This window comes from Aegilops tauschii, chromosome 3 (assembly GCF_002575655.3).
Source record: "Aegilops tauschii subsp. strangulata cultivar AL8/78 chromosome 3, Aet v6.0, whole genome shotgun sequence".
In the NCBI taxonomy this organism is placed as follows: domain Eukaryota; kingdom Viridiplantae; phylum Streptophyta; class Magnoliopsida; order Poales; family Poaceae; genus Aegilops; species Aegilops tauschii.
Genome location: NC_053037.3, coordinates 9,392,731 through 9,463,776, shown reverse-complemented (window position 1 = coordinate 9,463,776; position 71,046 = coordinate 9,392,731). Strand labels below are relative to the sequence as shown.

The window sequence follows — 71,046 nt, the reverse complement described above, 5'->3', positions numbered from 1 at the left end:
CACACGAACACTGACAACTCACAGCCGCCCATTGCTGGTGAAGAAGATGGTGGAGAGGAACGGGACGAAGAGAAGGAGAGAAATGTGGAAGGGGGCAATGATGAAGAGAATGAACCAGATAAGAAAGAGGGGGAATCGGAGGAGAAACATGATGATGAAAAGAGTGAAGAAGAGGAAGAGGAGGAGGAAGACAGAGAGGATGAAGATGATGATGCGGAGCAAGATGGCGGGGGTGGGAAGAAGGGGGGTGAAGATAAGGATGATGGCGGGAATGGCGGCAACGCTAGCACTGACCAGCCCAGCAAGGGTGGTGGTGATGATGAGGGAGGTGCACGAAATCCGGGATGGCGTGGGGGCAGTTGCGATGACGAGGTGCCGCTAAGTACCATCATGGAGAGACTCAAGCGCACTGGCAAGGAAAGAAGTGAGGCAGAGGAAACGATGTCCGTCGAGAGCACACAAGGAAGCATCTAAAGTGCCGGCAGTTTTTTTTCAGAGCAGCTTCGTTAAGATGGACATGCGGAAGGAGCCTTTTGAGGTTCAGAGTGGGCCTGTCATTTCAGCTGCAGATGTGGTGAGGATTGGAGATACCCAGTACAGACAGAAACAGGTCTTTCCCGAGACCCATGATATCCCTCTTTTCCCGATGCCTGCGATGCCAACTGAGGAAAAATTCTCTGTGATGGATTTGTGCCCTGAGATGATGGTAGATGAGTTGGAACTACCAAGTTTTGGCCAAAAAGAGAAGGAAAGAAAGCTTGACGATGGAGTTGGAGCGGCTGCCCCAAGGAAGGTCAAGAAAGTGAGCCATAAGTCAGTTAAGGCCTGTGTTATGTCTCCAAAAGGAAGAGAGGATGCGGCTATTCAAAGTGCTGCAACTACGACAACCAGCCAGCAAGCTCCGACAGTTCAGAGGCCGACAGATGGAGTGGCAAGTCAGAAAGCAACATCACCAGCAAAAAAGCAAGGTTTACCAGAAAAGAGCAGCAAAGAAGCAAAACAAAGCAACTAATCATATTCTGCAAGCAACTAAACATAAAAACAAGCAACTGCTGAATCAGCAAAGACTGAAAACAGAGCAACTGGTGCTACTTTTGAAGCAACTCAACAAAAAACTCAGGCAACCAGAGTGAGCAAGCAGGCAGCAACTGCCCAGGAATCAGCAGCCCCTCCCACACAAAGTACGGTGGCAACTACTGTGCTTGAGGAAGCAACCCCTGAGCAGGAGCAAGCAACCGCCCAAGACTCAACAGACAAGCCTCCGGTACTCCCCAACAAGCAAGCATGTTCTGCAAAGGGGAAAGAAATCTCACTGGATGGTAGGGACATCAACAAGCTCCTTGAGAAGTGTGTGAGCCCAGGTTCGACGCCACCGCTCGCGAGGAGTAATTCTGCTGGCACCATACCTGTAATACGGACATCAGCTGCCATCAATCTACCAGCAAACAAAGGAGCATGCGATTCAGGTGAAGAAGCACGATTGCTGCAAAGATCAAAGTCTAGGAGCGCTGTGTGGGACGATTACTGTCCAGCTCCACCTTTTGATCTTGGGATAACAGGCGAGGAGGGCAAGGCAGCAGAGGATAAGGGGGTTGCAAACGCAGCTACCACCGGTGACATTGAGTGGGGAATTGACTGGGGCAATATGGACTTCGATGAAGTTGTCGAGGGGGCAGTGAAAAATGCTGTAGGTCAGAGTGCGGGGCACATGTCACCTGCCGGTTTCAGAACCGAAGTTGCAAAAACTACCGCTGAGGGGGAATCATCTGGCAAAGGTGCAGCCAGCAGCTCGGAAGACCCTGTTCCTGAGAATCGCGAGAGGAGGATACAGAAAGCTCCACCATCACAGAGGTCACCATATGTGAATGTAGAGATGAGGAAGGATTTCACATGCAATGCAGAGACAAACAGAGTGTATGCACTGATTATGTTGCTTGGAGGAGGAGGAGGGACGAGAAGGACGTCGCAGGGTGATGATACAACGTGTGTGTTTGTTCCAGCTGCCACTTTTTTCCTGCTTTTTTCTTTTTTCGCATGCAGTGATCTCTCCTATTGTTATTTTTCTTAACAGAGCCTTTCTGTTTGTTCTACAGGCCGCAAATCATAAACTATCGTGGTTACTTCTGCACAATCAAGGAGCTTGCTCAATCAATGAGGAAGGCAGGATGGATGAAGACACATGTTTTTGAGTTAGGGATTGAAGCAATCATGTACAACAGACAGGTGGGGTCCAAGAAAATAATCATGCCTGTTAGGTTTTCGGTAAGAGAAATAAAAACCCACAGTTTCTTCCTTTTTTTGTTTTTTGGCACTGAAGTTGCTGCTTTATTATCTGATTCTACATTTCCCCACAGACTTGGCTTTAGAGGATCGATCTAGATGTGAGGGAGCTGCATGATAGGTTCAACAAATCAAACCGTTTGGATGAGCAAGACATGGTATGGTCCATGTGTTTTACTAGTTGTCAAACATGATAAAAAGGCTCTATTCTATTTTTTCTTAGTTTTTGTTTTTCTAGAAGCTGATGTCAGGAAATCATGGGAGTTGCTTGAAATCACATGATAAGTTGCTCATAAAAAGCCACTGAGATGCCTGATAAACCATTTTTGAGAGTTATGCCAGAAGTTGAATAAAATTCTGTAGAGTTGCCTAAAATCATATGAAATGTTGCCCATACAAACATATAGAGTTGCCCAAAAACATATCAGTAGTTGATGGGTTTTTTTGGTATGCTAACATGGTTTTTTTTTTCTTAAAGGTTATGATTCCTGTGCTTGAAAATTTAGACCCAAAGAACGCCAATGGTGCACACCACTACTGGGTACTCAACATCAATCTGAGGGACAAAAGGTTCGAAGTGTTTGACTCATGGAGGATGTTAAAGAAAAGCAAGAGGCTGGATGATGTTGCAAGGGCTATTGTAGCTGCAGTTCGTGTGTTGTGGGACAAGTACTATCCAAAACAAGCAAAGACAATGGACCAGTTCCCGCTTGTGGATATCGATGCACCAAAGCAGACTGTATCGTAAGGACCAACCCACATACATACATATCGTTGTTATAAGACGTAGTGTTTTGCTTTTTTTTGCAAGTGCTTTCTTGACATTTTTGATTTTTTTGCAGCGGTGACTGTAGCATATTCGCATTGATGAACGCGTTATTGTGGAACGGGACGTGGCTCCCGAACTACGGACAAAGCGACATACCAAACATCAGGAAGAAGATGACCATCCCCATGCTGAAGTGTGACCTGAACAAGATTCCATGGCAGGAGATCCTCAAACCGGCCAACAAGTGAACAAATATATAGGTACATTTTTTTTCCTGATCAATGTGTTCCATTAGAGAATATCAAATGCGAATACTAATGTGTTCCATTACAAAACTCACAAAAGTTTGCCCCAAACCACCTATAACATGTTTGCATAAATCACAAGCGCTCATAGATTTTTTCATGTTTTACGAGTAAGGAATATAAGCACAAATGTCAAGCATCTACCTCCACACAGTCTCCAATTTGTGAATTTAAAGCTAGGAAAACACATAAATTAAAACAAATCCATGCAAATGATTTCATCGTTTGCTTTTTTCTTGAAGCTGGGAGTTGCTTGATTTCCCTTCTACATTTGCTCAGAAACCAGACCTCAATTGCTTCATCTACCAGGACACTGTTTGCTCTTTTTTCCTTACTTTCCGCTAGTTTTGCAAACCCAGGGGGTCATTCCCTTCATGTGGTAACGATCACATCAGCTTCCCTAGGCACGTCGCAGCAGTGTGATCGATTGATTCACAAATGCTGCACTTGTTCTTTTTCTTAGGGTGTAGTTCCAGGGCTGATTTGAAGCGCTTGCTGCGGCTGCGCCCTTTCGTGACTGAACGAGGTGGATCCATAGGAGCAAGGGGGGCAGGAGGTCGGTTTGAAGTACTTGGGGCATTAGGGTTTGATGCTTCCCTAGCACGAGCCGCTTCCCGGGCTGCCTTTAGCCTCTTCTTCCTTAGTTTATTCAGCTTAGTAACCTCAGTATCTGCTGCTTTCATGTGCCTCCTAACTGCAGCGGCTGCCTCATCACTAGTCATTGCCTTCTTGGCTAGCTTTGCAAAATCCATTGTCAGAGTCACTTGCCGAACTTGGTTCTCTGACTCAGCGGGCAAGTCATGCGGAGGGCCCTCATTAGGTGGCGGTGGTGCACTTGGTACTGCATGTTGCGTCCAGCGGCGCTTGATGTAGTGTTCAGGTATCTCATTAACGCCAAGGTGTGTGAAGATTTTCAAGACATGGCAACAAAGCATGCCGTCTCTATGCCACTTGCATCATTCGCAATCGTAGATAGCTGGCTCTAGTCTCACTGTGACTAGGTACTTCCTCGAGCCATACCCTAGAACTTCTTCTGTATTGGGCTCAAGGTAATAGAAGTTGATTCCAGCGGGACGCACATCGTACTGCCCAATCATCTGAAACTCAGTTCTAAACTTCACATAGATGTCCCTAGTGTATGCTTTGTAGGCATGCCTCTCAATGGGGAAACGCGACCATCTTTGTGCCTCTAGATGTTCTGTCCGGTAGTCGTTCCCGCCCTCCCTCACGAGTATGTGTACCTGAATTTTCTCATATTGCTTGACGAAGTTGAGAATTGACTTGTGTGGGTTCACATAGCGCTTCAACACAGCATTGAACCCTTCGCTGCGTTGTGTTGACTGAAGGAAAGGGAAGAACCTGAATTTGAAGTAACACGGCACCCATGTAGCCCGATCTTCATAGAGTTTCTCAAAGTGACCATGCATAAGACCTTCATATTTCAATTGAAGTGCAGCCCATTTCCTTTCAAACTCAGCCGGGGTGCAACTGAAGTCAATGCATTCATTGAAGTCGTTTACCAAATCCGGGTTCCTAGCCAACACGGGGCCAAGCTTCTCTTGTGCTTTCTTCATTATATGCCAACGGCAGCAACGGTGAATCGTTGCCGGGAACTTCCTCTTGATAGATTGTGCCATAGCAACATCTTGGTCCGTGATGATGTTGTCCGGAGCCAAACCATCCATTGCTTCTAGGAAAGCATCAAATAACTAGTCATAACTTGAGGCTAGTTCCTGCCGGACAAATCCACACCCGAGCATTATTGACTGCCCATGTCTGTAGATTCCAATGAAGGGGGCAAACGGCATATTGTACATGTTCGTGAGGTAAGTTGCATCAAATGACACGCAATCATGATAAGCCTCCGCGTATGCTTTCCGTGCCGCACCATCCACCCAAAACAAGTTTTCTGTCCTGCCTTCCGCATCTGTCTTGCATTTAAAGAAAAATCCTGAGTCATTTTCCATCACCTTGCAAAACTAGTTTAGTGTTTCTTCAATGTCAATGTCTTTAGTTGGGGCGTTGAGCTTCGAACAGTGGTTATGGATGGCTTTAGCTGTGTACGGAACAATCAACTCCGAGCCGTAGTATGATGACATTAACATCATCATTTTTCCTGGCATAAAAAAACAGAAACTTGTTTTTTTCAGGACTAACTAACCACAATGCAGCGAGCAACATGTTTTTCATAGATAACATAAAGTAACATTTATGCATAAGCAGAACAAGAACCAAGCCTGTATCCAACCAAGTTTTGTTTTTTGATGGGTGATGTCTTTTATTTTTTATTTTCAGAGTTGCACGGAAAATGAACATAGTTGCCTCAGTTTACTTTTCAAGTTGCCAGTTTTCCCCCTGGTCAGGGCTGCCCATGAATCCTAAGCAGCTTATACTAGGATATGAAACAAACCCAAGTAGTTGAGGTAGGAATAGGCAACACCAAGGTGTTTCTGTTTTGGGTCATGATTTTTTTAATTACCAGAGTTGCACAAAAAATGAACATAGTTGCATAAAAAATGAACATAGTTGGCTCAGGTCAAGGTACTTTGATGCAGGAATAAGTAACAGTTCTGTGGTAAAAACACTTAACGCAATGTGAGTTTTGTACCTGCTGTCAAGTTGCAGTCATTTAGGTGAGTCAGTAGTTTTTTCTGTTCCGGCGGGATTCCTTGGTGAGAACGGAGGTATTTCGAAAGCGATGGCTTCTCAATCAGTGGATGGTTATGATCTGCAATAAAAGTGATAACCTCCCATCTGTCATCTTTAAGCTTCACCACCATCTTAGCACGACATTTTGTTCGCTTCACAGTTTCCCGTTTCCTCTTCTTCTTGAAAGTGTGTTCCTCGACATCATCTTCAACATCTTGTTCAGGTGAGCTTGGACATGTAGTGTTTTTGCTCGACGAGGAAACATCCGGGATCCCAACCCTCTCTACTGGTTTGCGGAACTTGTTACAGCAGAATTGCTGTTTTTCCACCACACCTGTGTAGGCCGACCTGTAAGACGTATTTGACTTGATTGAAAAGCCCTCCATCAAAGCATAGCGATTGTAGTGTTCCCTCGCATCCTCTAATGTGTCGAAGCGCATGCCAACATAAGGTTGTTGTGGCTGTGATCCAGCTTCTTCATCTTCCAACTCACGTGCCTCATGAACTAAAGCATTAGCAGGAGCAACCATAGGTGGGGGAGTGGCAACACGTTTGTCCGGGACATGAGTAGTGTTAGATCCAATATTGGGGTCAGGAGACTCACCAACCTCCTCCTCCAGTTGTTGATGTCCCTGTTCACCCCCTGCATGCAAGAAAGGTACACCCAACTCGACTGAAATGTTGATGGACTCTACGTCAAGCGGTGGTTCATTCAGATCAATCATCATGAACAATCAACCTGCAACAATTTGTGTGTTAGCCCACCACAAAAGCATGCATGACCTTTTATGAACAAACTAGTTGTAGAATATAAAGGAGCAACTATAAACACTTGTTTGGGCAACTATAAAGTTAAACAGAGGCAATTCATATCTTCTTTTTTCCTCAAAAGTTTCCTGTTTATTCTTTTATTTTTCTTATATGTGTTATGTTTCTACCAGTATGACACACATATACAGCAGCAAAGAGCATGCATGACCTTTTATGAACAAAGTAGTTGTAGAATATAAAGGAGCAACTATAAACACTTGTTTGGGCAACTATAAAGTTAAACAGAGGCAATTCATATCTTCTTTTTCCTCAAAAGTTTCCTGCTTCTTCTTTGTTTTCTTACATGTGTTATGTTTCTACCAGTATGACACACATATACAGCAGCAAAGTTTTGTTTTTACACGACATGCGCTGATTTCATTTGTGCCTTTTTTTCAGCAGCAGATTACAACTTTTGATTATTGGAAAGAAACAACCAATGTGCATATCTGACGAAGAGCTTACCAGGAGCAGGAGGCCTATCATTTGGTGTAGTTTATGTCTTTTTTATTTTTTCAGTGGGACCATATGGAATGTAGCAAAGTATCTTAGTGTGGGATTGTTCGAATCTGTTTTTTATGACGCGACCTTTTGTTTTGTGCGTTTGTCGTTTGTGTCTTCTTTTTTAGCGAGAACCATACTGACATAGCAAAAGCTGTGCGTTAACACATGCAAGTTAATACTTTCTACCTCTGTCTATAACTTGAGTTTTTTACGTTCTTGATAGTTCATGCTTTAATGCACAGGGAAGTTGCATGTGTTTTAGTACTAGAGTTGACATGTTCTCACATCAGGTAGAGGCAACTCTAGAATTTCTGAAAAGCTACGGTTGCACAACTCTTTTTTTACCAGTGTTGCTTCAAAAATAAACATAGTTGCTTCAGTTAATTGTTCGAGTTGTCAGGTTACTTTTTTCCTGATCAGGGTTGCTCATGAACCCCAAGCACCTTATAATAGGATAGGAAAGAAAGCAAAGCAGGGTTCGTGTTGCAATGCACCAGCAAACAAACGCAATGGTCCTGCATTTTCTTTTTCCACTAGAGTTGCTCTATTTTTGTACTGGTGTTGCTTTTTTGTATCATAATAGTTGCTCAAGATGCGTACTGGTGTTCCCACTATAGTTGCTTTTTTCACGCAATGGTCCTGATCAGGGTTGCTCATGAACCCCAAGCACCTTATAATAGGATAGGAAAGAAAGCAAAGTAGGTTTCGTGTTGCAATGCACCAGCAAACAAACGCAATGGTCCTGCATTTTCTTTTTCCACTAGAGTTGCTCTATTTTTGTACTGGTGTTGCTTTTTTTTATCATAATAGTTGCTCAAGATGCGTACTGGTGTTCCCACTATAGTTGCTCTTTTCACGAGATCAAAAGAACGAACTAAAAACTGGACTAGTTGATGTTCAAGCAGGGGTGGTTGAGTAGGGAAGAGAGAGGAGTCGGGTGGAGGTGGTGCTTACCTTTTTAGGGGCAGGTAGGTCTGGTTTTTTCTCTTCAGATCTGATTTTTGGAGCAAGGAGGAGGAAGGAGGTGTTCCTGCGTCGGCTTTGTTCTTTCAAGACACCATAGACGGGGCAGATCTTGTTCCGATCTTGTTTAGAGGAGGAAAGGCAGGAGCAAGGAGGAAGAAGGGGACCCGTGCGTGGGCTTGTCCTTCAAGGAAAAGGGGGAGAGGGGGTTGCGTGAGGCGTCCGCAAGGGGGAGCGTGGGGGGTGCAGGGAGGGGGGTGGGGACCAGGACGACGGGTGCAAGGAAGCAGGGGCGCGTGATTCGCGCGGGCTTGGGTTGGTTTCGCGCGCGGCGGGGTCTGATTTCCATTTTTGGCTGTCTGGTCGCGCGCGCGGGGTGGCTCCTTCCTTTTCTGGGAGAGCGTTCGGGGCTGCGATCTGGCGCCCGTGCGCCCGCGAGCCAGGTCCCTTTTATTTTGTTGAACCTGTATCAGACTACTTGACTGTGCCTTGGCTTCGGCTTGGTTTCTCTAATGAAAATCGGAGGGGAAACCCTCTTTTGCTCAAACAAAAAAATCAGCAACTCCTATAATCTTGACCCACGCTAGTATTCTATCCAGTTTGTACCCCCGCACGTTCATGAACCCATTATGTTCTTCAATCACCAAGGCAGCATCTCTGAACAACCCTGTTCCAATCACCTAGACACATAAACTGGACAAGGAACAAGTTCTCTCCCATCGGTTTGAACATGACTCCCTGAGCAGGCGCCCATGCATTGCGCATTGATTTGATCAAGGCTACATGACTTAACGGCTTCTGAGTATGAACCCTAAATATTCCAAGCCAGTGAACCTCATCCATGAGCTCGTCAATCTCACATGATAATTCAAGCTCTTCTTCTTCCTCTCCATGAAGATTTCTGCCAAGGTTGCCCCAATCAGGCAAGTTTCCGCCACAGCTGGCATAGGGGCGTCTACCAACCCCGCATCTGCCATCTTCGGGTCGAGTTCCGCCATGCTAGGACACCACCAGAAGCACCCACGGCCCAGCGATCTTCCTGGATGATCTTCGCTCCCTTCTCATGTACGTACAAATTCTGGAACCGATCGGTCGTAGGGGAACTCTAGCGCTGGCGCCGCCAGAGGATGTTGGGAACCCTACCCTAGGGGAAAACACGCCAGTTCACCGATTTTTTTAGAGGAGCGCGGCTTCTGGATTTCATCTCGCGTTTGCTTTTACCCTAGAAAAAAAACACACGTTTTTTTAATCTCGTTTGCTCTAAGGTATGTAATGCACGATAAGCCAATCAACAAATCCCGTGAGCTTTGATGAGCATATAAAATAGACAGGTAGTCCCGTCTCTAACGGAGGGAGCCTCGAAGCTTGACCGACCTCCACCATGACGCCGCCGCCGTGGTTGAGGCCTTGGGCCGATCTCCATGCTGATTACTTCCTCCGGATCGTAGACCGCGTACCATCGCTAAGAGACTACGTCTCCGTCCGCGCCGTCTGCACAGCGTGGCGGTCGGCACTGCCTCCCGTCCGGCAATCCCCGTCCCTCCGCGTCCTCGACGACTTCCAGCCCCACGACGGCCCCCCTCGCGACAACAGCCATGTCTACGCCTTATCCATCCTGAGGCAGCGCACGTTCCGCCTGGCCACACTTCCGTACCACAGCAGCCGCATCATCGGCTGCAGCAACAGCTACCTCGCCATTGCCGATGGTTGTCGTCTTGGTGCCTTAAACCCCGTCACCGGCGAGGAGATCGAGCTTCTTGATCTGCCCAGCAACCTCTGGCCACGCAGAGTCATGCTTGGGCCCAACCCAAGGCCTGGTTGCTACACCTCTGTGGCCATCTGCGACCATAACTACGTCACCTAGGTCGCCTACATGACGATCGGCGGCACGGACCGGAGGATAGCCGACGTCGCCACCGTGGATAGAGCGAAGCTGGTCGATCTGTTCTACGATGCCGATCGCGGCGACATATACTGCCTCGACGAACGTGGGGGCGTGCAAGTACACCACATCTCCCCCCGAGGCGGCCGGACCAAGCACTTAATATTGGCTAAGCGTGTTGTCGGAGCGGTCGGTCCCCGCTCCGACTGTCCCTCCGCCATCGCCCCACCTTACGACATCATGGCCAAGAAAATATATTTCAAGCGCATTTTCTTATGTGAGGGCGCCCTATACCAGGTGTGGCAGAACACCGGAACCACCATCAAGTTGCAGTTGCCAGCAGGCTGTGTGTTCACGATGTCCTCGAATGAGATGCTCGTCCTCGGATACTACCCTGAGCGACGGCCATGCTGGGAGACGGTGAAGGATCTCGGAGGCTATTCGTTGTTCATCTGCAAAAACAACGCGATGATCGTGAAAGCTGAGGACACCCCAGGTGTAAGACCCAATTGTGTCTACTGGGTTGATTGCCGGCTACGTCCGTGGGTGTTTGACATGAGCACCAAAACCACTAAGCTTTGCGTTCTTTCTTCTAGAGTAGGAAGGCCAATGTGTTGGTACTTCAACCGTGACTAAGCACTTTACTAGTTTATGTATTACGTGCTTTCTCCTAGTGTAGGAAGGCCGCCGTGCTGCTCCTCGTCACAGTGCCAGAGGAAGCTGTTGATGCTGAACTTGCCGCCGCCCTGCTGCTCCTAATCGCTATCCACGCTGCTACCGACACCCATCACCCTGACTTCCTCCTCCTTATCCTTCCTGTCGGTCTCCCCGTGCTCGTTTTCGATGTGATTCTTGTTGTCTGCAACTTCAAATTGGTGTAAAATTTTGCTATTTTTAGCGTGTCTCTGATTTTGAAACAGCACATGGATGCTTATACAAGTTAGATGGTTTACTTCAAATCCGAGGATGAGGGTCTCGGTGTATCCATACTTTGTGAGAAATTGATTCAATATAAGAGATGAGCCTTCTTTGGAAATTTTAAATGCTGAAATCCTTAATTTATGAGATATATTTGACTTTTCTTTTGCAAAATGCTATAACTTGTATATCATCTGGAGAAGGGAGACGTTAAATTTGATAACACACTATTTGGCGATGCACAATTTGATAGCGCACTATTTGCCACGTTGACTTCTCCGAGGTATTTAATTAACCTGCTGACTACGTTATATCCACAATCAGCGTCATCCACAAACATCGACATGCCACCCCGGTCTCCAGCATCCGCATCATCACTTGCACTCTCACGGTGATGGTTATTTATGGGCTCTTCAGCTCGCAGCGCCTCTGCGTCCTTTAGCATCAGCTCCTCAGCACCTGCCCAACGTTAACATCTCAAAACCACACATATTTTAGTTGTAGATATTCAAGAGCGTGTAAGCAAACCATGGGTCTTACTATCGGGGCCACATTTGGTAAATTATTTACAAGATAACAGGAACCAGAAGAATAGCTGGGACACGGGAAAGCAACCTTCAGAAATCCCTTTTTACCCATTTGTCCAGTTGGTAATATTGATCTCAACAGGTTAAGAAATATGCAAACATCAGTTTTTTTTACCACGGTAACTAGCAAAAATACAGGTCGGAATATTCATAACAAGAGGTTATAAACATGAAGAATTGTATCCTTAAAAAAAGCAAGTTGTAAAGAAAATGGTAGGTTCGTCTTTGCTGGGCGCACATGAGCATCCCCGGCTGTACTGTCAACACTGGAATGGAATAACGGATGCAAGATTGGTTGCCGTGCGTTGCTGGTCTGACCTGCGCCGCTATGCTGCTCCAAACTTCTACTCCCTCCGTTTCTAAATATTTGTTTTTTTTTAAGATTTCAAATAGACTACCACATACGGATGTACATAGACATATTTTAGAGTGTAGATTCACTCATTTTGCTCCGTATGTAGTCATTTGTTGAAATCATTAGAAAGACAAATATTTATAAACGGAGGGAGTAGTCGCGTGCACATGCAAGATGCAACAAGGAATTATATACTGAGGACTGCATATTCAGAGAGAAAAACTATATCGTTAAACGTCAAAACCCGTCATTTGAGTGGAGGATTGTATGTGTGTGCGCTAATATAATGCTGCCTAGGTAGACAGCTGTCTCCACGCGTCAATCAGATGGAGTAGAGATCACATTGTTTAGCTATAGTTCTTCTGAAAAAACTGATCGCCAGCGATAAGCTTCGTTCCTGAGCAAATGATGGTACAAGCGTCAATCGATAACTCGACATATACACAACCTGAATCCATGTCCCTGCAGAATCGTCGGAGATCGTTAGCCAGAGGCGGAGGAGGACGAGACAATGAGGTGGTGCTGTTGGGCCACTGGACGATCGCGTACGTGACCGGGTTTGGCTGGTGCTGCACCTCAAGGACGTGGAGTACAAGTACATGGGGGAGGAGGACCTGCGCTGCAACCCTGTACTCATGCAGAGCAGTCGCTCCGTTGTCTTTGAATCACTAGTAGAAAAAGAGGCTTCCATACGTCCCCATTAGTCCCCAAAACAATCGAACCGCGACAAAAGGGGCCTTTAGTCGCGGTTCGGGAGGAGACCCGCGACCAACTATCTGGGCCCAGCGCGCTCGGTCGACAGCTGGCGGACGGGAGGGGCTTTAGTCCCGGTTGGCCTGGCCAACCGGGACTAAAGGTCCCCGAAGGCCTTTAGTCGCGGTTGGCCAGGCCAACCGGGACTAAAGGCCCATCCCTATATATAGGACTCAGCTCACTTCACTTCACTCAGCTCACTTCACAATTTTCAGAAGGGGGTGGTGGGTTTGCTTTTGGTTCCTCCTATGCACACAAGGTGTTCGATGAAATGCCCGAGAGCCTGAAACAAACATGATATGAAGTGTCCGAGCCACACTTGAGCTTTCTCATTTATTTTTCCTCCGCGATCGCGGTTAGCAACTTGAACCTTTCATGTGTCATTGATAAAACACGCATGTGTGTAGTTCATTGTTTAATTTGTATTATTTCTAGCTAGTTAGTTTAACAAATGCATGATTGTTAATTATATACTTTATATAATAATAATGCAGATGAATCGGCAATGGATGTACGGTCCCCGACTCTCCGGTGAGTTCACTACGGGTTTGAAAGATTTCCTCGTAGTGGCAAATGCGAACAAGCAGCAAGGCTTTATTATCTGTCCATGTGCTGTCTGTAAGAATCAGAAGGGTTACTCCTCCTCAAGAGACGTTCACATGCACCTGCTTCGGCACGGTTTCATGCCAAGCTATAATTGTTGGACCAAGCATGGAGAAAGAGGGGTTAGAATGGAAGAAGATGAAGAAGGGGATGATATCGATGACAACTATCATGATCATTTCGGTGATACTTTCATGGAGGATGATGCTGAAGGTGGGGAAGGGTTAGGTGAAGGTGAAGAAGAGGCACATGATGAGCCCGCTGATGATCTTGGTCGGACCATTGCTGATGCACGGAGACGCTGCGAAACTGACAAGGATAGGGAGAATTTGGATCGCATGTTAGAGGATCACAAAAAGTCGTTGTATCCAGGATGCGATAATAGTCTGAAAAAGCTGGGCTGCACACTGGATTTGCTAAAATGGAAGGCACAGGAAGGTGTAGGTGACTCATCATTTGAAAATTTGCTGAAAATGTTGAAGAATATGTTTCCGAAGAATAACGAGTTGCCCGCCAGTACGTACGAAGCAAAGAAGGTTGTCTGCCCTCTAGGTTTAGAGGTTCTGAAGATACATGCATGCATTAACGACTGCATCCTCTACCGTGGTGAATACGAGAATTTGAATGAATGCCCTGTATGCACTGCATTGCGTTATAAGATCAGAGGCGATGACCCTGGTGACGATGTTGAGGGCGAGAAACCCAGGAAGAGGGTTCCCGCCAAGGTGATGTGGTATGCTCCTATAATACCACGGTTGAAACGTCTGTTCATGAACAAAAAGCATGCCAAGTCGTTGCGATGACACAAAGAGGACCGTAAGTCCGACGGGGAGTTGAGACACCCCGCTGATGGAACGCAATGGAGAAAGATCGACAGAGTGTTCAAAGATTTTGCAGCTGACGCAAGGAACATAAGATTTGGTCTAAGTACTGATGGCATGAATCCTTTTGGCGAGCAGAGCTCTAGCCATAGCACCTGGCCCGTGACTCTATGCATCTACAACCTTCCTCCTTGGTTGTGCATGAAGCGGAAGTTCATTATGATGCCAGTGCTCATCCAAGGTCCAAAGCAACCCGGGAACGACATCGATGTGTACCTAAGGCCATTACTTGATGAAGTTTTACAGTTGTGGGCCAGACCTGGTGTACGTGTCTGGGATGAGCACAAAGGAGAGGAATTTGACCTACGAGCGTTGCTTTTTGTAACCATCAACGATTGGCCTGCTCTCAGTAACCTTTCGGGACAGACAAATAAGGGATACAATGCATGCACGCACTGCTTACATGAGACTGAAAGTGTACGTTTGGTTAATTGTAAGAAGAACGTGTACCTGGGTCATCGTCGATTTCTTCCCCGAAATCATAACGTAAGAAAGAAAGGCAAGCATTTCGACGGCAAGGCAGATCACCGGCCGAAGCCTGCGGAACGTACTGGTGCTGAGATATTTGATATGGTCAAGGATTTGAAAGTCATCTTTGGAAAGGGTCCTGGCGGACAATCAGTTCCGTGGGGAGTTGACGGGCACACACCCATGTGGAAGAAGAAATCTATATTTTGGGAGCTAGAATATTGGAAAGTCCTAGATGTCCGCTCTGCAATCGACGTGATGCATGTTACAAAGAATATTTGCGTGAACCTGCTAAGCTTCTTGGGCGTGTATGGGAAGACAAATGATACAAAGGAAGCACGACAGGACCAGCAACTTTTGAAAGACCCAGATGACCGGCATCCGGAATGGTTTCAAGGTCGTGCCAGCTACGCTCTTACCAAAGAAGAGAAGGTCATTTTTTTTGAATGCCTGAGCAGTATGAAGGTCCCGTCTGGCTTCTCGTCGAATATAAAGGGAATAATAAACATGGCGGAGAAAAAGTTCCAAAACCTGAAGTCTCATGACTGCCACGTGATTATGACGCAATTGCTTCCGATTGCTTTGAGGGGGCTCCTACCGGAAAATGTTCGAGTAGCCATTGTGAAGCTATGTGCATTCCTCAATGCAATCTCTCAGAAGGTAATCAATCCAGAAGATCTACCACGGTTACAGAACGATGTGGTCCAATGCCTTGTCAGTTTCGAGTTGGTGTTCCCACCATCCTTCTTCGATATTATGACGCACCTCCTGCTCCACCTAGTCGAAGAGATTTCCATTCTCGGTCCTGCATTTCTACACAATATGTTCCCCTTTGAGAGGTTCATGGGAGTATTAAAGAAATATGTTCGTAACCGTGCTAGGCCAGAAGGAAGCATCGTCAAGGGCTATGGAAATGAGGAGGTAATTGAGTTCTGTATTGACTATGTTCCTGACCTTAAGCCGATTGGTATTCCTCAATCGCGGCACGAGGGGAGACTAAGTGGAAAAGGCAAGATCGGAAGGAAATCCACGATATGTATGGACGGTCATTCTATGACTGAAGCACACCACACAGTTCTGCAAAATTCCAGCTTGGTGGCTCCGTACTTCGAGCAACACAAGAATATTTTACGCTCGGACAACCCGGGGAAGCCTGAATCCTGGATTAGAAAGGCCCACATGGAGCATTTCGGTAGTTGGTTGCGAAAACATTTAATGAATGACAATGATGATGTTGGAGATCAGCTGTACATGTTGGCCAAGAAACCATCTTCGACTATAACGATTTTCCAAGGGTACGAGATAAATGGGAATACATTTTACACCATCGCCCAAGATAAAAAGAGCACCAACCAAAACAGTGGTGTCCGCTTTGATGCAACAACCGAGAATGGGCGAAAGGTCACATATTATGGTTACATAGAGGAGATATGGGAACTTGACTATGGACCCTCCTTTAAGGTCCCTTTGTTCCGGTGCAAATGGTTCAAGCTAACAGGAGGTGGGGTAAAGGTGGACGAGCAATACGGAATGACAATGGTGGATTTCAACAATCTTGGTTACCTTGACGAACCATTCGTCCTTGCCAAAGATGTCGCTCAGGTTTTTTATTTGAAGGACATGAGTAGCAAACCGAGGAAACGGAAAGATAAGAAAACGATCAGTACATCATGCGATGATCCAAAGTGCCACATTGTTCTTTCAGGGAAAAGAAACATCGTGGGAGTGGAGGACAAGACAGACATGTCAGAAGATTATAATATGTTTGGTGAAATTCCGCCCTTCAAAGTGAACACTGACCCAAGCATTAAGTTAAATGATGAGGATGCTCCATGGATACGGCACAATCGTAAGCAAGCAGGGACACAAGGGAAGAATTGATGTGTAATAATTTATTGTACCAAACTTTGTATTTGGTCGATGAACTGAATGATGTATCAAACCTTTTGTCAAACCTTCAAGGGATTTTAAAATGAATTAGTTTTATTTTTCTGTTTTTTTGATATATAATTGTATTTTTAAGATTTTAAAATGAATTAGTTTTATTTTTCTGATTTTTTTGATATATTATTTGTATTTTTAAGATTTTAAAATGAATTAGTTTTATTTTCTGATTTTTTTGATATATAATTGTATTTTTAAGATTTTAAAATGAATTAGAAACAAAATAATATAAACTTTAATAAAATATATAAGTACAAACAAAATAAAATAAATTTTAATAACATAAATAAAATTTATGAAACTAAAATTATCAAAGTATTTTCTGTTCAAAACATTATAAGCAACCTCTAGTATTTTTGAAACTAAAATTATATAAAATTGATTCAACTAAAATTATCAAAGTATTTTCTGTTCAAAATCATTAAAAGCTAAAAGAATTTTCATAAAGAACTTTTTTTGTTAGAAACTTTAATAGCAAAAATAATTATCATAAAGTAAAATAAATAAGTAATTAGAAACAAAATAAAATAAAATAAATAAGTTTTTTGTTGTAAGTAGAAACAAAACAAAATAAATAAAGCAAAAAAGAAACAAAAAACAGGCAAAAATAAAAAAAATGCCACCTACTGGGCGACCACGGCCTGAATACGACTAGAAACCCATCGACGGGCCAGGATTCAGGCCCGCAGAAGGCCTAGTAGGCCCATCAGGCATAGCAGTGACAATTAGGCCCGTAAGCCTGCAATGGAGAGGAGCTCAAGAGGGGAGCGGCAGTGGGGCTTATAAACCACTGCGCGCCCCTCTCAACTAGCGAGGTGGGACTAAACTTTCGACGCGGGCGTAGCAGCACAATGCCTTTAGTCCCGGTTGGGGAGGCGGACCGGGACTAAAGGGTACCCTTTAGTCGCGGTTGTTGTCCCCAACCGCGACTAAAGGCTCTTTCTACGCGGGAACGAAAGCGGCGCCAAAACCCTTTAGTCCCGGTTGGGGAGGCGGACCGCGACTAAAGGTACCCTTTAGTCGCGGTTGGCCACACCAACCGCGACTAAAGGGTACCTTTAGTCGCGGTCCGCCTCCCCAACCGGGACTAAAGGTATGTGTATATATACTGCACTTAGCAGTTTCCGCCACTTCCCATTCTCCTCTCTCAACGCCGAAGCCCTGCCCCGACGCCAATCGACGCCGAAGCCCTGCCCCGACGCCGACGCCGACGCCGAAGCCCTGCCCCGACGCCGACGCCGACGCCCTGCGCGCCGCCGCCCCCGTCCCCAGTGAGCGCCGCCGCCGCCCGTGCCCTGCCCTTAGCGCTCCGCCGCCGCCGCAGCGTGCCCCTGCCCTTGCCCGCCGCAGCCCCTGCCCTTGCTCGCCGCCTGACGCCCTGCGCGCCGCCGCCCCCGTTCCCAGTGAGCGCCGCCGCCGCCCGTGCCCTGCCGCCCACCGCCGCCCGCCCGCTGCCCCTGCCCGCCGCCCGCTGCCCTGCCAAAAGAAACCAGAAAGAAAGAAGAAAGAAAGAAGAAAGAAAAAGGAAGAAGAAAAAAGGAAGAAGAAAGAAAAAGGAAGAAGAAAAAAAAGAAAACAAAACAAAACCAAAAGAAAGAAGAAAAAAAAGGAAGAAGAAAAAAAAGGAAGAAGAAAAAAGGAAGAAGAAAAAAAGGAAGAAGAAAAAAAGAAAGAAGAAAGAAAGAAGAAAGAAAAAGGAAGAAGAAAAAAATGAAAACAAAACAAAACCAAAAGAAAGAAGAAAAAAAAGGAAGAAGAAAAAAGGAAGAAGAAGAAAAAAGGAAGAAGAAAAAAAGGAAGAAGAAAAAAAAAAGGAAGAAGAAAAAAGGAAGAAGAAAAAAAGAAAGAAGAAAGAAAGAAGAAAGAAAAAGGAAGAAGAAAAAAAGAAGAAAGAAAACGGAAGAAGAAAAAAATGAAAACAAAACAAAACCAAAAGAAAGAAGAAGAAAAGGAAGAAGAAAAAAAAGGAAGAAGAAAAAAGGAAGAAAGAAGAAAGAAAGAAGAAAGAAAAAGGAAGAAGAAAAAAGAAGAAAGAAAAAGGAAGAAGAAAACCAAATGAAAACCAAAGGAAAGAAGAAAGAAAAAGGAAGAAGAAAAAAAGAAGAAGAAAGGAAAAAGAAAGGAAGAAGAAGAAAGAAAGAAGAAAGAAAGAAGAAAGAAACCAAATGAAAAAAGAAGAAAAGAAAGAAGAAAGAAAGAAGAAAGAAAAAGGAAGAAGAAAAAAAAAAGAAAACAAAACAAAAGAAACCAAATGAAAACCAAAAAGAAAGAAGAAAGAAAACCAAATGAAAACCAAAAGAAAGAAGAAAAAAAAGGAAGAAGAAAAAAAGGAAGAAGAAAAAAAGAAGAAGAAAGGAAGAAGAAAGGAAGAAGAAGAAAGAAAGAAGAAAGAAAAAGGAAGAAGAAGAAAGAAAGAAGAAAGAGGAAGAAGAAACGAAGAAGAAGAAAAAAAGAAGAAAAAAGGAAGAAGAAAGAAACCAAATGAAAACCAAAAAGAAAAACAAAGAAAACAAAACAAAATACTTGGCAGTGCTCAATAATCTTATTTTTTAATTCCTCCTCCTCTATGTCCCCTTAATCTTATTTTTTAATTCCTTTATACTTAAAGAATTTTTACTACATGCAGGAGTGACATATGGCGGACGATAGAGCCGAGCCGCTTAGGGATCCGGAGGCTGAACGTTATTTAATGGGCATCATCAACAACGAGATTCCTTATGTGCCGGGCTCAGAATATGAGCAAGAAGAGGATGTAGTCTCTTCTTTTCTGAACCTTGACGGTGGAACAGAGATTGTCGATGATCAAGAAGGTGAAGGAACGACAATGCTCTAATAATGATGATCATCACACGAACTACGATGGCGACCTCTCTCCTCTCCACCTCGGGCGACTACGATGGCGATTCTAGGGTTTAACCCTACGATCTCCTCCTGGCGATCCCAATGGATGGCCTCCTCCATTGGGACTTCTCCCCCGGCCTTAAGGTTGAGGCACAGGTGCGTGCAAGGTTTGGATCTACGGTCCATTTCGTCCCCAACTCCGGCTCCAAGGAATTCTTCCTTGAAGTTTCCTTCTCCTCAACCTCTTTTCCCCTCTCGGTGGATTCGGTTGGTTTGGCTCTTCAGTCTTGTATTGGAGGGCTTGGTGCGGGTTTCAATGTCATTCGCTTGGGTGATCGTCATTTCCGGTTCTCTGTGGCATCTAATCGAGTGGGACATTTTATATTTGGGCTACGGGACCGTATTTGGCCGGACTTTATTTGTCACTTTCATTTGCATCGTGGTATGAACACGCGCCCAAGGATTCAATCATGGCATACGGATACTGAGTTGACTGGTTTGGCTTCTTCACCTGGTCCGGCGATCAAATCTAAATGGTTATCATCTCAACAAAATATGAATATGGATCCTGCATCTATTCCAGTGTTCCAGAAATTGGGTTTGATCCCGCCGCCGACGGATTTGCATTCCGGCGAGCCCCCGACCGTGCTCTCTTTTGGTAGTTTTCGGGCTCCGGTTTCTCAGGCTAATTTTCGGTTTGGATCCATATCCGTACCTATTTCCTCCGATATTCCGGCCAAGTTACCTTCTTTTCGAGGTGAGTTGTTTGTTCAGGGTTTATGGGAATCCATTCCGGATGATATTCTTTATTCCATATTGGATGGATGGCAGGCTGGTTATGATAATGACAGTGTTCAGCAAATGGTACAAATATCTTCAGTTCCCACCAAAGATTATATATATAAGCGACTTAAGCTTTGTTCTCTATGTGATCGGCTTGGTCATGTTGCTGATTGTTGCACTGAGATCTCTTATCAACCTTGTGGGGATGTTTCTGTGCATGGATCCTGTGTTTCTCCACGTAACAAGCTCAACTGTCATATGCCATGCAAAGTGGGCCCGGATCCTTTAGGCCATCCATGCAATGCGTGTTCTGCACTGGATCACATGACTAGCCTTTGTCCCGGGCTTCGTCGCTGCCCGTTTTGCCACCGCCTGGGTCATGTGGCCCGTAAGCCCAGCTATTGCCATGCTTTACCTCATTTGGTTTGGGCACAAAAATCTTTACCAGTAACAAAATCTGAGAGGATCCTGCCTCGGGGTGAGCTGGAGGCGTCTGTGTTTGGTAATTCTATGGTTGTTGGTATGGCCCGTGTGGCGAGGGATACGCGGGCCCGTTGGATTTGGAAACAGAAACAGAAAATCCCACGCTCCTCGGAAGTGGCCACCGCTCAACGCTTGACGATACGTCTCCCTGGTCAAGGTGTTGTCACTTCAGCCTGCCAAAAACCCCAATCGCGACAGCCGGCGTCCTCGAGCTCATCACCCGAACCTTCATTGCCCCCGCTCCCACCGATTTCTTGATGTCCGTCATCGGCGATTCCTCTCTCGGCGGATTCCACATCTCCGGCAGCTCCAGCTATGGCGAACTTTCCAGTGCGCCCGTTCGCCTTCGCCCCGGTCGGATCGACCTTCGACCGTGGCCCTGCTCATCGCGTTCAGCGCCATGTCATGGTGGTCGATGATCCGCCCCTCAACCATGACAGGTATGCCATTGTTACAGTCCATCCTCCAGTCCCTGATCATCAAAAGGAGCTCTGGTTAGCCGAGGTCTGTCGCATCATTACTGGGGATCTAGAGTATGATTTGGTGGATGATTTTATTTACCCATTAGGAATTGGCTGTGTGGTTTTTGCGGATATGGAGAGTCGGGATGCTGCAATTAGGGAGGGACCTCACGCTCTGTCTGAGGATTCTACTTTTTCTCTGGTACCTCATGATGAAGGTCTCAATATGCGCATGCCTGCTTTTGAATATGAGGTTTGGGTTATGTTACTAGCTTTCCCTATGGATTACCAGACTGAGCACTATATTCACAAGGCTGTTTCTAACTTTGGAAAGCTCCTGGTGTGGCCACATCCGGGATTCAACAAAGCTCGTGTTCTGGTTAAATGTCATATCAAAGATGTGGCTGAAGTGCCACATAGTTTGTTAGTTACCAGGGTTGGTTTGCTGCCAGGGCTTGCTCGATCCTGGTCTGTACCAGTGTATGTTCTGAATGGCAGGAATACTATTCCTAATTTGGTTGGCAATGAAGATGCTCCTCCGCTTCTGAATGCATCACCCCACCCTTATGAGCTTCCCTACTACACCCTCAGGCAGCAAGCACGAATCGATGAGATGGCTGCACAAGAGGCTCTGAATGAAGCGGCATGGCACGCCCCAGAACCGGCCCAGGTGCAACTCCAGGATAATGGTTGGCCTTTGTGGCCTGTGGTTCCTCCGCCATACACAGGGTTCAGCTTCAGAACGTTCTTCCAGTACGATGGACCGTCTCTGATGGATGGGGTGGATCCTGAAAGCAATATCCAGGATAATCTGTTGGATGTTTGGTCTTCTGACTTAGAGTTTCAAGCGGTGGAAGCTCTGGCGGATGGCTTTGTGCTTGGGAATCCTACTGCACGCCTTGCGTTCGTCAGAGCTGGAGGAAACTCAGCTAGTTTCTTTGTGACTGTCGACCATGATTTGTTGCTCTGGATGGGAGAGATGCTTAAACGCATATACACGCTAGCCCTAGCCTTTCAGACTTCTGAGGCTGTTATGTTTCCCCTCAATCCTTTCAAGTTTCTTCAGAACCAGTTGAATGTTGCTGTGTCTACCTGGCTGGAAGGCATAGTCCCAGAGCGGGATGTTCTGACAGAGGTGTTTAGTTCTATCTTTCAGATGGGGGCTGCCATCATCCCATCGTCTTGGCTGCAGGAGGCCACTGAATGCAGATCTTCAGCGTTTGGCTCTGAGTGGGGGAGGGCGGCTTGTTCTCCTGGTCTTAAGGAGATTCCAAGACTTGCCCCTCACGAAGCAGCGTTACATCCAGTGACCTTGTCTGTTCAAGCGTCGGCTCTTCAGGTGATTGCTTCTACTTCTCTTTATAATGCACCTCAGTCCCGCAATGTGCTTGTGCCCCTTGACACTACTACTGTCAGAAGAAGTACTCGTTCTACTAAGTATGATGGTTTCAAGATCAACCACGTCTCTGACATCAAACGCTCTAAGTCACTGGTGAAACCACGTGAAACTTCTTTTATCACAGCTGTTTCTTTGGCTGCTGCCCCCGTGCAGGTTCGGTCTGATGATTGCCCCCCTCCTATGACGATAGAAGATCTACAACAGATGGGCAAACGCTGCGGGATTGCGCAGGAGGCTCTTTCCCCCGAGAAGCTGCTGGATGATCAGCGCTCGTCCACGGGAGCCGGAGACTGACTTCTGCTGGCTCATGAATAAATCGTGGAATGTTTTGTCGTGGAACATCCGGGGCATCAACTCTGATGCTAAAACTTTGGCTCTCCGAAATACTATCGACACTAGTGGTTGCTCTGTGATTTGTATCCAGGAAACTAAGCGTGAATCTTTTGATCTGGCGTTTATTAAAACTTTCTGCCCTAAGCGGTTTGATAAGTTTGTGTTTGCTCCATCTGTGGGTGCCTCGGGTGGTCTTATTATTATCTGGAATAGCTCCGTGTTTGTGGGCACCCCTTGGTACGTTGATTCGTTTGCTGTGGGTGTCTCCTTTGTTGCTACACAATCCAATGACTCGTGGAAATTGATCAATGTCTACGGTCCATGTTCTGGTCAGCGTCGGGTGGATTTTACTAATTGGTTATTCGACCTACATATACCTGATGATGAGAACTGGTTAATCCTCGGTGATTTCAACTTTATTCGTTCCACGACTAACAGAAACAAACCTGGGGGTGACGCTGCAGACATGTTGCTTTTTAATGAAATCATTAGAGTGCAATCTCTGATGGAGTTACCTGTGAAGGGTCGATCATATACCTGGAGTAATATGCAAGACGACCCCTTACTTGAACATCTTGACTGGTTCTTCTCGTCCTCTTGCTGGACCACTTCGTTTCCAAATACAATGGTCTTGCCATTAGGAAAACCAGTGTCCGATCATACTCCCTGTGTGGTTACTATTGAGTCCTCTATCCCCAAGTCCAAACTCTTCCGTTTTGAGAACTTTTGGATTAACCATTCTGGGTTTATGGAGGTGGTGGCCGCCTCCTGGTCCAAGGCATGCCATGCACCGAACGCTGCCGCCCGCATTTGTAAAAAGCTGAAAACTCTGAGGTATGATCTCAAGAGATCGAGCAGGGATATCTCAAAGCTGAAAATCATCATTCAAAACTGTAATGAAGTTTTAGCTACGATGGATAATCTCGAGGACAAAAGACCTCTATTTATCCAGGAATCAAACTTCCGGAAAATTCTGAAATCTCACTTGCAGACATTGTTACAGTTTCAGAATGAATACTGGAGGAAAAGATGCACGATCAGATTCTTCAGATTTGCGGATGAAAATACCAAACTCTTTCAATCTCTGGCCACGGAGAGATACAGACATAACTCTATCGCCATGCTTCGTGATGGCGATGTGGAAATGCATGACCATGCTGGCAAGGAAGGGGTGTTGTTCAGAACCTATAAGGAACGGTTGGGTTCCTCTAAACCCACTCACATGCGCTTTGATCTTTCCAGAATCATCCGTCGGATTGAGGGACTGGAGCACTTGTCGGCACCTTTTTCCAATGAAGAGATTGACACTGTCATTAAGGAAATGCCAAGTGATCGGGCTCCAGGTCCTGATGGTTTTAATGGTTGCTTCCTTAAGAGCTGCTGGCCGATCATCAAGTCGGACTTCTATGAGTTGTGTCATGCATTTCATGTCGGAGGGCTAGATATAACCAGTATTAGCGAGGGGTATATCACATTGATCCCAAAAAACTCCTCTCCAGAAACTGCAAATGATTATAGACCAATTACTTTATTGAATTGTTGTCTAAAAATCATCACTAAGTTATTGGCAAATCGGCTACAGAAAGTCATCCTCAAGATCATACACAGAAATCAGTACGGTTTTCTCAAAGGGAGGACTATTCAGGATTGCCTAGCATGGTCGTTTGAATACATACATCAATGCCATACCTCAGCGAGGGAAAACATCCTCATTAAGCTAGACTTTGCCAAGGCGTTTGACACTATTGAGCACGCCCCCATGATGGAAATTATGAAACACATGGGTTTTGATGACAAATGGCTTGGATGGATGAACACGATTTTTGGTTCGGGGGTTTCTTCTGTACTTCTTAATGGAGTCCCTGGTCGAAAATTCAACTGTAAATGTGGAGTGCGCCAGGGGGACCCTCTCTCACCATTGATCTTTGTCATTGCGGCTGATCTTCTCCAAGCAGCAGTTAACGATGCTTTTGCTCGTGGGCTGCTTGATCTTCCTCTCCCTCGTGACAGGGCGGGTGATTTCCCGGTTGTCCAGTACGCTGACGACACGATTTTAGTTATGCAGGCATGTCCCATGCAGGCTGCCCGTATGAAAGCTATCCTAGAAGACTATGCCACTTCCATTGGACTGAAGATCAATTTTCAGAAATCAACTCTCATACCCATTAACATTGATCACCGACGTGCTGGTGAACTGGCTGGGGTTTTTGGTTGCTCTGTTGGTTCCATGCCCTTCACATACCTCGGCCTGCCAATGGGCACAACGAGGCCCAGTGTCCTTGATCTTATGCCACTAGTTCATGCAGTTGAACGGAAGACATCCACTGCTCTGTCACTAATGTCATCCGGAGCCAAACTAACCTTGGTCAATTCAGTTGTGACTTCGATGCTGATATACGCAATGTGCACGATCAAGATACACCCAAAGGTGATTGAACATCTGGATAAGTTGCGTAGACATTGCCTCTGGGCTAAAAACTCTGACGACGGGGTCAAAAATAACTCTCTTGCAGCTTGGGAGCTGGTCTGCCGCCCAAAACGCTGTGGAGGCCTTGGTGTGATTGATCTTAAAACACAGAATGCAGCCCTCCTCCTAAAGCATCTTTTCAAATTCTATAATCATGAAGATGTTCCCTGGGTGGAGCTTGTTTGGGATGCCTACTACAGAAACAAGATACCGCATGCATCTGAGGCAGTGGGTTCTTTCTGGTGGAGAGATGTGATGCAACTCAGTGGGATATTCCGAGGGATCACTAAAGTCACCCCGGGGGATGGCTCTAGTGCTCTATTCTGGAAAGATGCTTGGTTTGATAATACTCAAGACTCCCCATTAATGGATATATACCCACGAGCCTTTTCATTTTGTCTGGATGAGGATGATTCCATTGCTAAGGTTCTTACTGCAACCGACCCATCCACGATTTTTAGTCTCCCTCTCTCGACCCAGGCGAGAGAAGAAATCAAAGAGATCCAGGAGGGGTTGCCGCATAATCGGCCGGCCGCCGATAACAGTGATGTCTGGGAATGCTTGCTTGGGCATTTTTCGTCCAAGAAGTTCTATAATCACTGCTACAAACAGGTTGTGGCAGACGAGGCGTTTGGATGGCTCTGGAAAGCTAAAAGCCCGATCAAATTCAAGATGTTTGGATGGCTACTCCTAGTTGATCGCCTGAATACCAGGAATATGCTCAAACGCAGACACTTTGTTGTCGTGGGGGGCAACTATGCATGCATGTTCTGTCAAAACCCTCCAGAGGAAACGGTGGAACATCTGTTCTTCAATTGCCCCTTTAGCCAACACTGCTGGGATGTAGTTGGAGTGACATGGCCGGCAGCTGATAACAGAGTGACTCTTCTGCATGGAGGTAGGGGTAATTGGAGACAACCTCTCTTCATGGATATCTTTCTCCTGGCTGCTTGGAGTCTTTGGATGGAGAGAAACAATCAACACTTTAGAGGGATTCAGCACTCCCATGGAGCATGGCTAGCTAGATTCAAGCATCTCTTAGAGCTGCTAACACATAATTGCCGGGAGGATCTTCATCCTTTCCTGTCTAATTACATTGTAAACTTGGGCCACTAAGACCGTGGATAACTAGCATGGCCGGGGGGCCACAAAACCCTTTGTAACACATATGTAATTGTTCCTTTGTGAGTAATACAAAGTCAGTGGGAGCCTCTCCCACTGTCGTTCTCCCTCAAAAAAAAGAAGGTGAAGGAACGGACATTGTCGACGGAGGTCAACCGTCAACAAACGACGATCTCGAATTGCAAGTAGCAACCACCTCCGGCGAGGTATATATATACATTGAGCCTCTCGTGATACAAACTTACTGAAATGTGAATACATATGTATTAACGCGCGCGACTCTCTTTCTTTTTTTAGCCCTCCGGATCGAGTATGACAAAGCGTGGCAAATCCAAGGCGATGAAAACAGGAGAAACATATGCCATTGAGTTTGTCAGTGAAACCGGCAAGCCCCTACAGCACACCTCAAAGTTTATCAACCAATGCGGAGTCGTTGTTAGAGACAACGTCCCGATCACCGTCCAGGAATGGAAGGAGCCAAAGAAGGCACGTCTTGGTTTCAGTTTTGTCGACAAGAGAACGAAAAAGGATTGCTGGAGAAAGCTTATGGAACATTTCATTCTACCTCCGGAAAACACCAAAGTCGATGAATTCGGTAACGAGGTTCCGGGTGGACGTCAGAGGAGGAGGCTAGTTAAAGAGTTCGCTCTTCAGAAGATGGGCGAAGCATTCCGGAACTTCAAGAAAAATTTAACCCGTGACTATGTCAACAAGGGCAAGACTCCGGATTTCAATGGACAACATGAGAAACTGATAGATGATTGGCCAGAATTTGTGAGGCAAAAGCAATCGGAGCATTTCAAGGAAATATCGAAAAAAAATAAGGATAATGCGAGTAAGAAAAAGTTCCATCATATTATGGGGCCAGGAGGATACCGCCTTTCGGAGCCTAGGTGGCAGAAGATGGAGGAGGACCTGAGGGTGCGAGGAATCCCTCTAGGTATAGAGGGATGGGACCCAAGGGCCAAAAGCTGGTGGTACGGGCATGGGGGATCGCTAGACCCGGAGACAGGGGTGTGTGTTCACCGGCAGAGACAGTTTGCTCCCACCCAAGCCCTTATTGACGCAATGACCCAAGCTCAAGAGGGCTTGATCAAGTTCAACAGAGATAAAGACGCACTGACAACAGCCCTCGGGAATGATGAACACGGAGGACGTGTACGAGGCAAAGGCAAAGTTCCGTGGAAAGTAGGGTTTTCCCAGGACAATGACCCGTACTGTTACGGAAGCCGTAAGAGAAAGACGGACCGGGATGCAGATCTTATGACGAAGTTTGCATCGGAACTCCATGAGTTGAAGCAGACCGTGCATGAACTAGTAAAAGAAAAATCGGCTGCAGGGCCGCATGAAGATCATGAAGCGGATCGCGGAAGCCAGCAGCGGAGAAGCAGCGTGGCTTCCACGGATGCCCCGCCTGGTGCTAGTGCACCGATGATCGAGATTCGTGCACCGGAGCCTCACTACCCCGTGGATGATGTAAAGGAGATGAAAGAATGTGATCTGCATTATCCCGTGGGGAACGTTTCCACGAAGGTAGCTAGCGGCAGTGCTTTACCCTGTACACCTGGAGCACTCCACCACAACAACCCCATTGCATATGGCTATGCTCGTGTCACGGTGGAAGACATAGTCCAAGGGTTTGAGGACCTGGAGATTGACAAACCTACACCCGAAGGGGAGAGAAGACTTGGAGATGTCAAGCGCCAGATCATTCTATGGAAAAAGAAGTACATAGTGTTTCCAGGCGAGGCGCCAAGGCTAGCAAGTCCACCCCCCTCCGATGGCGGTGGTGGTGGTGGTGGTGGCGGTGGTGGCGGTGGTGGTGGTCGTGGTGGTTCACCTACACCTCCTTCACGCCATTCGACGCCGTCCCCCGATCCACAACCTCCGGCGGGTACGACGCCCCCCAATCCTCCTCCGGCGGGTACGACGCCCCCCAATCCTCCTCCGGCGGGTACGACGCCCCCCAATCCACCTCCGGCGAAGAAGCAGAAGCAGGCGGACAACAAGGAAACCCGCTCCTGGACTATTAACCCGGACCCTTATGTACCTAAGACCACAAGGGTACCGGAGCCATCACTGAAGCCTCTCCTCCCAAGGCCTGGGGAACTTAGTGAAGCTGAAACCAAATTGGCCGCGTCTGCTGATTATGAGAAATGGAAGGCGGATATGAAGGCGATAAAAGAGCCTGAGCCCAAGCAAGTATTCACTGAGAAGCAAAAGAAGTGGACTAAGGATTTTTTGACGACACCGTCCCAAGCCGAGCTGAATATGCCTGACGACTATGGACATGAACTTCGTAGGCAAGCAAAAATATTGAAGGAGGAGAAAGAAAAAAGTAAAAAAAGCGGGAAACAAGTTGACCAGCTCGGGATGCAGAAGAAACAATCGATCCCCCCGCTCATAGTGAAAGCCGGTCCGGAAGAGGACCCCGAGATCATAGCAGCTGCGGCAGCACTTGGATTGACTGTAGCGAGTGCCATGAAACAAGCGTCCGAGATGGGTTTGACTCTTCGTTCCTTCTTAGGCCTTGAGGATGCGCCAGTATGTGAGATAGCATTACAATATGTGCGGAATGGGCCTCTCGTCGAGCCTGCGCGGGAAAAGAGTCTACCACCACAAATGCGAAATCTGCTACGTTGGTACAAGCAATTCATAACATGGGCCGACAAAGAATATGTTTATGCGGATGTTACAGATGAGCATCACACCAAACGGTACTCTGTACAAGTTCATATGAGTGAATTGTTCCAGCTGTTCAATCTGCGCGACCTCGACAAATCTATGCTGAGTTGCTACGTTCTGTAAGTGATTTATTTCTACCTCATCTCGTTCTTCATTGCCTGCACTATATATATATATTGTCCTAACTATATTGTTGCGTACGCTATTATGCAGATTGAAGATTTGGGAATGCAAAATAAGAAACATCCATGATGTTGGGTTCATTGACCCACATATCGTTAATGGACATGTGTTACAACATCACCCCGAAGACGTGGAGAAAGACTTGTACAAGTTTCTTAGAAAGCATCAACTCAAAAGTCATATTCTATTTCCTTACCATTTTGGGTGAGTGTTTCTCTCTTGTGCCCATTCTCTTTTGTTTACTCCATGCATGGTATGTCTAATCGATGAGTTATGCATGACTGTGCATGTAACGTTGTCCGCAGGTTCCACTGGATTCTGCTAAATATTGAACTTCACACCTCCAGAGTTCTAATCATGGACTCTATGGATTCGGATCCAAAGCGTTGGGCCGACATGAGAAAAATGCTGCAAAAGTAATTATTTTCAATCATTTGAGCTCTATATCGATCGGTCTCTTTCGTTCATTTCCTAATATCAAGTAACTAATAACTCCCTTGTTCATTTAATTTTCTTTGCCCTGTAGGGTTTGGAGACGGTTCTCAGAAGAAATTGTCGGTGAATTCAAACATGAGCTAGATTTCAGAAGGTTAGTTAATGTGGATAAGCAGCCACCGGGGACCAATCTATGTGGATACTATGTTTGTGAGAACATCCGGAGACACACCTCTGAGCGGAAGGCATCGGATAGCGTGCGGAACGCGACGGATAACTTGCGGAGGAGGCTTAGTCCAGAAGCTCGCTTCCGACCAATTCAAGAAGAATTAGCAGGATTTTTCATGAGGGAAGTCATCGATCCTAAAGGAGAACACTATACCGAGGACGAAGAAATTTATATGCATACCCGAGATTGAAACTTGTTCGAAGTTGTATATGGTCATCCATCCTAATTGTGTATGGAAACTTGTTCGAAGTTGTATATGGTCACCCGAGATTGAATATATATTATATATTCCTCTTGAATTCTTCTTGTTTGAAATTTCATATGCATGTATATAGTAGCGTAGAATATGTGTACTGAAACTTCATCAAAATTAAAATAAAACACAAAATAAAATATAAAAGAAATAAAACACTCCAAACTAAAAAGAAACCAGGTTTAGGGGGGCTAAAACCCTAAACCTGCGGAGGAGGCCTTTAGTCCCGGTTGGCCACGAGAACCGGGACTAAAGGTCCTCCGCCCCGACGGACCACTGGCGCCCACGTGGACGGGCCTTTAGTCCCGGCCAGCCACAAGAACCGGGACTAAAGCCTTTAGTCGCGGTCCGTAAGAGGCGCGACTAAAGAGGGGGTCTTTAGTCGCGCATATTTAGTCCCGGTTGCACAACCAGGACTAAAGGCTGTTGCGAACCGGGACTAAAGGGCTTTTTTCTACCAGTGAATTTTCTGGTACATAAGATTCTGAATTGGGCCTCCCACTGTATAATAACCAAGATATCCTAGCACTCATGATTGGACACTGATGGTTAAAAACCATAAATTCTGAACAACATAACTAGAACATTACAATAAACTAAATATAATTAATAAATGTAAAATACATATAAATCTGAGAAGGGGTGCGTGTGCACTGAATTAGATTTTCTTCAGACGACGAAGATATAACACTTTAGAAACGCAATCCCTCAGAAAGATTAGAAATGCAAAAAACATGAGAAGTCTTGAGCCAGACCCGTATCTAGTTATCTGGTGTTTCTCTTCTGTTGTTGTCGGTACTAGTGAGTAATCTTAGTCACCGCTAAAGTACCATCACCTTGCAAATCCTACGCACAAGGAGGACGAACGCAATGCCTTGATGGGGCTTGTTAAGAAACATACCTAGAATTTTCAACACTCATGATTCGACCTAGATGGGGCTTGTTAAGAAACATAAATCCGGAACACAACTTAATTACACTACAATAAACAAAATATAATAAGAAATGTAAAATACATAAAAGCTGAGAAGGGCTATGTGTGCGCTCAATTTCAGTTTCTTTAAAAGACCAAGAAATAATACTTTAGAAATTCAATTCTTCAAAGAAAGAAAAACTATAGAAATGCAAAGAACATGAGAATAATTGATTTTATAGTCTCCCAAACTCATATCTAGTTATTTGGTGTTTCTCTTCTGTTGTTGTCAATAGTACTAGTAATTTAGTGATCTTAGCCACTGTCATTGAAGTACCAACACCTTGCAAATCCTCCACCACAAGGAGGACGAACGCAATGCGTAGACGTTTTGTTGCTTAGGTCAAACACCCACGGCGTACACAGCCCGCAATCAATCCAATAGACACAGTTGGGTCTTACTCCCGGGGTAGCCTCAGCTTGCACCACCGCGGTGTTGTTCCTGCCGATGAACACCGAGTAGCCTCCCAGATCCTTCACCTCATCCCAGCATGGCCATCGCTCTGGGTAGTACCTCAGGACCAGTATCTCATCCGAGGACATGATGAATACGCCGTGTTCCCGTAACCGCAGCCGGATGGTTTGCCTGGTGTTCTGCCACACCTGGTATAGGATGCCCTCACAGAAGAACAGGCGCTTGAAAGATATTTCCTTGGCCACGGTGTCGTAAGGCGGGGCGAAGGGGGTACCCGCGACACGCTCAGCCAGCAAGGAATAGACGTTGTGTTCCTTCATCGGGCCACCTTGGGGGACGGGGATGTGGAGGACTTGCACGGCACCATGGAGGCCGATCAGGGTACGAGGCACGGGATTACGTACGTGTCTGTTTTATGTACTCAAAACACCACGGGATATTTTGGGCTTGTCGATCTTTCTATTACTATATAGTACTACTAGTATATAAGGAAATGGCTTACGAGGCATTACCGTGGAGCAAATGGGCCCAATTATAGATCTACAAAATAATCCAGTTTTATGAACCTTCTAGAAGTTTTTTTTCCTTTTCTCTCTTTTTTTAATTGGTTTTCTTTTCTATGATCTTCGCACACAACATGTTCACTACATATAGGCCGGCCTAATCCGGGGACTCCCTATGCGAATGGCCAATATTTGTGTTGCATAATGCTAGCGACATAATTGAATGGAGTAATCTGGAGCGACAAAAACTGTGAAAACAAGAAGAAACCTGATCAAGGATCTCTCTCAGGCTTCACCATAAACGAGAAGGGTTGGGCGTACTTTACTGTGTTGTTGGTGTTCTTGGATTTCTTTAAAAAGCACTTTTAAAAAAAATAAGGTATATAACTTTTTTGAAGAGTCAAACTATTTAAGTTTGATCGAATTTGTAGAGAAATATATCAAAATCCATAATATCTAACTGACATGATAGATTCATCATGAAATGAATTTCCATACCTTTTTGTTCAATATTGTGGATGTTGATATTTTAGAAATTATGGAATATTTAGTTTGGCGGGTGAGGGAGATGATGGAGTGTGTTTATTTTTATTTATAATGTGGTGATTTGATGGGACTTTCATAGCGTGGTATGTGTTATCGCTACCCAACATATATTTATATAGAAAAAAATTGCCTCGGTGGCTGCATGTACTGCTACAATATCACATGGTTGCTTTTTTTTCTAGGGGGTGGGAACATGCGCGGGGTTAATATGTTTTTATAGGCCGATTGCAGTTGATTGATTTCAAAAATTATTGACCCGGTCAAAATCGTAAACCAAATCCAAAATTGAATATCTTAGTTGAATGAAAAGCTTCAAAATTAGAGAACATATAGAATTAAAAAAATGGAATAGGAGAGATCATTGAGAAATTATTGACCCAATCAAAATCGGGTGACCGAATCCTAATTTGAAGACCCAATTAAGGCCTTACAATTTAGAAAGCATAGTGTATAATATAAAAAATTGAATGAGAGAGCCTTGAGAAATTGTTGACCTGGTCAAAATCAGGTGACTCGATTTCAATTGGAGACCTCAATTGAATGTGAGCTCTTTAAAATTAGGGAGCTTAGTGTTATAGAGGATGACAAGTCATTATTCACAAAGTACATGTCTTGCTTTATGTCATATCATGGTTATGGTTATTCAGTGATACCTCGAAATTGATGTTAGTGGTAATTCAATACAATTAATGGTTTCTTGTGTTTCAGTGTTAAGTATCAAACTGAAAGACAATGGGGTGAAAAACAATGGGGTCACAGTGCTAACACTCACCAGAGCAGTCATGTAACTGGGCATGAGCATGGTGGTCCTCGGAAGGTTAAATTCGGTGAAGAAATCGTATTCACCTACAATTGTATAGTGATTTACCAGGAAAAAAATTCTTATATGTTCCACATCATTTAGAGAAAGAAATAAAACAGGTTATACAATGGATTATATCTTAGTGTTCTCTCTATCATTTAATGTTAAGAAATCCAAAATCTATGGGGAAATAAAACTAGAATTAGAAATCATGCGAATAAGATAAGACATCTCATACAATGGAGACAAGTGTCTTATCTTTCTTTCTTTTTTTTTAAGAGATAATATGTTAGCTAAGAAAAGGCAAGCCTCATTTTCCCTTTCTCTTGCTTTCGCCCCACCAATTAACCAACATGCCATCAGTAACATAGCAAAATTGTACACACCTTAGTTTTCATGTAACTAGCATCTATTTAGCTTGACCAAACTAGACTATTTTTCAATCATAGATATTGAGTTTTAATCCATACAACAGATCATTCATGTTCATTACATTTTTCATGTCATTTTCCTTAGTGCCAACCAAATAATGTAGTATAGACAGTCCACCATCCACCATATGCTTGATTAGTCCACCTACTTAACAATCTTCATTAGTTCGTGACATGAGTAAAGTCGGCATATGTTTGTGACAATATTTAAAAAAATTGAAGACAAAGGGTCTCTTGGCGAGACCCTTGACAAACCAAAGGAAAGGGTCAAGGTTGGCACAGGGTACAGAACCTAGAAGTGAAAAATAAATGCATGCTAAGGTGTGTATCAAGAGTTGTTCTGAAATAAATACATGCATTCTAAAACTTTATCCCAAGTCACAACCAAAACCAATGACACGCCTTTCTGGAAGAGGTTGATGAGGGTTAAAGAAAATTTCGCAACCAAGGGTGGTTTGCGGTGAGTAATTGTACTACTAACAATTACTTCTAGGAAGACACGTGCCTTGGTGATAATCCATTATGCCACCAATATTACATAACATCTTATATTTGCGAATGGATGGAGTGAGATTTTCATTTGAAACGTTTGCTGAGGTGTTGGCTGACAAATTACAACCTCGGTCGCCGCAATTGGCATGTTCTCTTTGTTCTTATGACGAGACAATTAAACACCTTTTCTTTTAGGGTAGTGTTTTCTACGCGTCATCCAAATAGCGTTAAATTTTAATACATCAAGAAGTATTGCCAATACATATGGTCACAGGCTTGGCGGCATACCTAACAAGTTTTCAAAGGTAATGAGGGTGGTGCGTCTGCCTTTTATGGCCGTTTTAGCTATATAGAAATGATAATCTTCTGACCCCCAAGCTGATCGCATGCTCTTGATGAAGAAAAAAAAGTAAAACAAATAAAAATTCTGATTTATTTTTTGTAATAAACACTAATGAATGTTTCAACAGCGTATAAAATTTTGTGATGAAATGACACTCATGGAGGTCTTGGTAAATCAATGCTCCAAAAAGCTTCCAACAATAATCTTTTCGAAGCATCAATGTTTATAAAAAAGAATCGAGATTTTTTGAATATTTTTTATTTTTTATTTTTACTGTTCATCAGAGAGCATATGAACCAAAACTCCAGGTCCCCATATATGCACTCATTGCAAGTTGTATTCTCTTGATGCTATGTTATGAGGCCATGAAAACGTCAAAAATTCTCCATGTTTTTTCTCTTAATAATAAGTGGTCAGTTTGACTTGTATCTACGCTTTTTTTTACAATTAATATCATGATATATTTATTGTAGCGAATTATACATGGTAGAGATACATGAGCTGACTACAGCAATTATAAAATAAAGTCTAAAAGAAACAAGCAAACCTTCGATGTCTTCAAACTCTTTCTTCTTCCATGACACGATCTTATACTTTTCTGAATGCAGCCGCATGAAAATAACAAAGGCATCAAATCATAGATCTGTAAATATCAACAAGGGTTCTTCCAAGTTTTAATTTGAGCTGCAATGTCAAGGTTGTGATGCATGCACGCAGCCATTAAAGTAATCAGCCAACATCGACAAGATCACGGTATTTCGGGGACAAAAAATCGGCCGACGTTGCTGGGAGACTCGTGGCTAGGCTTGGTATCCAAGGCAAACACATATATAATCTACCCGCAAAAAAACATATATAATTCGTACTGAAAATAAAGAAACCATGTATAGTCAAACGTTGAACTCGTCGTGTACCTGCGTGCTGATATATAATGCCGTGTAGGTCGACAGCTCGATCAGATGGCGTGGAGATAACATTCTTTAACTATTTTTCTCCAGAAAACGGAGCCATTTCCCATGGAGGAAGAAGATTCATCCCTAAGCAAACTCTGACTCCCGTCACACATACATACCAGCTGATATATACCCCACCGCGCCGTGCACCTCAAGGGCCCAACATTACTAGCAGCTGAGAGTGTGCGCGACGCAGAGTCATCGGAGGTCGATGGCCGGAGCTGGAGGAGACGAGGAGGTGACGCTGCTGGGCCACTGGGGGAGCGCGTACGTGACGCGGGTGCGGCTGGCGCTGCACCTCAAGGGCGTGAGCTACTCTTACGTGGAGGAGGACCTGCGCAACAAGAGCGACCTCCTCCTGCGCTGCAACCCCGTGCACCGGTCCGTGCCCGTGCTCATCCACAACGGCCGTCCCATCTGCGAGTCGCGGGTCATCCTCCAGTACATCGACGAGGCCTTCGGACCTCCCGCCCTCCTCCCCGCCGACCCGCACGAGCGCGCCATCGCCCGGTTCTGGGCGGCCTACGCCGACGACGTGCTGGGGGCGCCGTGGGAGAAGGCGTACAGGGCCGGCACCGAGGAGGAGCGGGCCGGGTGGATGAGGCAGGTCGTGGCAGCCACGGACGCGCTCGAGCGGGGGCTGAGCGAGTGCACCGACGGGGGCAGCAAGGGCTGCTTCTTCGGCGGCGAACGGGTCGGGTTCGTCGACGTCGTGCTCGGCGGCGTGGTGCCGCTGGTGCACGCCACCGTGGAGATCTCCGGAGACATGCTCTTCGGCGACGCCGGCAGGACGCCGCTGCTGGCCGCCTGGCTGCAGCGCTTCGGCGAGCTCGACGCCGCCAAGGCGCTCCTGCCGGACGTCGACAGAGTCGTGGACTACGTCAGGATGATACTCGCCAAGAACGCCGCTGTCAAGGCTCCTGCGAATTAAACCGGCATGGTTACGTGGATTCCCTCCGTCCCAAAAAAGTTCGAGCTCAACAAAACTATTTAACTTCAGCTCACTTTAGGCTCAGCTCAAGCCCTAAAGGAGTCGAGCTCGACCTACATGAATAGTTTGATCAAGCTCGTTGGAGGTGATTTTGTCCAGCCGAGCTTAAGCTTTGTCGAAGTTAATCTAGTACTAGAAGGGTTGGGCGCGATTTGCTGCGCCGTTGGTGTTGTTGGGTTTCTTCAGAAAATAATCACTCTAGTTCAATATTATGGTGTATTAATTTTTTTAAAGACAAACTTATAAATTTTTATAAATTTTGTAGACAAATATATCAAATCAATATATTTAAATTCGTCATGAAATGAATCCCCGGTGGATGTCGATATTTTTGCTCTGAACTTGCTCAAAGTTGAAGAAATTTGACTTTCTACAAAACTAATACCCCTTTATATTTTGGAACTGATGAAATATTTAGTTGGCAAGTGGTGGAGATGATGGAGTGTGTTTTATTTTTATTTATAATGCGGTGATTTGATGAGTCTTTCGTGGTGTGATTCTGAGTTACCCGCTAACCAACTTATATTTATAAGGAAAAAATTCGGTGTCTGTGGTCGCATGTACTATTGGTGCTACAATATCACATTGTGGCGCTTTTCTTTTCGATGGTGGAAGGGTGCACGGGATTGATATGTTTTTATAGGCCGGTTGCTGCTGATTGATTTGAAAAATTGTTGGCCAGGTCAAAATAGTAAACCTTATCCAAAATTGAATACCTCAATTGAATGAAAGAACTTCAAAATTAGAAAACATAGTGAATTAAAAGAATTGAATGGGAGAGCTTGAGAAAGTGTTGACCCGGTCAAAATCGATTGATCCAATTCTAAATTGAATACCTTAATTAATTGTAAGGCCTTCAAAATTAAGAAGTATAGTGTATAGTATAAAAGAATCGAATGAGAGAGTTTTCAGAAATTGTTGACCCGGTCAAAATCAGGTGACCAAATTCTAATTGGAGAATTCAATTAAATGTGGGCTCCTTAAAATAGGGAGCTTAATGTTATAGAGGATTTTTCATTTAAGTGAGCATTACTTTCTTATAATGCAGACTCACTTGATCAGCTTGAGTCCACCCAAGCTTTGTAGGGATTATTAGGTTTTTATATGTTTGAACAATGATATTTTAGTTATCAAGCTCGACAGCCTATCAGCAAGCTCGAAGTCTAAATCAGGCTCGCTTGAGCTACTCATTTTGTAGCTGTACGAGGCAGGAGATTGACGGGGTAAATCGGCCACTTTAAGATTATCAGGGTGCAGGGTTCAACGGCGTGGGCAGGGGTGGAATATGTAGAGGTATGATGAAGGTGTGGCGGAAGCTAAGATAGGGGTCGTCATATGACATTGTAGACTATTATCTTCTTTTAATAAATTCACGTGTAGTCCTACTGCACGGTTCAAAAGAAAAACAAGTATGGTTATCTGCAACAGGTGAAGATGGGTTGCAAGCCTGTTAACATGTTGACGAGAGTGAACAACAACAACAACAACAACAACAACAATATTCTTATTATACGGAATAGACGCACTCCACACACCGCTAAGACCAACTAGATTGATATCCCACGAGGCCGAGTAGTTAAAACTTGATCGAATTTATTTTGTCTCTCCGCGCCATTTCACATTTCATGCCTTGTTGCTTATCGCTGACCATGCACGAAATTGAAGGCCTGATTCAGGGGTCCGGCATCACTGTTCACCCATTTCAGGCAGCATGACGGGATAGAAGGTTAGACTTTTTCGAAACTCCCAAAGCACCGACAGAGCATTCTCAAAGCAAATAGAGAAATCAGAGCATGTGCAGGCCTTGCAGGTGCCTGCTGCGGAGGAGGGTCACGCCGGACCGGTTGAAGCCATGGGGGAGGACCATTATAGGCATGAGGGTTGTCGCCGAAACTGTTCACCATGTCCGCGCACCATGATTAGATAGGTAGTAATAACACAGTTAGTAGAGAAAGCTAGGTGCGGGATACCACCAAGAGCCAAAACAAGAAATATGCAACTGTAATTTAATTTACGCCCACACTATAATCAGCCACTCGTTGCTGAGGAGGAGGAACAAAATGAAGAAGGAAGCGGCGGATTCCCCAAAGTAATTAGGATGCAGCAGATGGTGAGCTATAGCAAACCTTGCGTTTGAATTCGGCGGCGTGGAGGTGGAGCTGGAGCTGGGCTGGTCGCCTGACCTCGACGGCGTGGTGGACTCCGCCGGCGGTACGTACGTATACGCCACTGCGTCCGCCGCACGCAGTCCCTTGACTGGCCCTGCCGTCTCTCTCTGACCTCGTCCGCCTCGCAACAGTCCCAACTCCCAAGGCCCGATCAAACCACCCCACTTCTGGCCTGCTAGTATCTCCGTTCCTTATGAAGGTTGACCTCTGTGGACCTTTGAGCTTGGCCATAGCTTCAGCTAAGTACCCTCCCCCGCCTGCGCCTCGTCCCCTACCTTCGAGCCTGGCCATGGCTTCAGCGTAGTACCTTCCCCCACCTCCACCACCGTTCTCTCCCCCGCCTGCGGCTCCTCCCCTGCCTCCACCGCCGTTCCCACCTGTCACTGGCAATGGCATCCTAGTAGTAGGTGGCTAGCTAAGGTCGAGAGCTAGCAGGCTAGCTAACCGTGGCTGCCAGCGATGGTGGTGTTTGCGAACGTTAATCAACTATTGAACACTTGGCTGTTTGGCCGGAGGCCGGAGCGGCGAACGTCGTGCGAACTTGCGGTTGCGGCGTCTTGACCCGAGCGAGCGTCACCGCCGATGTCTTCTTCTTGCTTGCATGCTGCGGCAGCCACCCACCCACAACGCGGTAGTAGCTAGCTACGCACGTAGCTCAGCGAGTCAACAACTCCCTCGGTACTCTAGTCGTTGGCCTATCGGGAGCCCCATGCCACCAGGCAGCTTCCTTCCTCATCGATCCTTTTCTGGAGTACTATTTTATGAGAGTGTTCTTCTGCCACCGTTTGTTCGGGCTTTTTTTTTTTTTGGATAAAGGATGGATTCTATTAGTTTAAAATGGAGCGTCAAGGAGATACAAATGTAACGAACTAATAGGTTTGTGTGCATACTAATAAAGCTTTTCATAGTTAGGATGCACATTGAGCAACGTGCACACAAAAATCACACCGGGAGCTAACGAAGTCGAACAAGGCCAAAGTTATGCTGCGGCAGCCACCCACCCACAACGCGGTAGTAGCTAGCTACGCACGTAGCTCAGCGAGTCAACAACTCCCTCGGTACTCTAGTCGTTGGCCTATCGGGAGCCCCATGCCACCAGGCAGCTTCCTTCCTCATCGATCCTTTTCTGGAGTACTATTTTATGAGAGTGTTCTTCTGCCACCGTTTGTTCGGGCTTTTTTTTTTGGATAAAGGATGGATTCTATTAGTTTAAAATGGAGCGTCAAGGAGATACAAATGTAACGAACTAATAGGTTTGTGTGCATACTAATAAAGCTTTTCATAGTTAGGATGCACATTGAGCAACGTGCACACAAAAATCACACCGGGAGCTAACGAAGTCGAACAAGGCCAAAGTTATGCTGCGGCAGCCACCCACCCACAACGCGGTAGTAGCTAGCTACGCACGTAGCTCAGCGAGTCAACAACTCCCTCGGTACTCTAGTCGTTGGCCTATCGGGAGCCCCATGCCACCAGGCAGCTTCCTTCCTCATCGATCCTTTTCTGGAGTACTATTTTATGAGAGTGTTCTTCTGCCACCGTTTGTTCGGGCATTTTTTTTTTTGGATAAAGGATGGATTCTATTAGTTTAAAATGGAGCGTCAAGGAGATACAAATGTAACGAACTAATAGGTTTGTGTGCATACTAATAAAGCTTTTCATAGTTAGGATGCACATTGAGCAACGTGCACACAAAAATCACACCGGGAGCTAACGAAGTCGAACAAGGCCAAAGTTATGCTGCGGCAGCCACCCACCCACAACGCGGTAGTAGCTAGCTACGCACGTAGCTCAGCGAGTCAACAACTCCCTCGGTACTCTAGTCGTTGGCCTATCGGGAGCCCCATGCCACCAGGCAGCTTCCTTCCTCATCGATCCTTTTCTGGAGTACTATTTTATGAGAGTGTTCTTCTGCCACCGTTTGTTCGGGCATTTTTTTTTTTGGATAAAGGATGGATTCTATTAGTTTAAAATGGAGCGTCAAGGAGATACAAATGTAACGAACTAATAGGTTTGTGTGCATACTAATAAAGCTTTTCATAGTTAGGATGCACATTGAGCAACGTGCACACAAAAATCACACCGGGAGCTAACGAAGTCGAACAAGGCCAAAGTTATGCTGCGGCAGCCACCCACCCACAACGCGGTAGTAGCTAGCTACGCACGTAGCTCAGCGAGTCAACAACTCCCTCGGTACTCTAGTCGTTGGCCTATCGGGAGCCCCATGCCACCAGGCAGCTTCCTTCCTCATCGATCCTTTTCTGGAGTACTATTTTATGAGAGTGTTCTTCTGCCACCGTTTGTTCGGGCATTTTTTTTTTTTGGATAAAGGATGGATTCTATTAGTTTAAAATGGAGCGTCAAGGAGATACAAATGTAACGAACTAATAGGTTTGTGTGCATACTAATAAAGCTTTTCATAGTTAGGATGCACATTGAGCAACGTGCACACAAAAATCACACCGGGAGCTAACGAAGTCGAACAAGGCCAAAGTTATGCTGCGGCAGCCACCCACCCACAACGCGGTAGTAGCTAGCTACGCACGTAGCTCAGCGAGTCAACAACTCCCTCGGTACTCTAGTCGTTGGCCTATCGGGAGCCCCATGCCACCAGGCAGCTTCCTTCCTCATCGATCCTTTTCTGGAGTACTATTTTATGAGAGTGTTCTTCTGCCACCGTTTGTTCGGGCATTTTTTTTTTTTGGATAAAGGATGGATTCTATTAGTTTAAAATGGAGCGTCAAGGAGATACAAATGTAACGAACTAATAGGTTTGTGTGCATACTAATAAAGCTTTTCATAGTTAGGATGCACATTGAGCAACGTGCACACAAAAATCACACCGGGAGCTAACGAAGTCGAACAAGGCCAAAGTTATGCTGCGGCAGCCACCCACCCACAACGCGGTAGTAGCTAGCTACGCACGTAGCTCAGCGAGTCAACAACTCCCTCGGTACTCTAGTCGTTGGCCTATCGGGAGCCCCATGCCACCAGGCAGCTTCCTTCCTCATCGATCCTTTTCTGGAGTACTATTTTATGAGAGTGTTCTTCTGCCACCGTTTGTTCGGGCATTTTTTTTTTTTGGATAAAGGATGGATTCTATTAGTTTAAAATGGAGCGTCAAGGAGATACAAATGTAACGAACTAATAGGTTTGTGTGCATACTAATAAAGCTTTTCATAGTTAGGATGCACATTGAGCAACGTGCACACAAAAATCACACCGGGAGCTAACGAAGTCGAACAAGGCCAAAGTTATGCTGCGGCAGCCACCCACCCACAACGCGGTAGTAGCTAGCTACGCACGTAGCTCAGCGAGTCAACAACTCCCTCGGTACTCTAGTCGTTGGCCTATCGGGAGCCCCATGCCACCAGGCAGCTTCCTTCCTCATCGATCCTTTTCTGGAGTACTATTTTATGAGAGTGTTCTTCTGCCACCGTTTGTTCGGGCATTTTTTTTTTTTGGATAAAGGATGGATTCTATTAGTTTAAAATGGAGCGTCAAGGAGATACAAATGTAACGAACTAATAGGTTTGTGTGCATACTAATAAAGCTTTTCATAGTTAGGATGCACATTGAGCAACGTGCACACAAAAATCACACCGGGAGCTAACGAAGTCGAACAAGGCCAAAGTTATGCTGCGGCAGCCACCCACCCACAACGCGGTAGTAGCTAGCTACGCACGTAGCTCAGCGAGTCAACAACTCCCTCGGTACTCTAGTCGTTGGCCTATCGGGAGCCCCATGCCACCAGGCAGCTTCCTTCCTCATCGATCCTTTTCTGGAGTACTATTTTATGAGAGTGTTCTTCTGCCACCGTTTGTTCGGGCATTTTTTTTTTTTGGATAAAGGATGGATTCTATTAGTTTAAAATGGAGCGTCAAGGAGATACAAATGTAACGAACTAATAGGTTTGTGTGCATACTAATAAAGCTTTTCATAGTTAGGATGCACATTGAGCAACGTGCACACAAAAATCACACCGGGAGCTAACGAAGTCGAACAAGGCCAAAGTTATGCTGCGGCAGCCACCCACCCACAACGCGGTAGTAGCTAGCTACGCACGTAGCTCAGCGAGTCAACAACTCCCTCGGTACTCTAGTCGTTGGCCTATCGGGAGCCCCATGCCACCAGGCAGCTTCCTTCCTCATCGATCCTTTTCTGGAGTACTATTTTATGAGAGTGTTTTTCTGCCACCGTTTGTTCGGGCATTTTTTTTTGGATAAAGGATGGATTCTATTAGTTTAAAATGGAGCGTCAAGGAAATACAAATGTAACGAACTAATAGGTTTGTGTGCATACTAATAAAGCTTTTCATAGTTAGGATGCACATTGAGCAACGTGCACACAAAAATCACACCAGGAGCTAACGAAGTCGAACAAGGCCAAAGTTATGCTGTCATGGAGTAAATAAAAAAGAAAAAAATCCAAAATGATAAAAAACTATGACACCAACCAGCGCCAACTATCTTTTGACATCACCGATACAACGAGAAAGATTCTTCAACAGTCACACCTCTAAGAAGGAAACAACGATCAAGTGTTGTCGTTGCCGGCAGATCCAACAAGGAAAGACCAAATCATGGGCTCACCCTAAAGAACAAGTTCGAGCAAATCCAAGCAATGCCTTTAACAAGGTAGTAAGACACATCGGCACATCGCCATTGCCAGATAACCAATAATGGTTAAGCCTTGGGTTTTCACCGCGGAGTTCTACATTGGTGCTTGAGAAGCACCACCAAATCAAAGTCATCCCGTTATATCGCCACCGCTTTTCGCAATCCCATCAACTATATGCATAGCACAGTCTGGACGCGAGGTGTCATGCAAGTGGTGACAATGCTTGCACAAGCAAGCAGTCAAGTCGCGGTAAGAGTCGGTCTCCACCAACAGCTTCGAATAACGAAGGTCGTCGTCGCACTTTGCAATAGACATCAAAGGAGTAAGGTCATCAACACTATCAAATCCCAATTCGAGATGCTCCGACAATTCGGCACCTTCCTCATGCTCCGTCGCCCTCGTATGTGAGGGCAGAATCAGGCAGCGAAACAAACTTGTCGCTGCCGCCGGATCTGAAGATCTAAGATCCCCGACCCCATTTCAGCAATCTCTTAGCAACACAAGACCACACCGTCACCCGCATGCCCGAGCGAAGAACCACCATATCAGGATGCAGCAAGCCGACTCGGCCACCCACGTACCTGCAGATGGGATCGTGCCCACCAACATCTCACGCAGACTGCGAACCCAGCGAGAAAATCCACCGCCGCCGATGTGCATCCATGACTTTTGCCTCAAGCTGCCGTCCATAAATCGCACTTCGGGGCACCATCGTCGAGCGTCGGATCAGGCCCAATCCGCATAGCCTTAGTTACCGCCACGCCGGATGCTGCAGATCAGGCTCGCCACCACCACGCCCGTCGTCACGTAGCGTGCACCGCCACCAGAACTGCGTTGCCACACGCCATGCTGCCACGACCACAAACGCAAGCGCGTCGAGCCCCACCGCCACCTTCCCCGGTGTCACGACTACTTTGTCGGTGACCCCTCTGACGGCGGAGACGCATGAACGAGAGCAAAAGGTAGACAAGTGGGCGGCGGCTAGGGTTCCCCGTGTCGCCAGGCTCGGGCGACGCGAGGGTAGGGACAAAGCATTTAGGCGGCTACACCGGTGGGCGGCATTGCCCATCTCCGCATCGACCGTAGAGGTACATGTTCTCCGGCTTCTATCCATGTAGTTGAGGCTCCCTCCGTTTACTTTTGTAAGACGTTGTACACAAGACGTTTTAGACATTTTAAGATAACATCTAAAAATAGTTTAATTTCAGCTGAAAACGTCTTACAAAAATGAACAGAGGGAGTATTTAATAAGGGAATGAATTTTCACAAAAGGAACTAGCCACCCATCACTCCCTGATACACATTGAGCTGCATGACATTCAGCTCTTTCTTTTCACTTCAGTCGGCACATCACGACAGTCCCATAGCGGCATATATGGTAGCGGACGACGCGCGTGTGCTAAACTGCTAATACATCGAGCCGTAGTTAATTCGCAGGAGCCTTGGCAGCGTTCTTGGCGTGTATGAACCTGACGTACTCCACGACCCGGTCGACGTCCTGGAGCAGCTCCCTGGCGGCGTCGAGCTCGCCGAAGCGCCGCAGCCACGCCGCCAGCAGCGGCGTCCTGCCTTCATCCTGGAACACCCTCTCGCCGGAGACCATCGCGGCAGCGTGCACGTACGAGACCACGCCGCCCACCACGACGTCGACGTACCCGACCCGCTCGCCGCCGAAGAAGCATCCTTTCCGCCCGCCGTCGGTGCATTCGCCCAGCCCGCGCTCCAGCCCGTCCGCCGCGGCCACGACCGTCTGCATCCACGCGGCCCGCTCCTCCTCGGTCCCGGCCCTGAGCGCCCGGTCCCACGGCGCGCCCAGCTCGCCGTCGAAGTATGCGGCCCAAAACCTTGCCACGGCACGCTCGTGCGGGTCGGCGGGGAGCAGGGCGGGAGGCCCGAAGGCCTCGTCGATGTACTGGAGGATGACCTGCGACTCGCAGACGGGGCGGCCGTCGTGGATGAGGACGGGCACGGCGCGGTGCACGGGGTTGCAGCGCAGGAGGAGGTCGCTCTTGCTGCGCAGGTCCTCCTCCACGTACTCGTACCGCACGCGCTTGAGGCGCAGCGCCAGCCGCACCCGCGTCACGAACGGGCTCCCCCAGTGGCCCAGCAGCGTCACCTCGCCGCCGTCTCCGGCCATGGATCTCAGGCTATGTATCTGGCTGTGTGCTTCGTGGTGTGCGGCGCGGTGCTTGAGTTGGATATATATAAATCGTTGGTGCTTGTAGTTGACATCGTTTGCTTCTGGATGAATCTTCTTCCCGGGGAAGATTAAACAGTGTGATCTTCCACGCTAGCTGACGGATGCATCGGGCCAGCTGTCTAGACTCTAGAGAGCATCACCGCACACATGGCACGTTCAATGTTTGACCAAACAATCTGATTTCAGTAATAGACTGAACTATAATAGATCAGTCCATGTACACTTGAATGAACTATATATATATCGTTAACATTATTCAAAATAGTTCTTTTTGAATACTTTAAAAAAATATTCAACATTTCTTAAATACACATTGAAATATTTTCTGAAGGGTAAAAACATTTTTTAAACTATATGAATAATTAAAAAAATCACGAACATATTTTTGAAACTTGTGAGCATTTTTTGAATGATGTGAAAATTTTGTTTAACAGCACAAATATTTTGTCATTTTATAAATATAGTTTTTAAATGATATGTTCATTTTTGGAAACATGTGAACAAATTTTAAATGACATAAAAAATTAATGCTATAATTTTGTTACAAAAATTAAGCTACTCCGTTTGTTCCATATTAATTAACGCTCAAACGGTGGTATCTAGCACAAGGTCGGAGGAAGTAAAGGTCGGAGGAAGTAACAACTTTTTACACTGTGATCATATTTTTTTTTACTTTTCAGAGTAAATTAAGTAACTTGATTTTTGAAGTACATGTATTTAGAATGCCTGAAACTATAAACAAAACAAAAAAAGAGCAAACCTAGTGAACTAACATTAATGGACCGGCTGCCCTTAGCGCGTTCCCTAAGGCGAGGGGGACCATTGTCTCGCTAAAAGCGAGTCGAAGATATGTTTAGAGAAGCAGGGCTGCAAAAAATGTTAGATGTGGTGGGTCCTATTCCCCCATAATCCGGCAAATACAATGCAAACACACACCTGGCTAGAGTTTGCGCTCCTACACGAACTGGCCATTTTGTTTGTTGTGGCTCCTATTCCCCTCATAACGTGGTGAATAACATGCAAACACACACCTGGCTAGAGTCGCGCTGCTACATGAGCTGGCCATTTTTTTTGTTTCCTTCCCATCGGTTTTCAGAATATTACAGAGCCTTTTTTGAGTCAGTTTTCCCTTTTTCATATGTTTCTTCTCTTAACGGGTCATTTACTTAATTCTAGGCCTTCTTTTTCCTGGTTTTTATTTTTCCTCTTTGATTTTTCTCATGAACATTTTTTGAAAATTTTAAAGTTATTTAGAATGTGTACTTTTTTTAAAATGTAAGAACATTTTTCAAAATTTTAAAAATAAATATGGTTAAAATTCACGAATAGTATTTAATATCTACGAACCATTCTTGTAATTCAAGACAAAATTTGTAAACATTTTTTGGAATTCAAAATATTTTTGCAATATTGGACAATTTTCAAAAACTTGGGAATTTTTTAAAATCCAGAACATTAATGAAATCATAATAAAATAAATTTTTGAATGCTTTGTTATGTTTAAAAGAAAAACAAAAACAAAAAAAGGGGCACCCCGCCCGCATATGGGCTGGCCCAATGCGTGCGTTGGGTTGCACGTCCCCCCCTCCCAGCACTGCCACGCCCTACGCGCGAGTTAGTAGGACTCCTCGACTCTTGTGGTTCGGAGACTGAATGATATGAGCCCGCAGCTCTAGTCATTGTCTTGATCGACTTTTGTTGCCAGTGGTGAAGGATCCATAACTTTTTTCATGCATAAAAAAGATATTTACATATATTTAAAAAATGTAAACATGCATAAAAATATTTCGGATGTATACAAGAAATATATACAATGTGTATGAAAAATATAGACAATGTTAAAATAACAGAAGAAAATAAAAATAAAACATGAAGAAAGTGAGTGAAAAGCAAAGAAAGAAACAAAGAAAACAAAAAAATAAAGTAAAAAACCTGAAGAAAACCAGAGAAAAACCGATGAAAACATTAAAAAATTATAAAATTCCATATAGAGAGAAAAGAACTGCACCAGAGGCAAGCCGGCTAAGGCTTACAGTAAGCGAGACATAGCTTCGAATACCATGCAAACACACACCTGGCTAGAGTCGCGCTGCTACATCAGCTGGCCTTTTTTTTTTGTTTCCTTGCCATCGGTTTTGTGAATATTATAGAGCGATTTTCGAGTAAGTTTTCCCTTTTTCATGTGTTTCTTATCTTTCGGTGTCATTTACTTTATTCTGGACTTTCTTTTTCGTGGTTTTTATTTTTCCACTTTGATTTTTTTCATGAACATTTTTTGAAAAATTTGAAGTTGTTTAGAAATTGTACTATTTTTATAATGTAAGAACATTTTTCCAAATTTGAAAAATAAATGCGGTTTAACTTCACAAATAGTATTTTACATATATGAACCATTCTTGTAATTCAAGAAATAATTCATAAGAATAATATGAAATTCAGAAAAAAAAAATCAATCTTGGACCATTTTCAAAATTTTGAATATTTTTTAAAATGCAGAACATTAAAGAAATCAAAATAAAAGAGATTTGTGAATGATTTTTATATTGAAAAGAAAAAGGAAAGCCAAAAAAGGGGCACCCCGCCCGCATATGGACTGGACCATTTTTTTGTTTCCTTCCCATCGGTTTTGCGAATATTACAGAGTCTTTTTCGACTCAGTTTCCCCTTTTTCACGCGTTTATCTTCTTTCGGTATCATTTACTTTATTCTGGGCCTTCTTTGTATGGTTTTCATTTTTCCTCTTTGATTTTTTTCATGAACATTTTTTGAAAATTTGAAGTTTTTTAGAATTGTACTGTTTTTAAAATGTAAGAACATTTTTCGAAATTTGAAAAATAAATACGGTTCAAATTCATGAATAGTGTTTTATATCTATGAACCATTCTTGTAATTCAAGAGAAAATTCAATTTCCTTTTTGAAATTAAGATTTTATATTGGACCATTTTCAAAATTTGAATATTTTTTTAAATCCAGAACATTAATGAAATCACAATAAAATATATGAGCAGTACCCTAACCGTCCGACCTAGCCATGTGGCTCCCAAACTGGTGGTTAAACTTCGTGTGATATGTCGACCGGACCGAGAAGGTTCCTCACCTTGTATACTGCCACGCCATATAGCCTTCCACGGCCTTCGGCCGGAGAGGAATTTGCGCAATTCGAGCTGCATCAATCGGTGAAAAACCAGATCGAATGAGGTCGAAATCCAACCGTCCGGCATGATGGTCTATGATTTCCGTCACCAATGTTAACATTGTCCCTGCTCTTGGTGTTATAACCTTTATTGCTTCACTAGAAGGAATCCAGGGAACTTTCTGTATATTTATTTGTCAGCCCATTTCAACTCACCATATACAGCCTCTTTTGAATGTCTGAATTCCAGCCATAGTACTTTGACAAGTAAATGATAGCCCTTTTTCGGTTCAACTTTTCATATATCACCATTGGGGTAATGTTTTTAACACTTAATACTCGTCCACACAACGAGTCCGGATTTTAGAAAAGACACCGACACTGCTTTCCTAGCATAGCAAGATTAAAACTCTGAAGGTACCTAAACCCCAACCACCTTTCATCTTTGGTACAAACAATTTCCGGTGTGCCAACCGGTGCTTTTTTTCTCTTCTCTTATCCATCTCCCCACCAAAAACCTGATATTTCATCAGTAATTAATTTGCAAACCTTTCGAACGATCGGTTCGCCACAACCCACAAGCAAGCAAGGTGTGGACACATGTCCAGTTCATTGCCAGCGTACCCATGCTGCAATCAAGTGGGAACACGTGCATCTGGTGCCTGCATGTACAGCCTTTTGTCAATCTGCCTAGTCATCAATCCACGCATATGCCTTGGGATCTAGTCCTTATCCATGCATATGTGATAGGGAGCTGCCAAATGTGCTTGTCCGTAGCGATTTCCACGCGTTAATTAGGTGACACGTAGGAGGTGTCACGAGGCTACATATACTAGGGCTGGCTGCTAGCCCGCTTCACACGCACAAGCTAGCAAGCTCACTACACAGGCCATGGGGATGAAGCAATGCGTCGTCGTTGCTAGCATCCTGCTGATGCTTGCACTCCTCGTCGCCGGCGACGAGGTGGGCGCCATTCTCCTGCCCAGCGAAGCCAAAGGTACGCGCGCGCGTCAACTCCTTTCTTCTCTAGCTCATGGCTTCATTCGTCCATGAAGAAACTGATTAGCCGAGGGCTTGCAGTTGCAGACGAAGCAGCCATGGCCATGGCGGCGCCCAAGAGGCCGTGGAAGTGCTGCGACCGGGCCTTGTGCACCAGGTCGCTCCCGCCGATCTGCACCTGCATGCATGGATGAGTTCTTCGAGTGCCCCTCCACCTGCAAGGCCTGCCGGCCGTCGATCCATGGCCCGTCCCGCCACGTCTGCCAAGACCAGTACGTCGGCGACCCCGGGCCCATCTGCAGGCCGTGGGAGTGTTGCGACCTGCCTAGCTGCACCAGGTCGTACCCGCCGACGTGCCGCTGCATGGACGAGGTTGACAAGTGTGCTCCCACCTGTAAGAGCTGTTTGCCGTCCAGGTCTCGCCCTTCCCGCCGCGTCTGCATCGACAGCTACTTTGGACCCTTCCCTCCCGCATGCACGCCCAAGGTTGTCGCCGCCGGCGGTAACTAGAACGCCCGCGAGTGTCCTCCTGCCCTGCTGCAGTAGCGGTGTGTAAGAATAAAGTTAAAATGAATAAGACAACATGGCAATGTTTAGACCCCGGTCCTCCCAATGCTCCATTTTTGTACATGTGCTAAGCGTGCCAACTAAGCAAATTTTTTGATATGGCAAGTTAGATTAAGAAAAGAGAGAGCGAGCGAATATATATGGCCATGTCTAAGTCTACGCGCGCGCAACGCCCAGTGGCCCAGCAGCGTCACCTTGCTTGAGTTGGATTATATAATAATCCTTGGTGCTTGTAGTTGACATCGTTTGCTTATGGATGAATCTTCTTCCCGGCTCTGTCTTCGGAAGAAGAAAGATCAAACAAAGTGATCATACAAGCTAGCTGACGGATGCATCGGGCCAGCTGTTAGACTCTAGAGAGCATCAGCGCACACCATTACGTATCTGCTGATAATCACATGGCACGTTCAACGTTTGACCAAACAATCTGATCTTAGTAATGAACTAAACTATAATAATAGATCAGATCGTGCACACTTGAATGAAACACATAGGAACATCGATGACTTTTTAATAAAACTAGAAATAAGATCGAAAACGTTCAAAGTTGTCATATGCAGCTTCATCTTTTGCATTTGGACATTTCTTCAAAACTCTTGTGAACTGCAAAAGACCAAACCTAAACACGTCAAACTAACCTCGAATATTTTGGATAGTCTCTTGCGTCCACCACCCCAATAGCTGGGAATCTAAGATCAATGACCCCGCTGCCGGAACATACTCCTTTGCAAGGCAGACCGCACACCGCTGAACCGCCGATTTATAGGCATAATGTCACATTGTACATTTTATGTATGCATATCACACACACACACACACACACACACACACACACACACACACACACACACACACAACGTTATTCAAAATACTTGTTTTTAAATACTTTTCTAAACACATGTTCAACTTTTTTTAAATACACATTGAAATACTTTTGGAATGGTAAAAACATTTTTTAACTACGCGAACATTTTTTTTTAAATTTCATAAACATATTTTTGAAAATCGTGAACATTTTTCTGAATGATGTGATTTTTTTAACAGCACAAATATTTTTACATTGTATAAATATATATTTTAAATGACATGCGCATTTTTGGAAACATGTGAGCAATTTTTAAATGTCATAACAACTTAATGCTATAATTTTGTTACAAAAATTAAGCTGCTCCATTCGTCCCATATTAATTGACGCTCAACGGTTGTACCTAGCATAGGGTCGGAGGAAGTAACAACATTTTACACCGTGTTCACATTTTTTACTTTTCAAGGTACATTAACTAACTTGTTTTTAAAGTACATGCATTTAGAATGTCTCAAACTATAAACAAAAGAAAAAAAGAGCAGACCTAGCAAGCTAACATTAATGGGTCGACTACACTTAGGACGTTCCCGAAGGCGAAGCGGACCATTATCTTTGCTATAAGCGAGTCGAAGATATGTCAAGAGAAGCAGGGCTCGTAAAAATGTTAGATGCGGTGGGTCCTATTCTTCCATAACTCGACGAATACCATGCAAACACACAGCTGGCTAGAGTCGCGCTGCTACATGAGCTGGCCCTTCTTTTGGTGGGTCCTGTTCGCCCCATAATGCGACGAATACCATGAAAACACACACCTGGCTAGAGTCAAGCTGCTATTTTTTTTGTTTCCTTCCCATCGGTTTTGCGAATATTACAAAGCCTTTTTTGAGTCAGTTTTTCCTTTTCATGTGTTTCCTTTCTTCCGGTTTCATTTGCTTTATTATGTGCCTTTCTCTTTTCCTGGTTTTTATTTTTCTCTTTCTTTTTCCTCTTTGATATTTTCATTAATATTTTCTGAAAATGTTAAATTTTTTTAGAATTTGGAATATTTTTAAAATGTAAGAACATTTTTCCAAATTTGAAAAATAAATATGGTTCAAATTCACGAATGGTTTTTTAATCTATGAACCTTTCTTGTAATTCAAGACAAAATTTATACACGTCTTTTGAAATTCAGAACATTTTTTCAATCTTGGACCATTTTCAAAATTTTAAACATTTTTTGAAATTCACAATAAAATAATTTTGTGAATGCTTTTTTATGTTTAAAATAAAAGGAAAAAGAGAAGAAAAAGAAAAGGAAAAAGGAATACCAAAAAAAGGGCACCCCACCCGCATATGGGCCTGCCAAAAGTGTGCGTGGGGTTGCACGCCCCCCCTCCCGCCACCGCCATGCCCTACGCCCATGTTAGTAGGACCTCTCAACTCTTGTGTTTTGGAGGTTGAACGATCCGAGCCCGAAGCTCTAGTCATTGTCTTGATTGACTTTTGTTGCGAGTGGTGAATGATCCATAACTTTTTTTATGTACAATAAAGATATTTAGATATTAAAAAAAATTAAACATGCACAAAAATATTTCTGATGTATAAGGATAAATATAGACAATGTCGAAATAAGAAAAGAAAGTAAAAAAGTAAAGAAAATTGGTGAAAAGCAAGGAAAGAAACAAATAAAACCGAAGAAAAAAACAAAAAAGTAAAGTAAAAAGCCTAAAGAAAAACAGAGAAAAACCGATGCAAATAGTAAACGAGACATAGCTCCGACGCGTGTCTCTATGTAGATATTTCGATAGCCAAAATGCTTTAATGAAAATCGTATGGCTTGCTTTAATAGTTGCCTACGTTGTATTAGGCACTGAACCATATGGTTTCTCTTAATGGAAAATTGGAAATCGAAAGGGGAGGCCCTTCTTTTATTTTTTTAAAAAGCAGCTGGAATGCCTCATGGGCAGTTTTTATTTTTTATTTTTAGAGAAGGTCATGGGCAGTTTTTCTAGGCGACCTTATGGGCAGCTTGGGCTGTCGCTTAAACTATACTCTGGCCTACCACTCCTCAACGCAGCTGGCCTAACGAGCCCGCAGAAAAGCGCTAAAAAATCTCGCGCACAGTTTCCGGTCCCACATAGCTAAACCAACCAGAGCACACCACGTAGCGGCCCCGCGGGCCCAAACAACCGTCCATTCACCGACGTTGCAGCTGCGGCCACGTCGCCCTCTTCCGGATACGCGAGCACGCGCTCCCTCACACTGGGCCTACCAACAGTCTCACATACCCTCAGAAGCCTACCCCACATGTCACTGCCAGTGCTTCAGCTGCCTTTCCTTTTGTCACCGCCATTCGCACCCACTCCACCCTAGCCCATCCCCTCCTCCTCCCACCCCTGCACAGCCGCCACGCCCCGCCCCACTCCTCCCCACCGCCGCCGCCGCCGCCCCCTCGTCGGAGAAGGAGCCGGAGCTCGTCGCGCCCGCGCGGACGGAGGCGGCGATCCCCCCCGGAGCCTCGGGCCCGCGCAACAGCGGAGGCGGACGGGGGGTTTGATGAGATACGGGAGCCTGCTGCGGCGGCGGAGCGGGCGGTGAAACTGGTGATGCTCCTGGCCTCCTCGGTGCTGCGGGGTCGCCTCCGCCCCCTCCGCCGGCCCCGGCCCCTGATCATGCCCTCCCCTCTCTTCCTCTCCCGAAACCCTAGCCCCAGCAGCAGCAGCAGCACGAGCCTCGCCAGCCCCACTCCCGCCTCCGCGGCCATGAGCACCAGCGGCGTCTACGTGCCGCCGATGCGCCGGCTGCGCTCCGTCATCGCGTCCACCAACGGGAACCTCGCGCCGCCGCCCGCGGTGCAGCCGGCGTGGACGCCCGAGTGGCGGGCCGACGGGCGCTCCCTCAGCCCGCCGTCGCCGCCTCAGCCGCAGCAGCGGCGCACGGCTGCCCTCCCGCCCCGGCCGCCGCCGCCCCAGACGCAGCCCTTGCGCCAGCAGAGCGCGGGCTATTCTCGGTATGCCTACGACGACTTTTCCGAGGAGGAATCAGACCGGGAAATGGACCGCACGTCAGTTTCTAGCAAGGTAGATATACATTACCGTGCTCTGCTTTTGTTGTATTTTAGTATGATGAATATCTTAAGCTTGCATGTATGCTGTGTCTTTTGGTGTGCTGAAGGACTTCATACAATAAGTAATTGAGTATGGATAAGCCAAGTATTGCTGCATCTATGTGCTGTGCATCCATGGACAGAGAAATAATAAACTCCGTTTGAAACATGAGTTTTTTTTAACTGATGCTGCAGGAAATGAAACGATTTACACACAATTTATGTCTTCCAAACATGCACTGATCTAGGTTGCTCTACGAAATTCTTTTTAAGATCATAAAATTGTGAGGATCACATGAAATGGACGTGCCCTGCATACTTAGTTCAGACATTGTACGTGTTTGGCTTCTATTCATCCCGTTGGCTATGTTGCATGATTCTGGTACCATTTGGAGAGTAGAATGTCAGAGTTTTCGGGAATATATTTTTTACAAAGACCTTGGCTAAGTTTGAAAAAATGCAACGCTTTCAGTGTTAAAGAGAAAATTCAATATATCTAAAAGGTACTACTGCTTTTCTTTTAAACGGCAACATTTTGAAAATGAAAAGTAGTTTTGTCTGAAGAAAGGAACACCTGATACTTCTTAGTAAGGCTAGGTTTGCTGTTCACTATCACTAGTACTTTGACAAAGTATTGCAACTGCAAATATCTTCTATGTTAAGGATCTTGAGATGGCATTTTTCTGCAATTTTTTGCTTGTAAAAAATATTTGCTATATAGTTTTTTTCTGGAAAGAATTAAGATTCCTTTTGCTTTTCAGGTCAATTCTATTTAGAAGTAGTGTTTAGTAAAATAAGGAAACATTTTGTATTCCAACATAACAATGAAACACCAATCTTTTGGCCATTTTTTTTGTGTCATGTTAAGTTCTTTACAGTTGTATACTCAATAAAAATTCCAGGGGGGTGCATCTACTTTAGAGAATGTTGACGAATGGAAATGGAAACTGCACATGCTTCTCCGAAACGACAATGAACAAGAGATTATGTCGAGGGAAAAAAAGGACAGGCGTGATTTTGATCAACTTGCCCAACTCGCAGATCGGATGGGTTTGCACAGGTACTTCATGGCCCCTCTAATATCATTGTGTTGCATATGCTTTGCCCCCTGTCTGATGATAATTTACGTTATGGCAGCCGTCAGTATTCCCGAATCATCGTGTTTAGTAAGGTCCCCTTGCCTAATTATAGATCAGACCTTGATGACAAAAGACCTCAAAGAGAGGTATGCTGAATTGCTGATTGTCCTAGTAGCTTAAAGATTGAAGTGTGTATGACTTGCGCATTTGTTGGCTGAAATATTTGCTTTATAGGTATCTATACCTTCTGGCTTGCAAAGAGAAGTTGATGCATTGCTTGCAGACTATCTTGCGCGGAAGAGAACAGACAGTGGGAACTTTCCTAATGCTGCCTTCTCAAGGTCAAGCAGCACGGACAGTTTCGCGACTGATGAAAGCTTCTATGAGCAGCAGGATAATCAGACATCAACCAATGTTGTGATGGAAAGAATCCAAAGAAGGAAAAGCTTACAGTTGCGTAACCAGCAAGCTGCTTGGCAGGTTTGATTATATGCAGTAGACCACTTGTCAGTTTTTCCCCGTGGGTTGGGAGTTCTATAGTACACTGAAGATATACACATGAAGTGAAATTTATGTTTAATATTAAGTCTCAAAACTTGTACCACATTTAACTTCACCACAATATCCTTGCCAATCATGGTTTTGTATAATTTCCCCCAGTTTCGTATTGTACTTCACTAACCATCATCTCCACTCATCTGTTGTAAGTGGAATAAATTTTATTTGCGGAAGTACTTTAGATAACTGATATACCATATTATCTTCATATGATCAATCTATTGGTATGTCATGAAATGAAGGGATTATTAGTTGTTTACGTACATCATCCTATACAGATACGCCATTGAGTTTGTGATTGCATATGTCACTCAGTTTCACGGTGTTCTTTTAATTTGCTTACTAAGTTTCTTTGGGTTTATGTTGCATGGTAAATGATACTTTACTTTGTGTAATACCGTGTCAATGACCTTTTCAGATTATTGCACCCTGTTGATTAAGATATTCTCTGTTTCAGGAATCTAATGATGGTCAGAGCATGATGGAGTTTCGTCGCAGTCTTCCTGCCCAGAAAGAAAGGCAATCACTATTGGAAGCTATATCTCAGAATCAGGTCCTGTTCGTTTCCTTACAGGGCATTTTGGTCACAGTTTGGTAATGTTTGGTTTTCTTGGTATTTGTGGCAAGTATTTAAGAGCAGAGCTAACTATGGTTTATTTTTGCTTTTGCAATACCCCAACTCATTTGTTTGTGACAGCAAATATGAAGTGATCTTATCATGACATAGAAAAACAAGCATTAAACTAAGTGATATAAAGCCAATCTGTGTGCTTTTCATGTGAAAAAAATGCTATGTTGTGCACTACCTCTGGATGTTGAATAACTATTCAAGTAATGGATATGCTCCTTGTTTCTTAAGTGTCACAGATATTTATGATTTTCAGTTCTGTATTTCTTAGATATGTGATCCTCCATTTGTCTGGGAAAGTTACTAATAATTGTTTCGTTATCTAACGTTTTTTCAATTAAGAGTGTTTCTGCAAACTATCTGAGAAATTTGATAGTTTTTACTACTCAGCACATGGGTTAAAAGCCTAATACTTGTGAGTATCTATATTGAGATAACCAAGTATTAACAGTGCTTTGCTTTATTGAACAGGTGGTTGTAGTTTCAGGTGAAACTGGCTGTGGTAAGACAACACAGTTGCCACAATACATTTTGGAATCTGAAATAGAAGCCGCTCGTGGTGCTACTTGCAGTATCATTTGCACTCAACCAAGACGAATATCAGCTATTTCTGTTTCTGAAAGAGTTGCTGCTGAAAGAGGTGAAAAAATTGGGGAATCGGTGAGCTACTTGCACCTATACAGTGAGAAAATTTTCCATGCTGAGGTTTTGGTTTTGTGGTTGCCGATGGGTACTCATGGTTATTTCAGTCATTGGATGTTGTCCAGGATAGCCATTTGTTGTCCATCCATAGGTTGCTGACTGGCCAGTAATCCAGTTGCTGTAGAACCTTTTCTTAACTTCTTTTACTTTGGTTATCTGATGAAATGGGTTTACACTATGCTAAACAGTTTGTGCAAACTTGGTGAGATTATTCTGTTCTTTTTTATTTTGATAAAATAATTGTTACCTTAGGTTGGCTACAAAGTTCGGTTGGAAGGAATGAGAGGAAGGGATACACGCCTTCTGTTCTGCACTACTGGGGTCCTGTTGCGAAGATTGCTGGTGGACAGAAGCTTGAAAGGTGTCACCCATGTTATTGTGGATGAAATTCATGAACGGGGCATGAATGAAGGTTGGCATCACTCATAATAATTCTGAACTAGGTATCCAGGAGGTAAATAGTGTTAATTTTGTTGGTTCTCTGTGCTAGATTTTCTCCTTATTGTCCTAAAGGACCTTCTTCCACGCCGACCGGAGCTAAGGCTTGTATTGATGAGTGCAACCCTCAATGCTGAGATGTTCTCTTCATACTTTGGTGGAGCACCCATGATACATATACCTGTAAGATATTTTATTAGGACTTCTTCACTCTTGTATTTGCTATCATATCAGTCTGCTCATCAAGTCGTTCTTTCCTTTGAATCAGCACAAATTTATATCCATAATATGAGCTGAATTACACCCATGTTGTGCATGGTTGCTCTTATCAATCTTAGGAATAGCCTTCTGAATCACTTGCAATTATTTAGTGCTTTGTGTATAATTGAGTTGGCCTGAAATCTTTTAACCTTGTTTTCCTCTCTAAACCCGCAACTTGCTTGGGTGTTCTTTGCGGTCTTAATAAGCTGCATGCATATCTCATTGTAGGGTTTTACATACCCTGTCCGGAGTCGTTTCCTAGAAGATATTCTTGAAGTTACTGGCCACAGATTGACTCCGTACAATCAGATCGATGACTATGGCCAAGAGAAAAGTTGGAAGATGCAAAAGCAAGCTCTGCGGAAGAGAAAGAGCCAAATTGCTTCTGTTGTGGAAGTACGGGAGTCCCTATTTTTTAACCATTTATTTTCTGCTTAAAGCTTTGGTCTCTAAGCTTCTCTTTTTAACAGGATGCAGTTAAAGCTGCAGATCTAAGGGATTATAGTCCGCAAACTCGTGACTCTCTATCCTGCTGGAATCCTGATTCAATTGGTTTTAACTTGATAGAAAATGTCTTGTGCCATATTTGTCAAAAGGAAAGAGACGGTGCTGTGCTTGTATTTATGACTGGGTGGGATGACATTAATACGCTGAAAGATCAGTTACAATCCAACCCATTGCTTGGTGACCCTAGTAAAGTTTTGCTGCTTGCATGTCATGGTTCAATGGCTAGCTCAGAGCAGGTATTACCTCTTAGATGTTTTCATTTCCTCTTTTGTACTCCCTCCGTCCAAAATTCTTGTCTTAGATTTGTCTAAATACGGATGTATCAAGTCACGTTTTAGTATTTGGTACATCCGTATCTAGACAAATCTAAGACAAGAATTATGGGACGGAGGGAGTAGTTACTAGGACATCCATGGTTAGTTCTTTTGTTTAATACATGTACTTGCACCTACAATTTACTTGTGCTGGTAACACTGGAACTACTTTGTTAAGTCATTTAAATTTGTACTTGCTACGTCATACACGATTTTGATAGTGCTGGCAGTTTGAGGGAAACCTTCTCTAGGCTGATGTGTTGGTTAAATTTGACATATTTAAGCAATCGCGATTCTGTCCATTTATGTGTTTCGATGCTCCTTTGATTCATAGAACTTTCTCCAGTCACCTACTCCCTCTCTTCCAGTTGATAAATCTTGAGGGTATCCCTAGGTTGTCAATTTGACCAATGAAATATGAGTTATAGGCCACAAAAAGCATATTGTTGAATTTTTATTAGAAGTTTCTAATGGTGTATATTTTATGATACATAACTCGTGTTATGTTGGTCACATTGATGATTTAGGGATTCATGTAGGCCGTACAAACCGGAAGGGAGCAAGTATTGCTTATTTAGCCTGTTCTGCAGACGTACAGTAGCCGCGACCTTATTGAATTGTGAATCTATCATCTATTACAGTTTTGTGTAAAATCAGAAGTGTTCCTCTTGTTTTATTACATGATTACTTGAGTATACATCCACATAATTTTGCTATAGACCATATAGGCTATTCACAGGCTGTAGCCATGGATAGCAAAGAGTACAGATTTATGTCTTTTGATATATCAATGATTTTATTCTTATATTGTTTTCTTTGTTGTGCAGAAACTAATATTTGACAAACCTGAGCCTGGTGTAAGGAAAATAGTTCTTGCCACCAATTTGGCTGAAACTAGTATTACTATCAATGACGTAGTTTTTGTTGTTGATTGTGGAAAAGCAAAAGAGACATCTTATGATGCACTGAACAATACTCCCTGTCTGCTTCCGACCTGGATCTCCAAGGCTTCTGCTAGACAAGTAATATTTTCGATCTTATTGGAATAAGACAAATTTTATTTTTTAGTGCAACTCACTTTTGATTAAATAATTAATTCTGTGTGTGTGGATATGTTAAGCAAGCCCCCTGTGATTTTCCTTCAAAAGCGTCTTTGGTCATCACACTTACATCATGTCCTTTTTTGTTATTTTAATGTCTGGTGATTTAGAGACGGGGAAGAGCTGGCCGAGTTCAATCAGGGGAATGTTTCCATCTCTATCCACAGTGTGTATATAATGTCTTCGCTGACTACCAGTTGCCTGAACTTCTGAGAACCCCTCTCCAATCCCTCTGTTTGCAAATAAAAAGCTTGCGGCTTGGTAGCATCTCAGAATTTTTATCCAGAGCTTTGCAGTCACCTGAGTCTCTATCGGTACCTTTCTTTTCACTCTTTGTTACCACAATCACAAATTTTGTCCTTTGTGCCTTCAGATGATCCGACAGTTTATTCCAATATATTTGTTTCAGGTACAAAATGCCATCGAATATCTCAAAGTCCTTGGAGCATTCGATCAGAATGAAGAGTTAACAGTTCTAGGTACCAGATCCACCCTTTAAATTGATCTGTGAATTACCACTTCTTTACTGCATCACTCTGGAACTTTTGCAACTTGTGTGCTATAATACTTGCTGTTTGTCACTCTCAGGAAAGCACCTGTCTATGCTTCCAGTTGAGCCTAAATTAGGCAAGATGCTTATTTTTGGGGCTATATTCAATTGCCTTGATCCCATATTAACCATCGTTGCTGGACTTAGCGTAAGAGATCCATTCATGACACCATTTGACAAGAAGGATGTAAGTATGCCTCTTCCGTCTCTAATGCATCTAAATATGTCTGTCGTGCTGTATACTTTAGTATTGAACTTCAGTGTTTTGCCTTCCTCCATGCAGCTTGCGGAGTCTGCTAAGTTGCAGTTTTCATGCCGTGACTATAGTGACCACCTTGCGATTGTTCGTGCATATGATGGATGGAGAGAGGCTGAAAGAGACCGCAATGGCTATGACTACTGCTGGAGAAATTTTCTGTCAGCGCAAACCTTGAAAGCCCTTGATTCTCTCCGGAGGCAGTTCCTCTTTCTTTTAAAGGACACTGGGTTGATTGATGAAAACATGACTATGTGCAATAAATGGAGTCGCGATGAAAATCTAGTTCGGGCAATCATTTGTGCGGGTTTATACCCTGGTGTTTCGTCTGTTGTGGTGAGTTGCTTCTATATAAATTTCTGTTCCATTTTGTGCATCTAACTCACCTGTAGCTCTGTTGTTTTAGTAGCTTTGGTTTGCCTAGGACAAAGGTCATGTTTGGACTATTTGTTTTGCATGTGAACTTCTTAGCCACACTATTAGAGCACTTCTAATACTCTGATCTGGATCCTAATGTGCTTCTTGGTAATTCAGAACAAGGAGAAATCGGTTTCTCTGAAGACAATGGAGGATGGACAGGTCATGCTTTACTCGGTAAGTTAGTACATTCATTCTATGTATCATGATTGTGATCATGTCGCCATTTTACTCTGGTCAGACGGCCAGGGGCTGTAAATGATGAAGTTTCATCTTGTTCTTCGTTGTTGTTTCCAGAGTTCAGTCAATGGGAAAGAAGCCAAGATTCCATTCCCCTGGCTAGTGTTCAATGAGAAAGTGAAGGTGAATTCAGTGTTTCTCCGGGATTCAACAGCGATATCTGATTCTATATTGCTGCTCTTTGGAGGAAACATACAACAAGGGGGCTTGGTAAGTTCCTTTGCATTGCTTATTTGTCTTTCGGTCTGGTAAATTACCATTGAATATCTTTATACTCCATGCTGCAGGACGGACACTTGAAAATGCTCGGGGGATATCTGGAGTTCTTCATGAGTCGTGATCTTGCATCGACTTACTTGAATCTCAAGGGTGAACTTGAAAATTTAATCCACTGCAAGGTATAATTATTGATCTTAAATATATCATTCTAGATGAATACTCCTCATTCTACATTTTAGTGTTGTTTAGTTACTTGCTGACATTCAAAACAGACCTCCAATTAATATCCTGTAAAAACTTTATTTCTACAGCAGAATAAACATGTCTATCTATATGCACTAGATAGATTACGTTATATGCTATGGTTCCCCTGCCTTTTCCTATGTTGATGCTGTTGGGTCGCCAAAATGGTAGTTAGCACTTTTCAGTAGTAACCATCCGTTTGAAACCTTTCATCATGGTTTCCGAATATGCACATTGGGTTTTCAAGTTTGGTCCGCTTCAGCTTCGCCCAGAAGTCGATCTTTTCTGACTTGATCAGATAGTTTTTATCTGACGGAGCATCCTTCTCCCCATGAAAGTGGATGTTGAAGTTGTTTGCATGAGCTAGTTTTTGGGATTTCCCCCCTTTAGGTCTGTTTGCTTGCTAAAATGCTGGGGACTCTTATTGGACTTCCCCTCATTTATTCTGATGCTCTACCTAATATTGGCCAACCAATTCTCTGTTTTTGACAGCTTCAAAACCCAAGGATTGACATCCAAACCAGCGAGGAGCTGCTGTCAGCCGTACGGCTGCTGGTCACGGAGGACCCATGCAGCGGTCGGTTCGTCTACGGCCGGCAAGAACCAAGGTCAAAGAAAGCAAAGACGATGATCTCTTCCGCCTCGGTGGTCCCCATGGACCGCGGAGGCGGCGGCGGGCACGGAGGTGACAACCCCAAGAACCAGCTGCAGACCCTCCTGACGAGGGCCGGGCACGACAACCCGTCCTACAAGACGAAGCAGATCAAGAACACCCTCTTCAGGTCGACCGTGGAGTTCAACGGCATGCAGTTTGTGGGGCAGCCGTGCGCCAACAAGAAGCTGGCGGAGAAGGACGCGGCGGGGGAGGCGATCAGCTGGCTCACGGGCGGGGAGGCTCCTCCGGTGACGGCCAACGTGAGAGACCGGCAGGACGCCGACCACATGTCGGTGCTGACGAAGCCGGCTCCGCGCAGGAGGCGGCACCACCATAGGCGGAGCTGATTAGCGCAGGAAGGTTTTGTTCGTTCCACTCTTGGTAGCAGTCAGGCGAGGCGAAGAGCGATAAACGGAATACATACGGTAGATTAGCTTGAGAAACACAGCGATTTTTCGTACGATGCCCGAGGTGATGAAACTGGCTGCGATTGCCCAAGATGGGGTTGTCCTGGTCTTCATTGTTAGATCATAGGACCTGTTCGTACGGTGACCTCGATACTCATTGTGCAGTGCTGTGATGAGACTATCTAGTACTTACCACGTACTCCCTCCGTTCAGAAATACTCGTCATATAAATGGATGTATCTAGATGTATTTTAGTTATAGATACATCCATTTTAGTGACAAGTAATTCCGAACGGAGGGAGTATAATGGAAGAGCATGGGATGGTACCAATGCAACAGAGGAACTACTCCCTCCGTTAGTTAAATTGATGTATCTAGCACTAAGACCTAGCGCTAGATATGTCCTTTTGAGCGATAAGTAATTCGGGATGGAGGGAGTATGACTATAAGTTTCTTTCACTGCAGAAAAAAAACATAAACAAAAAATAGTTAAAAAATTCTGATTTTTTTTTGTGACGAGTAGTAAAACAAAAACAAATGTCTGTATGCTTGCCAAATTTCAGCACAAGATGACATCCGTGGAAGTTGTGGCGCAAAAAAAAATCGATACTCTAAAAATGCTAGTTTTAAAAACATTTTGGAGTTGATTTTATTTTTTCTAAGATTTTTACGAATGTCATTTCGTGCTTAAATTTTGCAGGCATATAAAACATTTGTCAAAGTTACCAAAAAAATAGAATTTTTTAACATTTTTTATTTTACTGTTCACAAGGGTGCATTTGAGCTCGGGATTGGAATAGGACTTTTGTCGTCGACATTGAATTTAAGTGTGCCGACATTTAATGTGTTGTGGTTCTTTAGGTCTAGTCTAGCTAGTAAGGGTTGCTTAGGTTTTTGTTCGGTTTTCCTCAATAAGCCGAACACCCATTATTTCTTTTTTGGCATTTGCCTTTATGCAGTGCATTCCTTCGTTGAGTGTGTATTTATAATACATCTTTCTAATCAATGTATTTGGCAGCTCTTCTACTAACATTCATTTTTATTAAGTGTGCCATCTGCCGGAACCACCCTTTTGACGTCTTCCACACTTTTTTTTCCTTTCCACATTGCCCAACAGGTCCATAAACTCTGCATTTGCTGATATAGCCAGATGCGCGATTTCAGCCGGAGACCACATCTCCTCTCCTCTCCAGAATCGGTCTCAGTTGTTCCATCGTCAGTACCGCCCTGCAACAGATACTGAATCAACATGTAATATTTGAAGGTTTTAGCAAGTTTGCGTTTGGTACAACCCATAGATGTGGCGTAGCCAGGATTTCGAGTCAGAGTGGTCCAACTGATATAAAAAAAATGTTTACACCACGAATATAACAATACCAACATACTAATAGAGGCCGAGCTATTTAGCTGAGGGGGCCAATGCCCCCCTCCCTATGTTCGAACCAATTTATGAGGAGTTATTTATGGGAGGAATTGGACGGGAATTATTTTAGCCTTTGCCCCCACACCCCTAGCCCCAACCCTTGTATTTTAACCTTTTTCAAATACATGATTATCATCTTTTCAAAGACATTTTTTAACATGTTTCAAATAATATAACCATTTATTAAATGTCATGATTTTATTTAATGTTATCAATATATTCTGCAAGTTACGTGAGCATTTCTTTTCACACTACGTCAACATTTTTTGACCGACTATGAACATTAAAATTAAAATATGATATTCTTTATTTTCTATACCTACTAATAAAGCAAGGTGATATTCTTAGTTTCGTCCCGCATCTAATTCTATGTTACATGAAATACACAAGGTGGTACTAAACCGCAGAGCCAAATTTCATTAAAAAAAGGTTCCGGGTCTGCGTTCCTTCGCTTGGGTCGTATGTACGTCAATCAATGTATGTAAATTGCATGGGCCGACATGGGCCTAATCCGCACACTTTTTTGGTGTTTTGGGAGGAGCGAAAAAAAGACCAGCCGTGTGAGACTCAAACGCAGGACCTCACCGGCCGCGCGGAGGACCGCAGCCAACCGAGCTAGCATGCTCTTCAATAATAATAAGGGTTCCTCATATAATAGTCGCACCTCGATATTTTATATCAAAGCTCACCAATTTATATAGATTTGCATGTAGTCTTAAATATCAGCAAGTCACCTCAAAAAACAAGAAACAGAGGAAACAACGTGCCAAAGGAGAGAAAAGTCCATATAAGAGGGGACATGCACGATACAAGCATGCTGGATTGGCTCTAATTACAAGGATTTGTGGGCTTGCCTATTGGCTCTAATTAAATTAAATGAGACGGGAGGACATGATAAAAGCGTATATGCAGGACCCGGCACGTATGCATGTACGCTGGTTATGGCTCTAATAAATGAAATTGTGGGCTGCCATGGCTTATTGGTATGCGTGCATTTGTGTTCATATCGATGCATCAATTTTCTCTCCCGTTGAAAGGCACGGGCATTTGTGCTAGTAGAAATATAAATAAAAGTAATAAGACCAAAAAGGCAAAAAAACGAACGACGAGACGAACATGCAGAAAGAACAATAGGAGAAACTACCTGGCCCGGACAAGTAGAACCTCTCTTCAGGTGACGCGACGGTTCGCACCGCTACAAGCGGTGTATAGCTGAGCCCCGTTGCGTCACCTACATCGATGTCCAGTTGGGCCGCCGAAATTAGCTTCAGGTCAGTTCGTTTTATTTGTATTTTCATTCTTTTCTTCTCATATTTTGAAAATAATACACAATACATCTATGTTGAAAGTTATAATTACTTAAATTTTGAAAAGAAAATGTAAAATTGAAAAATGTTAACACAGTGTACAAAATTTGTTAGCGTAATTTTTCTAAAATGTTGATAGAATGAAAAGAATTGTGTGACATTTGAAAAATTGTCAAATTTCCGAAACATGCTCGTGTTTTTTAAAATAAACAATGTAAATAAAATTTCGTGCAATTCATAAATAATGCCTTGTTAACTATTAAAAAATGTACATGAAATTTAAAAAAGGGTTCGCACATTTCAAAATATATTCATGATGTTAAAAAAATGTTAAACAAATGTAAGAAAATGTGTAGTTTTAATAAAAAGTGTTTCTTATCATTTAAAAGAATCATTTAACGTGTGTATGTACGCCTGCATGTTGATGCATCATGCAGGCATGCAACCTAGTACTAGTTAGATAGGAGTTAAGAGTACTGGCGTGCATGTTGTGCTACCGTCGCAGGACTGTATATTTTTCCATTGTAACGAATGACGAGTTGGTTGGGTAGGGTATCTCCAACGCGGACTCTCTAACCATCCGCAACCGGCGGAACCACACCGTCCGGATGTGTTGTAGCATCCGACCACCTCTACATTAATGATATGCGGTTGCCGAGGAACCTACTCCGGCGCCACCAACCGTCCGTCAGCCGTCCACCATTAACCAAGCCGCCGCAGCCTAGCCATCCGTCCACTATATAAACTCCAGGCCCGACCATAGCTGCATTCATTCTTCTCCGATCTCTTTATCCTCTCCGCACCATGCCTGCCATGGCCTCTGCGTGCTCCAAAGCCCTCTGAGACACCCTTTCCTTGGAGGAGAAGAACGAGATGGCCGCCATTGATGTCGGCTGGCAGGCCAGCCAGCATACAGAGGCCGCCGACGCCCCAACGGAGGACGAGCCTGCGCCACCATCCTCGCCGGTGCGTGCGTGCCTCACCATTGGCGAGGCCCATGCACACTACACGGACATGCTGCGGGAGGAGGAAGAGGCCAAGTTCCGATAGGCGCAAGCCATCCAGGCCTACAAGCTCGGCCTCCTCGAGGAGCACCGGTGTGCGGAGGAGCAACTCGCCACCGGCAGGGCCATCGTGCCAGATGTGGACGTGACAGAGCAGGAGGCGTTGGTCCACTCCTACCGCTCCGCTCGTGACATCCGCCACGACCATTGGCAGCACTGCCTCCATCAGGCGGAATTGGGGCCACATACAGGGAGTTCGACCAGGCGGCAGATGAGGTGTGGAGCAAGTGCGATGATGTGGAGGACATCCCCAGTTCCGCCCCGACCGGGCCACGCCGCCACAACCACAAAGCCAGCACGTCCGCGAGCGCCGGCAGCAGCGAGGAAGAGTAGTGCATGGTAGGTCGCTGCCGCTCGGGTCCCAAGACGACCACCGCTCTTCCCCTCCCGTTGAAGCCAAGCTTGATGGGCTGAACATCGTCGGCCGATTAGCCGCTTGGCGGCGACGTGGAGGCGGACAATTTCACTTCCGGGGCTCCGGAGGTGGAGATTACGGAGGCGGAGCTGGAGAGCACAGAGGTGAAACTGGAGAAGACCAAGGCAATAGCAGGAGCTTCAATTCTCGGGGCTCATGACCGAACATGGGGAACAGACGCCGACGATCATTTAGATTAGTTTTGGTGTAAGGTTTGTCCGGTTTATATGAAAAACGTAATTCATTTCGTTTGGTTTGTATGAAAAATGTTTGAAATTGTAATGACTTTTGTCCGGTTTAATGAAATCCATGGTGTTTGCACGAATATCGTCTGGTTAGTTCCAATAGTGATTGAAATGTATGCAAGCAGTGTTGGATGACCTTCTTCCATGTTCGTGTTTGTGGACAGACACGGAAGCAAATTTACCGTCGGCATTGAAGATGCCTTAGACCAGATGGGCGCGCGCGTACCGGCTATGCATGCATGATGCATGGCTAAACCAAATGCCGGAGGTTATCAACGAGCTAGTGTAGGAGCATGCACGCATCAATCTTTATAAAACTTGGTATCCGGCGCGGACGTAGCCACGTAGGAGTACGTCCGGTGCAGGTAAATCTGAATGAAAGAAAGTTTCAATCGATTCTAACTTTCTTAGCATGTACGTACCGAGGTGATATACACTCCTACAAACGGTCTTTGCATCGAAGATGCACACACCCAAAATGGACAGGCGTAGAAACAAGGACCAACACATACGGTGAAAGAAAAAAGATGTAATAATAGTGTACTGTACGTGCTAGAGATGGCAGGAAAAAAAACACTGTAAGCAATCCAAAGTTGTTGCGATACACTATGGATAGGACGGCTTACGTAGTTACGTTGTAGCTGTGCAAAGACCCGGCCCCGTGCCCAGAAATCGAACGCCTCCATTGCCGGCATTCGCGCCAGTAAGGGCATCTCCAACGCCGCACAAACCGTCTGTATACGTCCAGATCGTGCTGTTCGAATCGCGGAAGCCATTCAACACGTACATGTATCGTCCGCAGGACGGTTTGGACGCGTTTTCTCTGCAAACCAGAGACAAATGTGAAGGCTTTGCGGTAGTCCAGATCGCCGTCACGCCCACTTCTGATCGCCCTGGCCCACCCGTACCCCCTCATCCCTCCCGCGCGCATTCCTGCCCGGCGACAGCTGCCTGCATTCATGTTGCTGTAGAGCGCGCCGCTACACATTGAAGACAGCTCAGGGCAGATGCGACCTCTCACAGCCTCCGCCATTAAAGTGGCGCGTCGGCCTAGGGTGTCGCCCGCTGCACGCCCGGCTGAACACGCCTCCTCGCCGCATTCAAACACCGACTTTAAACCCGCGTGGAAGTCGAGAAACCTACTCCGGCCACACCTCTGTTCACAAGCGGGCCGACATTAAACACAACGCCGACCAAGCTCCTCCCATCGGCCCGCTATTTAAAGGAGGTCAGACTCCGGGCAAGAATCGGTGCACTCCACCGCTTCCCATCACCTCCTTTCACCATTTTCTCCACCTTTTCGATGGCATCAGACGAGCAGAAAGAGCAGTTCTCTGGCATAAAAGCCTGCTGGGTGGCCCGCCGAGCCTGCCGAATACGAGCAAGGCAGCTCGCTGCTCGACCTCCTCGCCAAGGCCGACGAAGCACATTGTCGCCCCAATCCGATGCGTGCTTCACCAACTCGCGGAGGAGCGGCGAGTTGCGCCTGGCCGGTAGGGGGAGCAGGGGCGAATCCAGAACAAAAATGTTCCGGTGTCCACATGCACATTATATATACAAGGGTCGACACCAAGCAATAGTATATACTCTATTCCTTCATATAAGGTGTATTTTTTTCTAAAGTCAAACGAGTGCATGTTTGACCGAGTTTTTAGAAAAATATATCAATATCCACAATATAAAATTTATATCATTTGATTCCTTCAAGAAATATAGTTTCATATTTTATCTATTATGTTTTGTAGATGTTGTTATTTTATTGTATAATCTTGGTCAAACATTCAAATGGTTGATTTGCACGGAAATCAATACACCTTATATTTTGGAACAGAAAATAACACAACCAACAACACAAATTATATGGCAGTGAGATTTCTTACCAAAATGAACTGGTTCATGTGATGGGCTAGCTATATCATCTTGTGTCGAGGACTTCATTTTTTTAAGAAACCTTTCCATAAATTCTCCTGTTAATAATTATCATTGTGTTAGCAAAAATGTATGAGTTACATTATTTGTGTTTGCATATGCAAGAATAGAAACAATAAACAAAATATATGTTTTTGGTGAGAAATAAATATAACATATTGATTGAACAATACGATTAGGAAGTTAAACTTACTCAACATTCTGCTTTGCCATTCTCGCTGAAATAATCCTCCCCTGGTTAGATGTGAATCACAGCGACTTGTTCTCAATTATAATAACTTCAAATTTTAAAACCCTAGCCAAACAATTAGAAACCCGAAATATAAAAAATTAAAATTCCTACACACAGTTGAGATTTCAGATTTGGGAGAGATCGGCAATTGCCAAGTGCGGAGTTGAGACGTACCTCAAATTTCCAACAGTCTCTCAGTGGGCGAGGGTAGAGGCGGCTGGCTAGCGATGCTTGAACGCTTCAATGGACAACCAGGACGAACCAGCGACTGGGCGCCGGCGATTGGCAGCGCGGCGGCGGAGAAGGGCCGAGGGCGGAGAAGCCGAGCGGACGAGCAACAAAATAGGCGCACGTACAGGCGTATTAGGGATCAATTAATTAGATCGATAGCTTTTTCTCAACAGGCGCACGTACAGGGATCGATTAATCGATCGGTCCGGAGTGGGCATTTACCTAGATGGCCTGCTATGCCTGGCTTGTGTTCGTGTCTATTGGTGGGCTGGCCGGTGTCCAGGTCAAAAAGTTACCGGTGTCCAGCCCAAAAGACTGTACCATGTACAAGGTAAACACAAGATTTACCCGGTGCCAATGACACCGGAAGAGATAACGTGCCTTCGCCCCTGAGGGGGAGCACGCCGGTATGGGCATCGTCGCTGCCATGGACGATGCCGCGTCGTCCCGTGCCTGTGACCATGCCATCCGCCGCCAATGCACGCGTAGCCGTGCCCCGCTGGCAGAGAAAGAAGCCGACTAAGCGGTCCGTGGCCGCCGCCAACATCGAGGGAATGCAGAACACAGGAGGCTGCCGCCGTTTGAGTCCCAGGAAGGCCACCGCCGGCGCGTCGCTGGCTTGTACAGCCGGCGACCTGTCTGGTTCTTTATCTCAAACCATCTTGGGCACGCGTCTGGGCTCCATGGAAGCACCTTTCCCCTTCGGGTGAAGCACCCTCTTTGCCACTCTGATGAGCGACGCAACCGGACATAGGAAAGATACGGGGGAAGAATATGCCTCCGGGACCCCCGGCAGTCCGGTTAGCAAGCTGTCGGACATGGGGAAGACAAAGGGATCCGCCACGGCCAGCCGTAGACTAATGTAGTGTATCCTGTCGTGGGAGTGAAGCTCCATGCGACCATACATGCACATAGTTTTATCTTTTTAGTTAAAGTATGTCTAAAATGTTACCGTTTTCGTCCGGTTTGTATGAAATCCATCATTTTTATATGAAATTTGCCGTGTTTGAATGAATTACATCCGGTTTGTTGAAAAAGAGTTTGAAATGTATGCGACTAGCATTGGATGGCGGCCTTCCGCATTCGTATCCGTGGACTGATCCCCTTGTCTGCTGACAGATACGGGAGAAAATTTACAGGTTGCCGTTGAAGATGCTCTAAAAAGCTAAGACAGACAGATATATTCATCACACTGGAGCTGTTGGGTCGTCCAAGCTAGCTGTGCACCGTGCTGCCAAATTGAAAAAACTG

The 71,046-nt window shown here is 44.8% G+C and overlaps 5 protein-coding genes and 1 pseudogene across 5 annotated transcripts; 3 read left to right on the top strand and 3 right to left on the bottom strand.

The window, feature by feature from the left end:
- Positions 1 to 1,797: 1,797 nt before the first annotated feature.
- On the bottom strand, positions 1,798 to 8,447 carry LOC120976348 (protein FAR1-RELATED SEQUENCE 5-like). The gene is made up of 2 exons (XM_040403220.3): positions 5,963 to 8,447; positions 1,798 to 5,470 (listed from the first exon to the last, which is right to left on the bottom strand). The coding sequence occupies exons 1-2, from the start codon at positions 6,729 to 6,731 to the stop codon at positions 5,334 to 5,336; spliced, it is 906 nt and encodes a 301-aa protein (XP_040259154.1). The 5' UTR covers positions 6,732 to 8,447; the 3' UTR covers positions 1,798 to 5,333.
- LOC141042597 (protein FAR1-RELATED SEQUENCE 5-like) lies at positions 4,311 to 5,039 on the bottom strand. The gene has a single exon (XM_073511439.1). The coding sequence runs from the start codon at positions 5,037 to 5,039 to the stop codon at positions 4,311 to 4,313; it is 729 nt and encodes a 242-aa protein (XP_073367540.1).
- Positions 8,448 to 35,833: 27,386 nt separating the features above from the next.
- LOC109750191 (probable glutathione S-transferase GSTU6) lies at positions 35,834 to 37,093 on the top strand. The gene has a single exon (XM_020309147.4). It carries the CDS (start codon positions 36,015 to 36,017, stop codon positions 36,732 to 36,734), a length of 720 nt encoding a protein of 239 aa, XP_020164736.1. The 5' UTR covers positions 35,834 to 36,014; the 3' UTR covers positions 36,735 to 37,093.
- Positions 37,094 to 44,763: 7,670 nt separating this feature from the next.
- Positions 44,764 to 45,948, bottom strand: LOC109750192 (probable glutathione S-transferase GSTU6). The gene has a single exon (XM_020309148.3). It carries the CDS (start codon positions 45,717 to 45,719, stop codon positions 45,009 to 45,011), a length of 711 nt encoding a protein of 236 aa, XP_020164737.1. The 5' UTR covers positions 45,720 to 45,948; the 3' UTR covers positions 44,764 to 45,008.
- A 3,023-nt stretch (positions 45,949 to 48,971) lies between these two features.
- LOC109750193 (Bowman-Birk type trypsin inhibitor-like) lies at positions 48,972 to 50,582 on the top strand (annotated as a pseudogene).
- A 3,014-nt stretch (positions 50,583 to 53,596) lies between these two features.
- LOC109750189 (DExH-box ATP-dependent RNA helicase DExH3) lies at positions 53,597 to 63,148 on the top strand. Its single transcript, XM_020309145.4, has 19 exons — positions 53,597 to 54,349; positions 55,278 to 55,435; positions 55,513 to 55,600; positions 55,689 to 55,934; positions 56,470 to 56,565; positions 57,112 to 57,300; positions 57,595 to 57,754; positions 57,833 to 57,963; positions 58,270 to 58,437; positions 58,512 to 58,784; positions 59,690 to 59,884; positions 60,073 to 60,276; positions 60,372 to 60,441; positions 60,551 to 60,699; positions 60,796 to 61,104; positions 61,303 to 61,362; positions 61,483 to 61,635; positions 61,713 to 61,823; positions 62,380 to 63,148. Exons 1-19 carry the CDS (start codon positions 53,876 to 53,878, stop codon positions 62,887 to 62,889), a joined length of 3,744 nt encoding a protein of 1,247 aa, XP_020164734.2. The 5' UTR covers positions 53,597 to 53,875; the 3' UTR covers positions 62,890 to 63,148.
- The last annotated feature ends 7,898 nt before the right edge of the window (positions 63,149 to 71,046 follow it).

What these genes read in the sequence shown, in the direction of transcription:
- LOC120976348 (XM_040403220.3), bottom strand. Translation starts at nt 6,731, where the DNA reads ATGATGATTGATCTGAATGAACCACCGCTTGACGTAGAGTCCATCAAC. An exon ending in TGACTGCAACTTGACAGCAG is followed by an intron (nt 5,471 to 5,962) that starts GTACAAAACTCA and finishes TTTTTATGCCAG; the next exon opens with GAAAAATGATGATGTTAATG.
- LOC109750191 (XM_020309147.4), top strand. Translation starts at nt 36,015, where the DNA reads ATGGCCGGAGCTGGAGGAGACGAGGAGGTGACGCTGCTGGGCCACTGG.
- LOC109750189 (XM_020309145.4), top strand. Translation starts at nt 53,876, where the DNA reads ATGCTCCTGGCCTCCTCGGTGCTGCGGGGTCGCCTCCGCCCCCTCCGC. An exon ending in CACCCATGATACATATACCT is followed by an intron (nt 57,964 to 58,269) that starts GTAAGATATTTT and finishes ATCTCATTGTAG; the next exon opens with GGTTTTACATACCCTGTCCG. An exon ending in CAATGGCTAGCTCAGAGCAG is followed by an intron (nt 58,785 to 59,689) that starts GTATTACCTCTT and finishes TTTGTTGTGCAG; the next exon opens with AAACTAATATTTGACAAACC.
- LOC109750192 (XM_020309148.3), bottom strand. Translation starts at nt 45,719, where the DNA reads ATGGCCGGAGACGGCGGCGAGGTGACGCTGCTGGGCCACTGGGGGAGC.
- LOC141042597 (XM_073511439.1), bottom strand. Translation starts at nt 5,039, where the DNA reads ATGGATGGTTTGGCTCCGGACAACATCATCACGGACCAAGATGTTGCT.